This window comes from Chiloscyllium plagiosum, unplaced genomic scaffold, assembly GCF_037043375.1.
Source record: "Chiloscyllium plagiosum isolate Xiang-an unplaced genomic scaffold, Cpla_swu_hap1 HiC_scaffold_35, whole genome shotgun sequence".
NCBI classification, from domain to species: domain Eukaryota; kingdom Metazoa; phylum Chordata; class Chondrichthyes; order Orectolobiformes; family Hemiscylliidae; genus Chiloscyllium; species Chiloscyllium plagiosum.
In genome coordinates, this window is record NW_028270173.1 from 10,816,986 (window position 1) to 10,871,019 (window position 54,034).

Below are 54,034 nucleotides of genomic sequence, written 5' to 3' on the forward strand. Positions count from 1 at the left end.
CACCCTGACTGGATTAGTGACCCACCCCCCTCCATCTGGCCTGTGGGGCGGGCTCTAGCAGAGGCCACAGCTTTGATCGGCTGCTCACTGAACTGGTGTTAGGCTGAAGCCAGTAACAAGCACCAGTGAGAAGGTGGCTGGTGGTGAGAAGGGCACTGCCTGTGAGATCCTTCAGTCTGGGCCACCTTGAAGTGGCTGCAGGCGGGGGGGGGGGCGGGTTCAGACTGTAACACATCTCCTTCTGGAATGTTCCTTTGTAAAGGAAGTCTGGAGGAAGATGCAGTCGGGGTTCATTCTGAGCAGCTCCATGACACGGGACTCTGTGCTTGACTCTGGGCAGAACCCAACTGCTTTTGTGACTGTGTACATTGAAAGATATTTCTATAAATATATATTTTTAAAGTTAAAACAAAATCAACCAATTGCAGCTCAGCTGACCTGACGACCCGCCCACAATCACAATCCAGGATGATCCCAAGATCCTCTGATGATGCAGGGTCTCAGCTCAGTCCCGTCCTGGGAGTCCCACCTTCTGGATCAGGGAATCACCCTGTGCCGGGCGATTTTCTTTCCCCACTGCACCTTGGCAGCAGCTGCCCTGAGCTGTAGTGCGTCCCTCAGCACGTAGTCCGGGACCTTGGAATGTGCCAGTCTGTAACACTCGGTCAGGGTCAACTCCTTGTTCTGGACCAACGGGTTTCAGGCAGATCAAGGATTGTCTTTCACCGAGCAATATTTTGTCTTTAAATAGAAACCCCATTGGGTCATATTTAACCTCATGGCCCTCACTATGTTCTTCCTTTTCACTTCTGCCTCCCTTTCCAGTCGCTGTGTCTGACCCTGAGACTTTAATGTTGCAGATTGCCTCTCCCTCCTGTTCCCTTATACTGACAGGAGCCAGCTCCAGGCTCTGTTCAGCTGATCAGGGACATTGGAGAAAGTTCTCACCTTTTCCCTGGACGATGCCCAACTCCTTGTATTTGTTTGGGATCTTTCAGCGGGAATGATATCCACCCGATCCCACTGGGAATGATCTCTTCCTGAAATTAAAGAGGATCTGGGACTCGGGTCTTAATATCTGGTATTTTGTTGACGATTTTCCACTTTTTCCAACAGATGTGTAAAGAATAAACATGATCACAGCAACTTTTCAGTGAATTTACAAATTGATCGATGATCCTCGGAGCCTTTTCAGACACACGGTACAGGACCGCCCCCGCCTGGCGGGAGACGGTACTGCGGCCCAATAGCCTTCAGTAACAGTTCCATCCAGCAGATGGCGGTGACACACAAACAAATCCTGTGGATGCTGGAAATCAGAAATAAAATCAGAAAATGCTGCAAATCCTCAGCAGATCGGGCAGCATCTGTGCACAGAGAACCGGAGTTAACGGGCAGTTAAACTTTGAGCATATTGCATATCCTGACAGAGATTCTGTGTAATTCCCCTCCCCAATGATCCAAGCATCTCAGGAGAGGATGCTATGCAAATGCAGCTTTGCCACCCTTCAGTGTTTGGATTTCTCCCTCAGGATTTCATGTTCCGTGTGCAGAGTGAGAAATGGAAACACAGAGAAATCCCAGTTCCAGACTGGGAAACATGTGAAGAGATGGAGGATGGGACTGAAGCAGGGAGTAAATGAAGGAAGGAGAGACACATGATATTTAATTTACTTTTTATTTTCACCATCTGACATTTATATTTGTATCTGATTTATTGACAGTTTGGTTGTGATGTTACAAAGTATAATCTCAGAATTCAATAACACATTCAATAACATCCTGTTGTCAATGGGAGGTTTCTGACCCCAATCCCTGACCCAGACCCTAAACCCGGGGGTCATTGTGATGTCAGGGAGGCCCCGCCCCTTTAACAGCTGATTCTCAGAAACTGGTTTAAATCCCAAATCCTGAAGAAAGGATAAAGTTTCCCAGTGAATTTATTCCCAGTGAAGGTGTGGAGATGGGACTTGGTGTCCACGTCGTAAAATGAAACTGTCCCAGATTCATAACTGAGATAAACTCCCACCTTCCTGGTGATCAGACCGACAGGGAGAGGGGATTGAGAAGAGGAGTTTATATAAAACTGATCCTCATCCCGTGCCATGGTCCAGAATCCATTCTCCGGGATCAGACTGACCCATCTCTTCCTCTCCACAGATTCTGAGGCTACTCCCAGACTCCAGCCCTGACTCCCCCCCACCTTCACCTCCCAGTAACATCTCCCCGATGTGAATCCCTCTGATCCCAGGGCACAGACACAGGCCCAGTTTGTAAACCTCTTCTCGGTGTCAGGGAGACTCCTCCGGGTCTCGGTCCATCTCAAACGCTTCAGATCCACAGAGATCTCGAGCCAGGGACTCGCTGTTTCCACATCCAGGGTCACCGACACTGGGAGAGAAACACGGAGAATGAGAGACAGTCCCTGGGTATGAGTCAGTAGGGAGTAGGGGAAGGGGTAAAAACGAGGTAAAAAAGGACTTTTGCCCGAAACGTCGATTTTGCCTGTCCTCGGATTTTGCCTGTCCTCGGATTTTGCCTGTCCTCGGATGCTGCCTGAACTGCTGTGCTCTTCCAGCACCACTAATCCAGAAGTAGGGGAAGGGCATGTGTGTGTGTTGGGGGGAGGGGGATGTGTGTGTGTGGGGGGGAAGGGGGATGTGTGTGTGGGGGGGAGGGGGATGTGTGTGTGGGGGGAGGGGGACGTGTGTGTGGGGGGGGATGGGGATGTGTGTGTTGGGGGGGGAGGGGGATGTATGTGTGTGGGAATGGGGGCTGTGTGTGTGTGGGGGAGGGGGGTGTGTGTGTGGGGGAGGGGGATGTGTGTGTGGGGAGGGGTATGTGTGTGGGGGAGGGGTATGTGTGTGGGGGAGGGGGATGTGTGTGGAGGAGGGGGATGTGTGTGTGTGGGGCGGAGGGGGGTGTGTGGGGTAGGGGATGTGTGGGGAGGGGGATATGTGTGTGTGGGGGGGAGGGGGATGTGTGTGTGTGGGGGAGGGGGATGTGTGTGGGGGAGGGGGATGTGTGTGTGTGGGGGAGGGGGATGTGTGCGGGGGAGGGGATGTGTGTATGGGGGGGGAGGAGGGGGATGTGTGAGAGTTGGGAGGGGATGGGGATGTGTGAGTGTGCGGGGGAGATGGGGATGTGTGTGTGTGCGGGGGAGGATGGGGTTGTGTGAGTGTTGGGGGGAAGGGGATGTGAGAGTGTGCGGGGATATGGCGATGTGTGTGTGCGGGGGGGGGATGGGGATGTGTGAGTGTTGGGGGGGGAAGGGGATGTGTGAGTGTTGGAGGGCATATGGGGATGTGTGTGCGCGCGGGGGGGAATGGGGATGTGTGTGCGCGCGCAGGGGGGAACGGGGATGTGTGTGCGCGCGGGGGGGGAAACGGGGATGTGTGTGTGCGGGGGAGAATGGGGATGTGTGTGTGCGGGGGAGAATGGGGATGTGTGTGTGTGTGGGGGGGGGGGATGGGGATGGGTGTGTGTGTGTGGGGATGTGTGTGTGTATACAGGGGATGTGTGTCCGGGGGAGAATGGGGATGTGTGTGTGTGGGGGAGAATGGGGATATGTGTGGGGGAGAATGGGGATGTGTGTGGGGGAGAATGGGGATGTGTGCGGGGGTGAATGGGGATGTGTGTGAGTGATGGGGATGGGTGTGTGTGTATGGGGATGTGTGTGTGTATACAGGGGATGTGTGTGCGGGGGAGAATGGGGATGTGTGTGTGTGGGGGAGAATGGGGATATGTGTGTGTGTGCGGGGGTGGGATGGGGATGTGTGTGTGTGAGGATGTGTGTGCAGGGATGTGTGTGTGTGCGGGGAGAATGGGGATATGTGTGTGTGTGTGGGGAGAATGGGGATGTGTGTGTGTGCATGGGGGGATGGGGATGTGTGTGTGGGGGGGTGGGGATGGGGATGTGTGTGTGGGGGGGTGGGGATGGGGATGTGTGTGTGGGGGGCTGGGGATGGGGATGTGTGTGTGGGGGTGGGGATGGGGATGTGTGTGTGGGGGGGTGGGGATGGGGATGTGTGTGTGGGGGGCTGGGGATGGGGATGTGTGTGTGGGGGGTTGGGGATGGGGATGTGTGTGTGGGGGGCTGGGGATGGGGATGTGTGTGTGCATGGGGGGATGGGGATGTGTGTGTGGGGGGGTGGGGATGGGGATGTGTGTGTGGGGGGGTGGGGATGCGGATGTGTGTGTGGGGGTGGGGGTGGGGATGGGGATGTGTGTGAGTGTGCGGCGGGGTTGGGGATGTGTGTGAGTGTGCGAGGGTATGGCGATGTGTGTGTGTGCGGGGGGGGGGATGGGGATGTGTGTGTGTGTGTGTGCGGGGGAGAATGGGGATGTGTGTGTGTACGGGGGGGATGGGGATGTGTGTGCGGGGATGTGTGTGTGCGGGGGAGAATGGGTATGTGTGTGCGGGGAGAATGGGGATGTGTGTGTGCGGGGGAGAATGGGGATGTGTGTGTGCGGGGAAGAATGGGGATATATGAGTGTGTGGGGGGGGGTGGGGATGTGTGTGTGCGGGGGAGAATGGGGATGTGTGTGTGTGCGGGGGAGAATGGGGCTGTGTGTGTGCGGGGGAGATGGGGATGTGTGTGTGTGTGCAGGGGGAGATGGGGATGTGTGTGTGTGTGCAGGGGGAGATGAGGATGTGTATGTGTGTGCGGGGGGAGATGGGGCTGTGTGTGAGTGTGCGGGGGGGATGGGGATGTGTGTGAGTGTGCGGGGATATGGCGATGTGTGTGTGTGCGGGGGGGATGGGGATGTGTGAGTGTTGGGGGGGACGGGGATGTTGAGTGTTGGTGGGGATATGGGGATGTGTGTGCGCACGGGGGGGAACAGGGATGTGTGTGTGCGGGGGGGTAGGGATGTGTGTGCGGGGGGGATGGAGGTGTGTGTGTGTGTGCAGGGGGGGAATGGGGATGTGTGTGCGGGGGCGATGGAGATGTGTGTGTGTGTGCGGGGGGAGATGGGGATGTGTGTGTGTGTGCGGGGGGAGATGAGGATATGTGTGTGTGTGGGAGGCTGATGGGTATGTGTGTGAGTGTGCGGGGGGGGTGGGGATGTGTGAGTGTTGGGGGGGAAGGGGATGTTGAGTGTTGGTGTGCGTGTGCGGGGAAGAATGGGGATGTATGAGTGTGTGGGGGGGGATGGGGATGTGTGTGTGCGGGGAGAATGGGGATGTGTGTGTGCGGGGGGGAATGGGGATGTGTGTGCGCACGGGAGGGAACGGGTATGTGTGTGCGCGCGCGGGGAGGGACGCGGATGTGTGTGTGCGCGGGGGAGAATGGGAATGTGTGTATGTGTGGGGGGATGTGTGTGTGCGGGGGAGAATGGGGATGTGTGTGCGGGAGGGAATGGGGATGTGAGTGTGTGTGTGGGGATGTGTGTGTGCGGGGGAGAATGGGGATGTGTGTGTGTGCGGGGGAGAATGGGGATGTGTGTGTGGGTTGATGTGTATGCGGGGAAGAAGCGAGATGTGTGTGTGCGGGGAAGAATGGGGATGTATGTGTGTGCGGGGGGGGATGGGGATGTGTGTGTGCAGGGGAGAATGGGGATGTGTGTGTGCGGGGGGGGGAGATGGGGATGTGTGTGCGGGGGAGAATGAGGATGTGTGTGTGCGGGGGAGGATGGGGATGTATGTGTGCAGGGGGAGATGGGGATGTGTGTGTTTGTGAGGGTGGGGATGGGGATGTGTGTGTGTGTGCGGGGGGGATGGGGATGTGTGTGAGTGTGCGAGGGTGTGGCGATGTGTGTGTGTGCGGGGGGGGATGGGGATGTGTGTGTGCGGGAGGGGATGGGGATGTGTGTGTGTGCGGGGGAGAATGGGGATGTATGTGTGCGGGGGGGATGGGGATGTGTGTGTGCGGGGATGTGTGTGTGTGCGCGGGGGAGAATGGGGATGTGTGTGTCTGCGGGGGAGAATGGGGATGTGTGTGTGTGCATGCTGGGATGGGGATGTGTGTGTGCAGGGAGGGGATTGGGATGTGTGAGTGTTGGGGGGGAAGGGGATGTTGAGTGTTGGAGGGGATACGGGGATGTGTGTGCGCACGGGAGGGAACGGGGATGTGTGTGCATGCGCAGGTGGGAATGCGGATGTGTGTGCGCGCGCGTGGGGGAACGGGTTGTGTGTGCGCGCGCGGGGGGGGAACGGGAATGTGTGTGCGCGCGCTGGGGGGAACGGGGATGTGTGTGTGCGGGGGAGAATGGGGATATGTGTGTGCGGGGGAGAATGGGGATGTGTGTGTGTGTGCGGGGGAGAATGGGGATGTGTGTGTGCGGGGGGGGGGATGGGGATGTGTGTGTGTGTGTGTGTGTGTGTGTGTGTGTGTGTGGGGATGTGTGTTTGCGGGGGAGAATGGGGATGTGTGTGTGTGCGGGGGAGAATGGGAATGTGTGTGTGTGCAGGGGAGAATGGGGATGTGTGCGGGGGAGAATGGGGATGTGTGTGTGTGTGTGTGTGTGCGGGGGAGAATGGGGATGTGTGTGTGTGCGGGGGGGAATGGGGATGTGTGTGTGTGTGTGCGGGGGAGAATGGGGATGTGTGGGTGTGCGGGGGGGAATGGGGATGTGAGTGTGTGTGTGGAGATGTGTGTGTGCGGGGGAGAATGGGGATGTGTGTGTGCCGGGGTGAATGGGAATGTGTGTGTGTGTGTGCGGGGGAGAATGGGGATGTGTGTGTGTGTGCGGGGGAGAATGGGGATGTGTGTGTGAGGGGCGGGGGGAAGGGATGTGGATGTGTGTGTGTGTGTATGTGTGTGTGGGATGTGTGTTTGCGGGGGACAATGGGGATGTGTGTGTGTGCGGGGGAGAATGGGAATGTGTGTGTGTGCAGGGGAGAATGGCGATGTGTGTGTGCGGGGGAGAATGGAGATGTGTGTGTATGCGGGGGAGAATGGGATATGTGTGTGTGCGGGGGGGAATGGGGATGTGTGTGAGTGTGCGGGGGGGATGGGGATGGGTGTGTGTGTGTGGGGATGTGTGTGTGTATACAGGGGATGTGTGTGCGGGGAAGAATGGGGATGTGTGTGTGCGGGGGGGGATGGGGATGTGTGTGTATGTGTATGGGGATGTTTGTGTGCGGGGGAGAATGGAGCTGTGTGTGTGTGCAGGGGGAGATGGGGATGTGTGTGTTTGTGGGGGTGGGTATGGGGATGTGTGTGTGTGGGGGCGGGGATGGGGATGTGTGTGTGTGCGGGGGGTTGGGGATGTGTGTGCGGAGGGGGATGGGGATGTGTGTGTGTGTGCGGGGGGGATAGGGATGTGTGTGTGCGTGCGGGGGGATGTGCATGTGTGTGTGCGGGGGAGATGGGGGTGTGTGTGTGTGCGGGGGAGAATGGGGATGTCTGTGCGGGGTAGAATGGGGATGTGTGTGTGCAGTGGGGAAGGGGATGTGTGTGTGTGGGGGGGGGATGGGGGTGTGTGCTTGTGCGGGGGGGATGGGGATGTGTGTGCGGGGGGGGAATAGGGATGTGTGTGTGGGGGTTGATGTGTGTGTGCGGGGGAGAATGGGGATGTGTGTGTGCGGGGGAGAATGGGGATGTGTGTGTGTGGGGGAGGGGGATGTGTGCGGGGGAGGGGATGTGTGTATGGGGGGGGAGGAGTGGGATGTGTGAGAGTTGGGAGGGGATGGGGATGTGTGAGTGTGCGGGGGAGATGGGGATGTGTGTGTGTGCGGGGGAGGATGGGGATGTGTGAGTGTTGGGGGGAAGGGGATGTGAGAGTGTGCGGGGGGAATAGGGATGTGTGTGTGGGGGGGAGGGGGATGTGTGTGTGTGGGGGAGGGGGATGTGTGTGGGGGAGGGGGATGTGTGTGTGTGGGGGAGGGGGATGTGTGCGGGGGAGGGGATGTGTGTATGGGGGGGGAGGAGTGGGATGTGTGAGAGTTGGGAGGGGATGGGGATGTGTGAGTGTGCGGGGGAGATGGGGATGTGTGTGTGTGCGGGGGAGGATGGGGATGTGTGAGTGTTGGGGGGAAGGGGATGTGAGAGTGTGCGGGGATATGGCGATGTGTGTGTGCGGGGGGGGGATGGGGATGTGTGAGTGTTGGGGGGGGAAGGCGATGTGTGAGTGTTGGAGGGGATATGGGGATGTGTGTGCGCGCGGGGGGGAATGGGGATGTGTGTGCGCGCGCAGGGGGGACGGGGATGTGTGTGCGCGCGGGGGGGGAAACGGGGATGTGTGTGTGCGGGGGAGAATGGGGATGTGTGTGTGCGGGGGAGAATGGGGATGTGTGTGTGTGTGTGGGGGGGGGATGGGGATGGGTGTGTGTGTGTGTGGATGTGTGTGTGTATACAGGGGATGTGTGTCCGGGCGAGAATGGGGATGTGTGTGTGTGGGGGAGAATGGGGATGTGTGTGTGTGTGTGTGGGGGGGGGGGGATGGGGATGGGTGTGTGTGTGTGGGGATGTGTGTGTGTATGCAGGGGATGTGTGTCCGGGGGAGAATGGGGATGTGTGTGTGTGGGGGAGAATGGGGATATGTGTGGGGGAGAATGGGGATGTGTGTGGGGGGGAATGGGGATGTGTGTGCGGGGGAGAATGGGATGTGTGTGTGCGGGGGAGGATGGGGATGTGTGTGTGCAGGGGGAGATGGGGATGTGTGTGTTTGTGAGGGTGGGGATGGGGATGTGTGTGTGTGTGCGGGGGGGATGGGGATGTGTGTGAGTGTGCGAGGGTGTGGCGATGTGTGTGTGTGCGGGGGGGGATGGGGATGTGTGTGTGCGGGAGGGGATGGGGATGTGTGTGTGTGCGGGGGAGAATGGGGATGTATGTGTGTGCGGGGGGGATGGGGATGTGTGTGTGCGGGGATGTGTGTGTGCGGGGATGTGTGTGTTTGTGCGCGGGGGAGAATGGGGATGTATGTGTGTGCGGGGGGGATGGGGATGTGTGTGTGCGGGGATGTGTGTGTGCGGGGATGTGTGTGTTTGTGTGCGGGGGAGAATGGGGATGTATGTGTGTGCGGGGGGGATGGGGATGTGTGTGTGCGTGCGCGGGGGAGAATGGGGATGTATGTGTGTGCGGGGGGGATGGGGATGTGTGTGTGCGGGGATGTGTGTGTGCGGGGATGTGTGTGTTTGTGTGCGGGGGAGAATGGGGATGTGTGTGTCTGCGGGGGAGAATGGGGATGTGTGTGTCTGCGGGGGAGAATGGGGATGTGTGTGTGTGCGTGCTGGGATGGGGATGTGTGTGCGCACGGGAGGGGATTGGGATGTGTGAGTGTTGGGGGGGAAGGGGATGTTGAGTGTTGGAGGGGATACGGGGATGTGTGTGCGCACGGGAGGGAACGGGGATGTGTGTGCATGCGCAGGTGGGAATGCGGATGTGTGTGCGCGCGCGTGGGGGAACGGGTTGTGTGTGCGCGCGCGGGCGGGGAACGGGTTGTGTGTGCGCGCGCGGGGGGGGAACGGGTTGTGTGTGCGCGCGCGTGGGGGAACGGGTTGTGTGTGCGCGCGCGGGGGGGGAACGGGGATGTGTGTGCGCGCGCTGGGGGGAATGGGGATGTGTGTGTGCGGGGGGGGGGGATGGGGATGTGTGTGTGCAGGGGGGAATGGGGATGTGTGTGTGTGTGTGTGGGGATGTGTGTTTGCGGGGGAGAATAGGGATGTGTGTGTGTGCAGGGGAGAATGGGGATGTGTGTGTGTGCAGGGGAGAATGGGGATGTGTGTGTGTGCGGGGGAGAATGGGAATGTGTGTGTGTGCAGGGGAGAATGGGGATGTGTGTGTGTGCGGGGGAGAATGGGGATGTGTGTGTGTGCGGGGGAGAATGGGGATGTGTGTGTGTGCGGGGGGGAATGGGGATGTGTGTGTGTGCAGGGGGGAATGGGGATGTGAGTGTGTGTGTGGAGATGTGTGTGTGCGGGGGAGAATGGGGATGTGTGTGTGCCGGGGTGAATGGGAATGTGTGTGTGTGTGTGCGGGGGAGAATGGGGATGTGTGTGTGCGGGGGGGGGGGGAGGGGATGGGGATGTGTGTGTGTGTGTATGTGTGTGTGGGATGTGTGTTTGCGGGGGAGAATGGGGATGTGTGTGTGTGCGGGGGAGAATGGGAATGTGTGTGTGTGCAGGGGAGAATGGGGATGTGTGTGTGCGGGGGAGAATGGAGATGTGTGTGTATGCGGGGGAGAATGGGATATGTGTGTGTGCGGGGAAGAATGGGGATGTGTGTGTGCAGGGGGGGGGGATGGGGATGTGTGTGTGTGTGTATGTGTGTGTGGGATGTGTGTTTACGGGGGAGAATGGGGATGTGTGTGTGTGCGGGGGAGAGTGGGAATGTGTGTGTGTGCAGGGGAGAATGGGGATGTGTGTGTATGCGGGGGAGAATGGGATATGTGTGTGCGGGGAAGAATGGGGATGTGTGTGCAGGGGGGGGATGGGGATGTGTGTGTATGTGTATGGGGATGTTTGTGTGCGGGGGAGAATGGAGCTGTGTGTGTGTGTGCAGGGGGAGATGGGGATGTGTGTGTTTGTGGGGGTGGGTATGGGGATGTGTGTGTGTGGGCGGGGATGGGGATGTGTGTGTGTGCGGGGGGTTGGGGATGTGTGTGCGGAGGGGAATGGGGATGTGTGTGTGTGTGCGGGGGGGATAGGGATGTGTGTGTGCGTGGGGGGGGATGTGTATGTGTGTGTGCGGGGGGGTTGGGGGTGTGTGTGTGTGTGCTGGGGAGAATGGGGATGTCTGTGCGGGGTAGAATGGGGATGTGTGTGTGCAGTGGGGAAGGAGATGTGTGTGTGTGGGTGGGGGATGGGGGTGTGTGCTTGTGCGGGGGGGATGGGGATGTGTGTGCGGGGGGGGAATAGGGATGTGTGTGTGGGGGTTGATGTGTGTGCGGGGGAGAATGGGGATGTGTGTGTACGGGGGAGAATGGGGATGTGTGTGTGCGGGGGAGAATGGGGATGTGTGTGTGTGCGGGGAAGAATGGGGATTTATGTGTGTGCGGGGATGTATGAGTGTGCGGGTGGGGGGGATGGGGATGTATGTGTGCAGGGGAGAATGGGGATGTGTGTGTGCCGGGGTGAATGGGAATGTGTGTGTGTGCGGGGGAGAATGGGGATGTGTGTGTGCGGGGGGGGCATGGGGATGTGTGTGTGTGTGTGTGTGTGTGTGTGTGTGTGTGTGGGAGAATGGGGATGTGTGTGTGCGGGGAGAATGGGGATGTGTGTGTGCGGGGGAGAATGGGAATGTGTGTGAGCGGGGAAGAATGGGGATGTATGAGTGTGTGGGGGGGGGATGGGGATGTGTGTGCGCGGGGGAGAAAGGGGATGTGTGTGTGTGCGGGGGAGAATGGGGCTGTGTGTGTGTGCGGGGGGGATGGGGATGTGTGTGAGTGTGCGGGGATATGGCGATGTGTGTGTGTGGGTTGATGTGTGTGCGGGGAAGAAGGGAGATGTGTGTGTGCGGGGAAGAATGGGGATGTATGTGTGTGCGGGGGGGATGGGGATGTTTGTGTGCAGAGGAGAATGGGGATGTGTGTGTGCGGGGGGGGATGGGGATGTGTGTGTGCGGGGGAGAATGGGGATGTGTGTGCGGGGGAGGATGGGGATGTGTGTGTGCGGGGGGAGATGGGGATGTGTGTGTTTGTGAGGGTGGGGATGGGGATGTGTGTGTGTGTGTGCGGGGGGGGATGGAGATGTGTGTGAGTGTGCGAGGGTATGGCGATGTGTGTGTGTGCGGGGGGGGATGGGGATGTGTGTGTGCGGGAGGGGATGGGGATATGTGTGTGTGTGCGGGGGAGAATGGGGATGTGTGTGTCTGCGGGGGGGGATGGGGATGTGTGTGTGCGGGGACGTGTGTGTGCGGGGATGTGTGTGTGTGTGTGCGCGGGGGAGAATGGGGATGAGTGTGTCTGCGGGGGAGAATGGGGATGTGTGTGTGTGCGTGCTGGGATGGGGATGTGTGTGTGCAGGGAGGGGATGGGGATGTGTGAGTGTTGGGGGGGAAGGGGATGTTGAGTGTTGGAGGGGATACGGGGATGTGTGAGTGTTGGAGGGGATATGGGGATGTGTGTGCACGCGCAGGTGGGAATGTGGATGTGTGTGCGCGCGCGTGGGGGAACGGGTTGTGTGTGCGGGGTAGAATGGGGATGTGTGTGCGGTGGGGAAGGGGATGTGTGTGTGTGGGGGGGGATGGGGGTATGTGCTTGTGCGGGGGGGAATGGGGATGTGTGTGCGGGGGGGAATGGGGATTTGTGTGTGCGGGGTTGATGTGTGTGTGCGGGGGAGATTGGGGATTTGTGTGTGCGGGGGAGAATGGGGATGTGTGTGTGCGGGGATGTATGAGTGTGCGGGGGGGGATGGGGATGTGTGTGTGCAGGGGAGAATGGGGATGTGTGTGTGCGGGGGAGAATGGGGATGTGTGTGTGCGGGGGAGAATGGGGATGTGTGTGTGCGGGGATGTATGAGTGTGCGGGGGGGGATGGGGATGTGTGTGTGCAGGGGAGAATGGGGATGTGTGTGTGCGGGGGAGAATGGGGATGTGTGTGTGCGGGGGAGAATGGGGATGTGTGTGCGGGGATGTATGAGTGTGCGGGGGGGGGGGATGGGGATGTGTGTGTGCAGGGGAGAATGGGGATGTGTGTGTGCGGGGTGGGGGATGGGGATGTGTGTGCGGGGGGGAGAATGGGGATGTGTGTGTGTGTGCGGGGGGAGATGGGGATGTGTGTGCGGGGGGGGAGAATGGGGATGTGTGTGTGTGTGGGGGAGAATGGGGCAGTGTGTGTGTGTGTGCGGGGGGAGATGGGGATGTGTGTGTTTGTGAGGGTGGGGATGGGGATGTGTATGTGTGTGGGGGCGGGGATGGGGATGTGTGTGAGTGTGCAGGGGGGATGGGGATGTGTGTGAGTGTGCGGGGGTTAGGCGATGTGTGTGTGTGCGGGGGGGATGGGGATGGGGGTGTGTGTGTGTCTGGGGATGTGTGTGTGTGCGGGGGAGAATGGGGAAGTGTGTGAGTGTGCAGGGGGGAATGGGGATGTGTGTGAGTATGCAGGGGGGAATGGGGATGTGTTTGTGTGCGGGTGGGGATGGGGATGTGTGTGTGTGCGGGAGGGGATGGGGATGTGTGTGTGTGCGGGGGGGATGGGGATGTGTGTGTGCGGGGATGTGTGTGTGCAGGGATGTGTGTGTGCTGGGATGTGTGTGTGCGGGGTGGATGGGGATGTGTGTGTGTGCGGGGGGGGATGGGGATGTGTGTGTGCGGGGATGTGTGTGTGCGGGGATGTTTGTGTGCTGGGATGTGTGTGTGCGGGGATGTGTGTGTGCGGGGGGGTGATGGGGATGTGTGTGAGTGTGCGGGGGGGGATGGGGATGTGTGTGTGCGGGGATGTGTGTGTGCGGGGGGGTGATGGGGATGTGTGTGAGTGTGCGGGGGGGGATGGGGATGTGTGTGTGCGGGGATGTGTGTGTGCAGGGATGTGTGTGTGCAGGGATGTGTGTGTGCGGGGATATGTGTGTGCGGGAATGTGTGTGTGTGTGTGCGGGGGAGAATTGGGATGTGTGTGTCTGCGGGGGAGAATGGGGATGTGTGTGTGCGTGCTGGGTTGGGGATATGTGTGTGTGTGCGGGGGGGAATGGGGATGTGTGTGTGTGCGGGGATGTGTGTGCGGGGGAGAATGGGGATGTCTGTGCGGGGTAGAATGGGGATGTGTGCGCGCGGCGGGGGGATGGGGATATGTGTGGGCGGGGGGGGCGGGATGGGGATGTGTTTGTGTGCGGGGGAGAATGGGGATGTGTGTGTGTGCAGGGGGGAATGGAGATGTGTGTGGGGGAGAATGGGGATGTGTGTGTGGGGGAGAATGGGGATGTGTGTGTATGCGGTGGAGAATGGGGATGTGTGCGCTGGGGAGAATGGGGATGTGTGTGTCTGCGGGGGAGAATGGGGATGTGTGTGTGTGCGTGCTGGGATGGGGATGTGTGTGTGCAGGGAGGGGATGGGGATGTGTGAGTGTTGGGGGGGAAGGGGATGTTGAGTGTTGGAGGGGATACGGGGATGTGTGAGTGTTGGAGGGGATATGGGGATGTGTGTGCGCACGGGAGGGAACGGGGATGTGTGTGCACGCGCAGGTGGGAATGCGGATGTGTGTGCGCGCGCGTGGGGGAACGGGTAGTGTGTGCGCGCGGGGGAGGAACGGGGATGTGTGTGCGCGCGCTGGGGGGAACGGGGATGTGTGTGTGCGGGGGAGAATGGGGATGCGTGTGTGTGTGTGCGGGGGGGGGATGGGGATGTGTGTGTGCGGGGGAGAATGGGGATGCGTGTGTGTGTGCGGGGGAGAATGGGGATGTGTGTGTGCGGGGGGGGGAATGGGGATGTGTGTGTGTGTGGGGATGTGTGTTTGCGGGGGAGAATGGGGATGTGTGTGTGTAGGGGAGAATGGGGATGTGTGTGTGTGCGGGGGAGAATGGGATGTGTGTGTGTGTGCGGGGGAGAATGGGGATGTGTGTGTGTGTGCGGGGGGGAATGGGGATGTGTGTGTGTGGGGTTGTGTGTGCGGGGGAGAATGGGGATGTGTGTGTGCGGGGGTGAATGGGAATGTGTGTGTATGCAGGGGAGAGTGGGGATGTGTGTGTGTGCGGGGGAGAATGGAGCTGTGTGTGTGCGGGGGGAGATGGGGATGTGTGTATTTGTGGGTGTGGGTATGGGGATGTGTGTGTGTGTGGGGGGAGATGGGGAAGTGTGTGTTTGTGGGTGTGGGTATGGGGATGTGTGTGTGTGGGGGCGGGGATGGGGATGTGTGCGCGGAGGGGGATGGGGATGTGTGTGTGTGCGGGGGGGATAGGCATGTGTGTGTGCGTGGAGGGGGATGTGTATGTGTGTGTGCGGGGGGGATGGGGGTGTGTGTGTGTGTGTGCGGGGGAGAATGGGGATGTCTGTGCGGGGTAGAATGGGGATGTGTGTGTGCGGTGGGGAAGGGGATGTGTTTGCGGGGGGGATGGGGGTGTGTGTGTGTGTGCAGGGGAGAATGGGGATGTCTGTGCGGGGTAGAATGGGGATGTGTGTGTGCAGTGGGGAAGGGGATGTGTGTGTGTGGGGGGAGATGGGGGTGTGTGCTTGTGCGGGGGGGATGGGGATGTGTGTGCGCGGGGGGAATGGGGATGTGTGTGTGGGGGTTGATGTGTGTGTGCGGGGGAGAATGGGGATGTGTGTGTGCGGGGGAGAATGGGGATGTGTGTGTGCGGGGGAGAATGGGGGTGTGTGTGTGCGGGGAAGAATGGGGATTTATGTGTGTGCGGGGATGTATGAGTGTGCGGGGGGGGGATGGGGATGTATGTGTGCAGGGGAGAATGGGGATGTGTGTGTGTGCGGGGGCGAATGGGGATGTATGTGTGCGGGGGGGGGGATGGGGATGTGTGTGTGTGTGTGTGTGTGTGGAGATGTGTGTTTGCGGGGGAGAATGGGGATGTGTGTGTGCGGGGGAGAATGGGAATGTGTGTGTGTGCAGGGGAGAATGGGGATGTGTGTGCGGGGGAGAATGGGGATATGTGTGTGTGTGTGCGGGGGAGAATGGGGATGTGTGTGTGTGCGGGGGGGAATGGGGATGTGAGTGTGTGTGTGGGGATGTGTGTGTGCGGGGGAGAATGGGGATTTGTGCGGGGGGGAACGCGGATGTGTGTGTGTGTGCGGGGGAGAATGAGGATGTGTGTGTGCCAGGGTGAATGGGAATGTGTGTGTGTGTGCGGGGGAGAATGGGGATGTGTGTGTGTGCGGGGAAGAATGAGGATGTGTGTGTGCGGGGGGGGGATTGGGATGTGTGTGTATGTGTATGGGGATGTGTGTGTGCGGGGGAGAATGGAGCTGTGTGTGTGCGGGGGGAGATGGGGATGTGTGTGTTTGTGGGTGTGTGTATGGGGATGTGTGTGCGCGGGGGGTTGGAGATGTGTGTGTGTGGAGGGGGATGGGGATGTGTGTGTGTGCGGGGGGGATAGGGATGTGTGTGTGCGCGGGGGGGTTGTGTATGTGTGTGAGGGGGGGTGGGGGTGTGTGTGCGGGGGAGAATGGGGATGTCTGTGCGGGGTAGAATGGGGATGTGTGTGCGGGGGGGAATGGGGATGTGTGTGTGGGGGGGGATGGGGATGTGTGTGCGGGGGGGAATGGGGATGTGTGTGTGGGGGGTGATGTGTGTGTGCGGGGGGGAATGGGGATTTGTGTGTGCGGGGGAAAATGGGGATGTGTGTGTGCAGGGGAGAATGGGGATGTGTGTGTGCGGGGATGTATGAGTGTGCGGGGGGGGGGATGGGGATGTGTGTGTGCAGGGGAGAATGGGGATGTGTGTGTGCGGGGTGGGGGATGGGGATGGGGATGTGTGTGCGGGGCGGGAGAATGGGGATGTGTGTGTGTGCGGGGGAGAATGGGGCAGTGTGTGTGTGTGCGGGGGGAGATGGGGATGTGTGTGTTTGTGAGGGTGGGGATGGGGATGTGTATGTGTGTGGGGGCGGGGATGGGGATGTGTGTGAGTGTGCGGGGGGGATGGGGATGTGTGTGAGTGTGCGGGGGTTAGGCGATGTGTGTGTGTGCGGGGGGGATGGGGATGGGGATGTGTGTGTGTCTGGGGATGTGTGTGTGTGCGGGGGAGAATGGGGAAGTGTGTGAGTGTGCAGGGGGGAATGGGGATGTGTGTGAGTATGCAGGGGGGAATGGGGATGTGTTTGTGTGCGGGTGGGGATGGGGATGTGTGTGTGTGCGGGAGGGGATGGGGATGTGTGTGTGTGTGCGGGGGGGATGGGGATGTGTGTGTGCGGGGATGTGTGTGTGCAGGGATGTGTGTGTGCTGGGATGTGTGTGTGCGGGGATGTGTGTGTGCGGGGGGAGATGGGGATGTGTGTATTTGTGGGTGTTGGTATGGGGATGTGTGTGTGTGTGGGGGGAGATGGGGATGTGTGTGTTTGTGGGGTGGGTATGGGGATGTGTGTGTGTGGGGGCGGGGATGGGGATGTGTGTGAGTGTGCGGGGGGTTGGGGATGTGTGCGCGGAGGGGGATGGGGATGTGTGTGTGTGCGGGGGGGATAGGCATGTGTGTGTGCGTGGGGGGGGATGTGTATGTGTGTGTGCGGGGGGGATGGGGGTGTGTGTGTGTGTGCGGGGGAGAATGGGGATGTCTGTGCGGGGTAGAATGGGGATGTGTGTGTGCGGTGGGGAAGGGGATGCGTTTGCGGGGGGGATGGGGGTGTGTGTGTGTGCGGGGGAGAATGGGGATGTCTGTGCGGGGTAGAATGGGGATGTGTGTGTGCAGTGGGGAAGGGGATGTGTGTGTGCGGGGGGTGATGGTGATGTGTGTGTTTGTGAGGGTGGGGATGGGGATGTGTATGTGTGTGGGGGCGGGGATGGGGATGTGTGTGAGTGTGCGGGGGGGATGGGGATGTGTGTGAGTGTGCGGGGGTTAGGCGATGTGTGTGTGTGCGGGGGGGATGGGGATGGGGATGTGTGTGTGTCTGGGGATGTGTGTGTGCGGGGGAGAATGGGGAAGTGTGTGAGTGTGCAGGGGGGAATGGGGATGTGTGTGAGTATGCAGGGGGGAATGGGGATGTGTTTGTGTGCGGGTGGGGATGGGGATGTGTGTGTGCGGGAGGGGATGGGGATGTGTGTGTGTGTGTGCGGGGGGGATGGGGATGTGTGTGTGCGGGGATGTGTGTGTGCTGGGATGTGTGTGTGCGGGGATGTGTGTGTGCGGGGGGGGATGGGGATGTGTGTGCGCGCGCGTGGGGGAACGGGTAGTGTGTGCGCGCGGGGGGGGAACGGGGATGTGTGTGCGCGCGCTGGGGGGAATGGAGATGTGTGTGTGCGGGGGAGAATGGGGATGTGTGTGTGTGTGCGGGGGAGAATGGGGATGTGTGTGTGCGGGGGAGAATGGGGATGTGTGTGTGTGTGCGGGGGAGAATGGGGATGTGTGTGTGTGTGTGCGGGGGAGAATGGGGATGTGTGTGTGCGGGGGGGGGAATGGGGATGTGTGTGTGTGTGGGGATGTGTGTTTGCGGGGGAGAATGGGGATGTGTGTGCGTGCGGGGGAGAATGGGAATGTGTGTGTGTGCAGGGGAGAATGGGGCAGTGTGTGTGTGTGCGGGGGGAGATGGGGATGTGTGTGTTTGTGAGGGTGGGGATGGGGATGTGTATGTGTGTGGGGGCGGGGATGGGGATGTGTGTGAGTGTGCGGGGGGGATGGGGATGTGTGTGAGTGTGCGGGGGGTTGGGGATGTGTGCGCGGAGGGGGATGGGGATGTGTGTGTGTGCGGGGGGGATAGGCATGTGTGTGTGCGTGGGGGGGGATGTGTATGTGTGTGTGCGGGGGGGATGGGGGTGTGTGTGTGTGCGGGGGAGAATGGGGGTGTGTGTGTGTGTGCGGGGGAGAATGGGGATGTCTGTGCGCGGTGGGGAAGGGGATGCGTTTGCGGGGGGGATGGGGGTGTGTGTGTGTGCGGGGGAGAATGGGGATGTCTGTGCGGGGTAGAATGGGGATGTGTGTGTGCAGTGGGGAAGGGGATGTGTGTGTGCGGGGGGAGATGGGGATGTGTGTGTTTGTGAGGGTGGGGATGGGGATGTGTATGTGTGTGGGGGCGGGGATGGGGATGTGTGTGAGTGTGCGGGGGGGATGGGGATGTGTGTGAGTGTGCGGGGGTTAGGCGATGTGTGTGTGTGCGGGGGGGATGGGGATGGGGATGTGTGTGTGTCTGGGGATGTGTGTGTGCGGGGGAGAATGGGGAAGTGTGTGAGTGTGCAGGGGGGAATGGGGATGTGTGTGAGTATGCAGGGGGGAATGGGGATGTGTTTGTGTGCGAGTGGGGATGGGGATGTGTGTGTGCGGGAGGGGATGGGGATGTGTGTGTGTGTGTGCGGGGGGGATGGGGATGTGTGTGTGCGGGGATGTGTGTGTGCTGGGATGTGTGTGTGCTGGGATGTGTGTGTGCGGGGATGTGTGTGTGCGGGGGGGGATGGGGATGTGTGTGCGCGCGCGTGGGGGAACGGGTAGTGTGTGCGCGCGGGGGGGGAACGGGGATGTGTGTGCGCGCGCTGGGGGGAATGGAGATGTGTGTGTGCGGGGGAGAATGGGGATGTGTGTGTGTGTGCGGGGGAGAATGGGGATGTGTGTGTGCGGGGGAGAATGGGGATGTGTGTGTGTGTGCGGGGGAGAATGGGGATGTGTGTGTGTTTGTGCGGGGGAGAATGGGGATGTGTGTGTGCGGGGGGGGGAATGGGGATGTGTGTGTGTGTGGGGATGTGTGTTTGCGGGGGAGAATGGGGATGTGTGTGCGTGCGGGGGAGAATGGGAATGTGTGTGTGTGCAGGGGAGAATGGGGATGTGTGTGTGTGCGGGGGAGAATGGGATGTGTGTGTGTGTGTGCGGGGGAGAATGGGGATGTGTGTGTGTGCGGGGGGGAATGGAGATGTGTGTGTGTGGTGGAGAATGGGTTTGTGTGTGTGCGGGGGTGAATGGGAATGTGTGTGTATGCAGGGGAGAATGGGGATGTATGTGTGTGTGTGCGGGGGAGAATGGAGCTGTGTGTGTGCGGGGGGAGATGGGGATGTGTGTATTTGGGGATGTGTGTGAGTGTGCGGGGGGTTAGGGATGTGTGTGTGTGGAGGGGGATGGGGATGTGTGTGTGTGCGCGGGGGATAGGGATGTGTGTGTGCGCGGGGGGGGTTGTGTATGTGTGTGCGGGGGGTATGGGGGTGTGTGTGTGCGGGGGAGAATGGGGATGTCTGTGCGGGGTAGAATGGGGATGTGTGTGTGGTGGGGAAGGGGATGTGTGTGTGTGGCAGGGGATGGGGGTATGTGCTTGTGCGGGGGGGGTGGGGATGTGTGTGTGGGGGTTGATGTGTGTGTGCGGGGGAGAATGGGGATGTGTGTGTGCGGGGGAGAATGGGGATGTGTGTGCGGGGGAGAATGGGGATGTGTGTGTGCGGGGTGGGGGATGGGGATGTGTGTGCGGGGGGGAGAATGGGGATGTGTGTGTGTGGGGAGGAGAATGGGGCAGTGTGTGTGTGTGCGGGGGGAGATGGGGATGTGTGTGTTTGTGAGGGTGGTGATGGGGATGTGTGTGTGTGTGTGTGTGTGGGGGCGGGGATGGGGATGTGTGTGAGTGTGCGGGGGGGATGGGGATGTGTGTGAGTGTGCGGGGGTTAGGCGATGTTTGTGTGTGCGGGGGGGATGGGATGGAGATGTGTGTGTGTCTGGGGATGTGTGTGTGTGCGGGGGAGAATGGGGAAGTGTGTGAGTGTGCAGGGGAGAATGGGGATGTGTGTGAGTGTGCAGGGGGGAATGGGCATGTGTGTGCGGGTGGGGATGGGGATGTGTGTGTGTGCGGGAGGGGATGGGGATGTGTGTGTGTGCGGGGGGGATGGGAATGTGTGTGTGCGGGGATGTGTGTGTGCTGGGATGTGTGTGTGCGGGGATGTGTGTGTGCGGGGGGGGATGGGGATGTGTGTGTGTGCGGGGGGGGATGGGGATGTGTGTGTGCAGGGATGTGTGTGTGCAGGGATGTGTGTGTGCAGGGATGTGTGTGTGCGGGGGTGTGTGTGTGCAGGAATGTGTGTGTGTGTGTGCGGGGGAGAATGGGGATGTGTGTGTCTGCGGGGGAGAATGGGGATGTGTGTGTGTGCGTGCTGGGATGGGGATATGTGTGTGTGTGTGCGGGGGGGAATGGGGATGTGTGTGTCTGCGGGGATGTGTGTGCAGGGGAGAATGGGGGTGTCTGTGCGGGGTAGAATGGGGATGTGTGTATGCGGCGGGGGGATGGGGATATGTGTGTGTGCGGGGGGATGGGGATGGGGATGTGTTTGTGTGCGGGGGAGAATGGGGATGTGTGTGTGTGCGGGGGGGAATGGAGATGTGTGTGGGGGAGAATGGGGATGGGGATATGTGTGTGTGCGGGGGGGATGGGGATGGGGATGTGTGTGTGGGGGAGAATGGGGATGTGTGTGTATGCGGTGGAGAATGGGGATGTGTGTGTGGGGGAGAATGGGGATGTGTGTGTGTGCGGGGGAGAATGGGGATGTGTGTGTGTGCGGGGGAAAATGGGGATGTGTGTGTGGGGGAGAATGGGGATGTGTGTGTGCGGGGGAGAATGGGGATGTGTGTGTGTGCGAAGGAGAATGGGGATGTGTGTGTGCGGGGGGGATGGGGATGTGTGTGAGTGTGCGGGGGGGGATGGGGATGTGTGTGAGTGTGCAGGGGGGAATGGGGATGTGTGTGTGTGCGGGTGGGGATGGGGATGTGTGTGTGCGGGAGGGGATGGGGATGTGTGTGTGTGTGTGTGCGGGGGGGATGGGGATGTGTGTGTGTGCGGGGATGTGTGTGTGCAGGGATGTGTGTGTGCAGGGATGTGTGTGTGCGGGGATGTGTGTGTGCGGGGATGTGTGTGTGTGCGGGGGGGGATGGTGATCTGTGTGTGCGGGGATGTGTGTGTGCAGGGATGTGAGTGTGCGGGGATGTGTGTGTGCGGGAATGTGTGTGTGTGTGTGCGGGGGAGAATGGGGATGTGTGTGTCTGCGGGGGAGAATGGGGATGTGTGTGTCTGCGGGGGAGAATGCGGATGTGTGTGTGTGTGTGCGGGGGTAATGGGGATGTGTGTGTGTGCGGGGATGTGTGTGCGGGGGAGAATGTGGATGTCTGTGCGGGGTAGAATGGGGATGTGTGTGTGCGGCGGGGGGATGGGGATATGTGTGTGTGCAGGGGGATGGGGATGGGGATGTGTTTGTGTGCGGGGGAGAATGGGGATGTGTGTGTGCGGGGGGGAATGGAGATGTGTGTGGGGGAGAATGGGGATGGGGATATGTGTGTGTGCGGGGGGGATGGGGATGGGGATGGGGATGTGTGTGTGGGGGAGAATGGGGATGTGTGTGTATGCGGTGGAGAATGGGGATGTGTGTGTGGGGGAGAATGGGGATGTGTGTGTGTGCGGGGGAGAATGGGGATGTGTGTGTGGGGGAGAATGGGGATGTGTGTGTGTGCGGGGGAGAATGGGGATGTGTGTGTGCGCGGGGGAGAATGGGGATGTGTGTATGTGCGGGGGGGCGGATGGGGATGTGTGTGTGCGGGGGGGATGGGGATGTGTGTGAGTGTGCGGGGGGTGATTGGGATGGGGATATGTGTGTGAGTGTGCGGGGGGGATGGGGATGTGGGTGTGTGCGGGGGGGGAAGGGGATGTGTGTGTGTGCGGGGGGGATGGGGATGTGTGTGTGCGGGGGGGATGGGGATGTGTGTGAGTGTGCGGGGGGGATGGGGATGTGTGTGTGCGGGGGGATGGGGATGTGTATGTGTGTGTGGGGGGGATGGGGACGTGTGCGTGTGTGGGGCAGAATGGGGATGTGTGTGTGTGGAGGGGGATGGGGATGTGTGTGCGGGGGGGGGGGGGTTGGGATGTGTGTGTGCCGGGGGGGAGGGGGGATTGGGATGTGTGTGTGCCGGGGGGATGTGGATATACGTGTGCGGGGGGGGAGGGGATGTGTGAGTGTGCGCGGCGGGATGGGGATGTGTGTGTGCGGGGGGGGATGGGGATGTGTGTGTGTGCGGGGGGGAATGGGGATGTGCGTGTGAGTGTGTGGGGGGGAATGGGGATGTGTGAGTGTGTGGGGTGGGGAATGGGGATGTGTGAGTGTGTGGGGGGGAGTGGGCATGTATGTGTGTGCGGGGAAGAATGGGGATGTGTGTGTGCGGGGGAGAATGGGAATGTGTGTGTGTGCAAGGGAGAATGGGGATATGTGTGTGTGTGCGGGGGGGAATGGGGATGTGTGTGTGCGGGGGAGAATGGGATGTGTGTGTGTGCGGGGAAGAATGGGGATGTGTGTGTGCGGGGGGGGGGGGATGGGGATGTGTGTGTATGTGTATGGGGATGTGTGTGTGCGGGGGAGAATGGAGCTGTGTGTGTGCGGGGGAAGATGGGGATGTGTGTGTTTGTGGGTGTGGGTATGGGGATGTGTGTGTGTGTGTGGGGGCGGGGATGGGGATGTGTGTGAGTGTGCGGGGGGTTGGGGATGTGTGTGTGTGGAGGGGGATGGGGATGTGTGTGTGCGTGGGTGATAGGGATGTGTGTGTGCGCGGGGGGGGTTGTGTATGTGTGTGCGGGGGGGATGGGGGTGTGTGTGTGCGGGGGGGAATGGGGATGTCTGTGCGGGGTAGAATGCGGATGTGTGTGTGCGGTGGGGAAGGGGATGTGTGTGTGTGGCAGGGGATGGGGGTATGTGCTTGTGCGGGGGGGATGGGGATGTGTGTGTGGGGGGGATGGGGATGTGTGTGTGGGGGGAATGGGGATGTGTGTGTGCGGTGGGGAAGGGGATGTGTGTGTGTGGCAGGGGATGGGGGTATGTGCTTGTGCGGGGGGGATGGGGATGTGTGTGCGGGGGGGATGGGGATGTGTGTGTGGGGGGAATGGGGATGTGTGTGTGGGGGTTGATGTGTGTGTGCGGGGGAGAATGGCGATGTGTGTGTGCGGGGGAGAATGGGGATGTGTGCGGGGGAGAATGAAGATGTGTGTGTGCGGGGATGTATGAGTGTGCGGGGGGGGATGGGGATGTGTGTGTGCAGGGGAGAATGGGGATGTGTGTGTGCGGGGTGGGGGTTGGGGATGTGTGTGCGGGGGGGAGAATGGGGATGTGTGTGTGTGTGCGGGGGAGAATGGGGCAGTGTGTGTGTGTGCGGGGGGAGATGGGGATGTGTGTGTTTGTGAGGGTGGGAATGGGGATGTGTGTGTGTGTGGGGGCGGGGATGGGGATGTGTGTGAGTGTGCGGGGGGGAATGGGGATGTGTGTGAGTGTGCGGGGGTTAGGCGATGTGTGTGTGTGCGGGGGGTATGGGGATGGGGATGTGTGTGTGTCTGGGGATGTGTGTGTGTGCGGGGGAGAATGGGGAAGTGTGTGAGTGTGCAGGGGGGAATAGGGATGTGTGTGAGTGTTCAGGGGGGAATGGGGATGTGTGTGTTTGTGGGTGGGGATGGGGATGTGTGTGTGTGCGGGAGGGGATGGGGATGTGTGTGTGTGTGTGCGGGGGGGATGGGGGTGTGTGTGTGCGGGGATGTGTGTGTGCTGGGATGTGTGTGTGCGGGGATGTGTGTGTGCGGGGGGGGGATGGGGATGTGTGTGTGTGCGGGGGGGGATGGGGATGTGTGTGTGCAGGGATGTGTGTGTGCAGGGATGTGTGTGTGCAGGGATGTGTGTGTGCGGGGATGTGTGTTTGCGGGAATGTGTGTGTGTGTGTGCGGGGGAGAATGGGGATGTGTGTGTCTGCGGGGGAGAATGGGGATGTGTGTGTGTGCGTGCTGGGATGGCGATATGTGTGTGTGTGTGCGGGGCTGAATGGGGATGTTTGTGTGCGGGGATGTGTGTGCGGGGGAGAATGGGGATGTCTGTGCGGGGTAGAATGGGGATGTGTGTGTGCGGCGGGGGGATGGAGATATGTGTGTGTGCGGGGGGATGGGGATGGGGATGTGTTTGTGTGCGGGGGAGAATGGGGATGTGTGTGTGTGCGGGGGGGAATGGAGATGTGTGTAGGGGAGAATGGGGATGGGGATATGTGTGTGTGCGGGGGGGATGGGGATGGGGATGTGTGTGTGGGGGAGAATGGGGATGTGTGTGTATGCGGTGGAGAATGGGGATGTGTGTGTGTGGAAGAATGGGGATGTGTGTGTGTGCGGGGGAGAATGGGGATGTGTGTGTGGGGGAGAATGGGGATGTTTGTGTGCGGGGGAGAATGGGGATGTGTGTGTGCGGGGGAGAATGGGGATGTGTGTATGTGCGGGGGGGCGGATGGGGATGTGTGTGTGCGGGGGGGATGGGGATGTGTGTGAGTGTGCGGGGGTGGATGGGGATGTGTGTGAGTGTGCAGGGGGGAATGGGGATGTGTGTGTGTGCGGGTGGGGATGGGGATGTGTGTGTGTGCGGGAGGGGATGGGGATGTGTGTGTGTGTGTGTGTGTGTGCGGGGGGGATGGGGATGTGTGTGCGGGGATGTGTGTGTGCAGGGATGTGTGAGTGCGGGGATGTGTGTGCGGGGGGGGATGGGGATGTGTGTGTGTGCGGGGGGTGGATGGGGATGTGTGTGTGCGGGGATGTGTGTGTGCAGGGATGTGTGTGTGCGGGGATGTGTGTGTGCGTGAATGTGTGTGTGTGTGTGCGGGGGAGAATGGGGATGTGTGTGTCTGCGGGGGAGAATGGGGATGTGTGTGTCTGCGGGGGAGAATGGGGATGTGTGTGAGTGTGCGGGTGGGAATGGGGATGTGTGTGTGTGCGGGGGAGAATGGGGATGTCTGTGCGGGGTAGAATATGGATGTGTGTGCGGCGGGGAGATAGGGATATGTGTGTGCGGGGGGATGGGGATGGGGATGTGTTTGTGTGCGGGGGAGAATGGGGATGTGTGTGTGTGCGGGGGGGAATGGAAATGTGTGTGGGGGAGAATGGGGATGGGGATATGTGTGTGCGGGGGGGATGGGGATGGGGATGTGTGTGTGGGTGAGAATGGGGATGTGTGTGTATGCGGTGGAGAATGGGGATGTGTGTGTGGGGGATAATGGGGATGTGTGTGTGTGCGGGGGAGAATGGGGATGTGTGTGGGGGGAGAATGGGGATGTGTGTGTGTGCGGGGGAGAATGGGGATGTGTATGTGCGGGGAGAATGGGGATGTGTGTGTGTGCGGGGGAGAATGGGGATGTGTGTATGTGCGGGGGGCGGATGGGGATGTGTGTGTGCGGGGGGGATGGGGATGTGTGTGAGTGCGCGGGGGGGGATGGGGATGGGGATGTGTGTGAGTGTGCGGGGGGGGATGGGGATGTGTGTGTGCGGGGATGTGTGTGTGCAGGGATGTGTGTGTGCGGGGATGTGTGTGTGCGGGAATGTGTGTGTGTGTGTGCGGGGGAGAATGGGGATGTGTGTGTCTGCGGGGGAGAATGGGGATGTGTGCGTGCTGGGATGGGGATATGTGTGTGTGTGTGCGGGGCTGAATGGGGATGTGTGTGTGTGCGGGGATGTGTGTGCGGGGGAGAATGGGGATGTCTGTGCGGGGTAGAATGGGGATGTGTGTGTGCGGCGGGGGGATGGGGATATGTGTGTGTGCGGGGGGATGGGGATGGGGATGTGTTTGTGTGCGGGGGAGAATGGGGATGTGTGTGTGTGCGGGGGGGAATGGAGATGTGTGTGGGGGAGAATGGGGATGGGGATATGTGTGTGTGCGGGGGGGATGGGGATGGGGATGTGTGTGTGGGGGAGAATGGGGATGTGTGTGTATGCGGTGGAGAATGGGGATGTGTGTGTGTGGAAGAATGGGGATGTGTGTGTGTGCGGGGGAGAATGGGGATGTGTGTGTGGGGGAGAATGGGGATGTTTGTGTGCGGGGGAGAATGGGGATGTGTGTGTGTGCGGGGGAGAATGGGGATGTGTGTATGTGCGGGGGGACGGATGGGGATGTGTGTGTGCGGGGGGGATGGGGATGTGTGTGTGCGGGGGGGATGGGGATGTGTGTGAGTGTGCGGGGGTGGATGGGGATGTGTGTGAGTGTGCAGGGGGGAATGGGGATGTGTGTGTGTGCGGGTGGGGATGGGGATGTGTGTGTGTGGAAGAATGGGGATGTGTGTGTGTGCGGGGGAGAATGGGGATGTGTGTGGGGGGGAGAATGGGGATGTGTGTGCGCGGGGGAGAATGGGGATGTGTGTATGTGCGTGGGGACGGATGGGGATGTGTGTGTGCGGGGGGGATGGGGATGTGTGTGAGTGTGCGGGGGTGGATGGGGATGTGTGTGAGTGTGCAGGGGGGAATGGGGATGTGTGTGTGTGCGGGTGGGGATGGGGATGTGTGTGAGTGTGCAGGGGGGGATGGGGATGTATGTGTGTGCGGGGGGGAATGGGGATGTGCGTGTGAGTGTGTGGGGGGGAATGGGGATGTGTGAGTGTGTGGGGTGGGGAATGGGGATGTGTGAGTGTGTGGGGGGGAGTGGGCATGTGTGTGTGTGTGCGGGGGGGAATGGCTATGTGTGTGTGGGGGGGAATGTATGTGTGTGGGGCGGGGATGGGGGTGTGTGTGTCACTGGGGGGTGATGGGGATGTGTGTGTGTGTGTGGGGCGGGGATGTGTGCGCGGGGGGGATGGAGGTGTGTGTGCGGGGGGATGGGTGGATGTGTGCGGGGGGGAATGGGGTTTGTGTGCGTGGGGGATGGGGTTGTCTGTGTGGGGGGGATGGGGATATGTGTGCGGGGGCTGTCGGGATGTGTGTGTGCGGGGGGCGGGGGGATGTGTGTGTTTGGGCCGGGATGTGTGTGTGTGTGGGGAGTGGTGTGTGTGGGGAGGGGTGTGTGTGGGGTGTGTGTGTGTATCGGGGGGGGGGGAACGGGGATGTATGAGTGTGTTGAGGGGGAATAGGGATGTGTGAGTGTGATGGGGGGGAATGGGGATGTGTGTGTGCGGGGGAGAATGGGGATGTGTGTGTGTGTGCGGGGGAGAATGGGGATGTGTGTGTGTGTGTGCGGGGGAGAATGGGGATGTGTGTGTGCGGGGGGGGGAATGGGGATGTGTGTGTGTGTGGGGATGTGTGTTTGCGGGGGAGAATGGGGATGTGTGTGCGTGCGGGGGAGAATGGGAATGTGTGTGTGTGCAGGGGAGAATGGGGCAGTGTGTGTGTGTGCGGGGGGAGATGGGGATGTGTGTGTTTGTGAGGGTGGGGATGGGGATGTGTATGTGTGTGGGGGCGGGGATGGGGATGTGTGTGAGTGTGCGGGGGGGATGGGGATGTGTGTGAGTGTGCGGGGGTTAGGCGATGTGTGTGTGTGCGGGGGGGATGGGGATGGGGATGTGTGTGTGTCTGGGGATGTGTGTGTGTGCGGGGGAGAATGGGGAAGTGTGTGAGTGTGCAGGGGGGAATGGGGATGTGTGTGAGTATGCAGGGGGGAATGGGGATGTGTTTGTGTGCGGGTGGGGATGGGGATGTGTGTGTGTGCGGGAGGGGATGGGGATGTGTGTGTGTGTGCGGGGGGGATGGGGATGTGTGTGTGCGGGGATGTGTGTGTGCAGGGATGTGTGTGTGCTGGGATGTGTGTGTGCGGGGATGTGTGTGTGCGGGGGGAGATGGGGATGTGTGTATTTGTGGGTGTGGGTATGGGGATGTGTGTGTGTGTGGGGGGAGATGGGGATGTGTGTGTTTGTGGGGTGGGTATGGGGATGTGTGTGTGTGGGGGCGGGGATGGGGATGTGTGTGAGTGTGCGGGGGGTTGGGGATGTGTGCGCGGAGGGGGATGGGGATGTGTGTGTGTGCGGGGGGGATAGGCATGTGTGTGTGCGTGGGGGGGGATGTGTATGTGTGTGTGCGGGGGGGATGGGGGTGTGTGTGTGTGTGCGGGGGAGAATGGGGATGTCTGTGCGGGGTAGAATGGGGATGTGTGTGTGCGGTGGGGAAGGGGATGCGTTTGCGGGGGGGATGGGGGTGTGTGTGTGTGCGGGGGAGAATGGGGATGTCTGTGCGGGGTAGAATGGGGATGTGTGTGTGCAGTGGGGAAGGGGATGTGTGTGTGCGGGGGGAGATGGGGATGTGTGTGTTTGTGAGGGTGGGGATGGGGATGTGTATGTGTGTGGGGGCGGGGATGGGGATGCGTGTGAGTGTGCGGGGGGGATGGGGATGTGTGTGAGTGTGCAGGGGGGAATGGGGATGTGTGTGAGTATGCAGGGGGGAATGGGGATGTGTTTGTGTGCGGGTGGGGATGGGGATGTGTGTGTGCGGGAGGGGATGGGGATGTGTGTGTGTGTGTGCGGGGGGGATGGGGATGTGTGCGTGCGGGGATGTGTGTGTGCTGGGATGTGTGTGTGCTGGGATGTGTGTGTGCGGGGATGTGTGCGCGCGGGGGGGGAACGGGGATGTGTGTGCGCGCGCTGGGGGGAATGGAGATGTGTGTGTGCGGGGGAGAATGGGGATGTGTGTGCGTGCGGGGGAGAATGGGAATGTGTGTGTGTGCAGGGGAGAATGGGGATGTGTGTGTGTGCGGGGGAGAATGGGATGTGTGTGTGTGTGTGCGGGGGAGAATGGGGATGTGTGTGTGTGCGGGGGGGAATGGAGATGTGTGTGTGTGGTGGAGAATGGGTTTGTGTGTGTGCGGGGGTGAATGGGAATGTGTGTGTATGCAGGGGAGAATGGGGATGTATGTGTGTGTGTGCGGGGGAGAATGGAGCTGTGTGTGTGCGGGGGGAGATGGGGATGTGTGTATTTGGGGATGTGTGTGAGTGTGCGGGGGGTTAGGGATGTGTGTGTGTGGAGGGGGATGGGGATGTGTGTGTGTGCGCGGGGGATAGGGATGTGTGTGTGCGCGGGGGGGGGTTGTGTATGTGTGTGCGGGGGGTATGGGGGTGTGTGTGTGCGGGGGAGAATGGGGATGTCTGTGCGGGGTAGAATGGGGATGTGTGTGTGGTGGGGAAGGGGATGTGTGTGTGTGGCAGGGGATGGGGGTATGTGCTTGTGCGGGGGGGGTGGGGATGTGTGTGTGGGGGTTGATGTGTGTGTGCGGGGGAGAATGGGGATGTGTGTGTGCGGGGGAGAATGGGGATGTGTGTGCGGGGGAGAATGGGGATGTGTGTGTGCGGGGTGGGGGATGGGGATGTGTGTGCGGGGGGGAGAATGGGGATGTGTGTGTGTGGGGAGGAGAATGGGGCAGTGTGTGTGTGTGCGGGGGGAGATGGGGATGTGTGTGTTTGTGAGGGTGGGGATGGGGATGTGTGTGTGTGTGTGTGTGGGGGCGGGGATGGGTATGTGTGTGAGTGTGCGGGGGGGATGGGGATGTGTGTGAGTATGCGGGGGTTAGGCGATGTTTGTGTGTGCGGGGGGGATGGGATGGAGATGTGTGTGTGTCTGGGGATGTGTGTGTGTGCGGGGGAGAATGGGGAAGTGTGTGAGTGTGCAGGGGAGAATGGGGATGTGTGTGAGTGTGCAGGGGGGAATGGGCATGTGTGTGCGGGTGGGGATGGGGATGTGTGTGTGTGCGGGAGGGGATGGGGATGTGTGTGTGTGCGGGGGGGATGGGAATGTGTGTGTGCGGGGATGTGTGTGTGCTGGGATGTGTGTGTGCGGGGATGTGTGTGTGCGGGGGGGGATGGGGATGTGTGTGTGTGCGGGGGGGGATGGGGATGTGTGTGTGCAGGGATGTGTGTGTGCAGGGATGTGTGTGTGCAGGGATATGTGTGTGCGGGGGTGTGTGTGTGCAGGAATGTGTGTGTGTGTGTGCGGGGGAGAATGGGGATGTGTGTGTCTGCGGGGGAGAATGGGGATGTGTGTGTGTGCGTGCTGGGATGGGGATATGTGTGTGTGTGTGCGGGGGGGAATGGGGATGTGTGTGTCTGCGGGGATGTGTGTGCAGGGGAGAATGGGGGTGTCTGTGCGGGGTAGAATGGGGATGTGTGTATGCGGCGGGGGGATGGGGATATGTGTGTGTGCGGGGGGATGGGGATGGGGATGTGTTTGTGTGCGGGGGAGAATGGGGATGTGTGTGTGTGCGGGGGGGAATGGAGATGTGTGTGGGGGAGAATGGGGATGGGGATATGTGTGTGTGCGGGGGGGATGGGGATGGGGATGTGTGTGTGGGGGAGAATGGGGATGTGTGTGTATGCGGTGGAGAATGGGGATGTGTGTGTGGGGGAGAATGGGGATGTGTGTGTGTGCGGGGGAGAATGGGGATGTGTGTGTGTGCGGGGGAAAATGGGGATGTGTGTGTGGGGGAGAATGGGGATGTGTGTGTGCGGGGGAGAATGGGGATGTGTGTGTGTGCGAAAGAGAATGGGGATGTGTGTGTGCGGGGGGGATGGGGATGTGTGTGAGTGTGCGGGGGGGGATGGGGATGTGTGTGAGTGTGCAGGGGGGAATGGGGATGTGTGTGTGTGCGGGTGGGGATGGGGATGTGTGTGTGCGGGAGGGGATGGGGATGTGTGTGTGTGTGTGTGCGGGGGGGATGGGGATGTGTGTGTGTGCGGGGATGTGTGTGTGCAGGGATGTGTGTGTGCAGGGATGTGTGTGTGCGGGGATGTGTGTGTGCGGGGATGTGTGTGTGTGCGGGGGGGGATGGTGATCTGTGTGTGCGGGGATGTGTGTGTGCAGGGATGTGAGTGTGCGGGGATGTGTGTGTGCGGGAATGTGTGTGTGTGTGTGCGGGGGAGAATGGGGATGTGTGTGTCTGCGGGGGAGAATGGGGATGTGTGTGTCTGCGGGGGAGAATGCGGATGTGTGTGTGTGTGTGCGGGGGTAATGGGGATGTGTGTGTGTGCGGGGATGTCTGTGCGGGGGAGAATGGGGATGTCTGTGCGGGGTAGAATGGGGATGTGTGTGTGCGGCGGGGGGATGGGGATATGTGTGTGTGCAGGGGGATGGGTATGGGGATGTGTTTGTGTGCGGGGGAGAATGGGGATGTGTGTGTGCGGGGGGGAATGGAGATGTGTGTGGGGGAGAATGGGGATGGGGATATGTGTGTGTGCGGGGGGGATGGGGATGGGGATGGGGATGTGTGTGTGGGGGAGAATGGGGATGTGTGTGTATGCGGTGGAGAATGGGGATGTGTGTGTGGGGGAGAATGGGGATGTGTGTGTGTGCGGGGGAGAATGGGGATGTGTGTGTGGGGGAGAATGGGGATGTGTGTGTGTGCGGGGGAGAATGGGGATGTGTGTGTGTGCGGGGGAGAATGGGGATGTGTGTGTGCGCGGGGGAGAATGGGGATGTGTGTATGTGCGGGGGGGCGGATGGGGATGTGTGTGTGCGGGGGGGATGGGGATGTGTGTGAGTGTGCGGGGGGTGATTGGGATGGGGATATGTGTGTGAGTGTGCGGGGGGGGATGGGGATGTGGGTGTGTGCGGGGGGGGAAGGGGATGTGTGTGTGTGCGGGGAGAATGGGGATGTGTGTATGTGCGGGGGGGCGGATGGGGATGTGTGTGTGCGGGGGGGATGGGGATGTGTGTGAGTGTGCAGGGGGTGATTGGGATGGGGATATGTGTGTGAGTGTGCGGGGGGGGATGGGGATGTGGGTGTGTGCGGGGGGGGAAGGGGATGTGTGTGTGTGCGGGGGGGATGGGGATGTGTGTGTGTGCGGGGGGGATGGGGATGTGTGTGAGTGTGCGGGGGGGATGGGGATGTGTGTGTGCGGGGGGATGGGGATGTGTATGTGTGTGTGGGGGGGATGGGGACGTGTGCGTGTGTGGGGCAGAATGGGGATGTGTGTGTGTGGAGGGGGATGGGGATGTGTGTGCGGGGGGGGGGGGGTTGGGATGTGTGTGTGCCGGGGGGGAGGGGGGATTGGGATGTGTGTGTGCCGGGGGGATGTGGATATACGTGTGCGGGGGGGGGAGGGGATGTGTGAGTGTGCGCGGCGGGATGGGGATGTGTGTGTGCCGGGGGGGATGGGGATGTGTGTGTGTGCGGGGGGGAATGGGGATGTGCGTGTGAGTGTGTGGGGGGGAATGGGGATGTGTGAGTGTGTGGGGTGGGGAATGGGGATGTGTGAGTGTGTGGGGGGGAGTGGGCATGTATGTGTGTGCGGGGAAGAATGGGGATGTGTGTGTGCGGGGGAGAATGGGAATGTGTGTGTGTGCAAGGGAGAATGGGGATATGTGTGTGTGTGCGGGGGGGAATGGGGATGTGTGTGTGCGGGGGAGAATGGGATGTGTGTGTGTGCGGGGAAGAATGGGGATGTGTGTGTGCGGGGGGGGGGATGGGGATGTGTGTGTATGTGTATGGGGATGTGTGTGTGCGGGGGAGAATGGAGCTGTGTGTGTGCGGGGGAAGATGGGGATGTGTGTGTTTGTGGGTGTGGGTATGGGGATGTGTGTGTGTGTGTGGGGGCGGGGATGGGGATGTGTGTGAGTGTGCGGGGGGTTGGGGATGTGTGTGTGTGGAGGGGGATGGGGATGTGTGTGTGCGTGGGTGATAGGGATGTGTGTGTGCGCGGGGGGGGTTGTGTATGTGTGTGCGGGGGGGATGGGGGTGTGTGTGTGCGGGGGGGAATGGGGATGTCTGTGCGGGGTAGAATGCGGATGTGTGTGTGCGGTGGGGAAGGGGATGTGTGTGTGTGGCAGGGGATGGGGGTATGTGCTTGTGCGGGGGGGATGGGGATGTGTGTGTGGGGGGGATGGGGATGTGTGTGTGGGGGGAATGGGGATGTGTGTGTGCGGTGGGGAAGGGGATGTGTGTGTGTGGCAGGGGATGGGGGTATGTGCTTGTGCGGGGGGGATGGGGATGTGTGTGCGGGGGGGATGGGGATGTGTGTGTGGGGGGAATGGGGATGTGTGTGTGGGGGTTGATGTGTGTGTGCGGGGGAGAATGGCGATGTGTGTGTGCGGGGGAGAATGGGGATGTGTGCGGGGGAGAATGAAGATGTGTGTGTGCGGGGATGTATGAGTGTGCGGGGGGGGATGGGGATGTGTGTGTGCAGGGGAGAATGGGGATGTGTGTGTGCGGGGTGGGGGTTGGGGATGTGTGTGCGGGGGGGAGAATGGGGATGTGTGTGTGTGTGCGGGGGAGAATGGGGCAGTGTGTGTGTGTGCGGGGGGAGATGGGGATGTGTGTGTTTGTGAGGGTGGGAATGGGGATGTGTGTGTGTGTGGGGGCGGGGATGGGGATGTGTGTGAGTGTGCGGGGGGGAATGGGGATGTGTGTGAGTGTGCGGGGGTTAGGCGATGTGTGTGTGTGCGGGGGGTATGGGGATGGGGATGTGTGTGTGTCTGGGGATGTGTGTGTGTGCGGGGGAGAATGGGGAAGTGTGTGAGTGTGCAGGGGGGAATAGGGATGTGTGTGAGTGTGCAGGGGGGAATGGGGATGTGTGTGTTTGTGGGTGGGGATGGGGATGTGTGTGTGTGCGGGAGGGGATGGGGATGTGTGTGTGTGTGTGCGGGGGGGATGGGGGTGTGTGTGTGCGGGGATGTGTGTGTGCTGGGATGTGTGTGTGCGGGATGTGTGTGTGCGGGGGGGGGATGGGGATGTGTGTGTGTGCGGGGGGGGATGGGGATGTGTGTGTGCAGGGATGTGTGTGTGCAGGGATGTGTGTGTGCAGGGATGTGTGTGTGCGGGGATGTGTGTTTGCGGGAATGTGTGTGTGTGTGTGCGGGGGAGAATGGGGATGTGTGTGTCTGCGGGGGAGAATGGGGATGTGTGTGTGTGCGTGCTGGGATGGCGATATGTGTGTGTGTGTGTGTGCGGGGCTGAATGGGGATGTGTGTGTGCGGGGATGTGTGTGCGGGGGAGAATGGGGATGTCTGTGCGGGGTAGAATGGGGATGTGTGTGTGCGGCGGGGGGATGGAGATATGTGTGTGTGCGGGGGGATGGGGATGGGGATGTGTTTGTGTGCGGGGGAGAATGGGGATGTGTGTGTGTGCGGGGGGGAATGGAGATGTGTGTAGGGGAGAATGGGGATGGGGATATGTGTGTGTGCGGGGGGGATGGGGATGGGGATGGGGATGTGTGTGTGGGGGAGAATGGGGATGTGTGTGTATGCGGTGGAGAATGGGGATGTGTGTGTGTGGAAGAATGGGGATGTGTGTGTGTGCGGGGGAGAATGGGGATGTGTGTGTGGGGGAGAATGGGGATGTTTGTGTGCGGGGGAGAATGGGGATGTGTGTGTGTGCGGGGGAGAATGGAGATGTGTGTATGTGCGGGGGGGCGGATGGGGATGTGTGTGTGCGGGGGGGATGGGGATGTGTGTGAGTGTGCGGGGGTGGATGGGGATGTGTGTGAGTGTGCAGGGGGGAATGGGGATGTGTGTGTGTGCGGGTGGGGATGGGGATGTGTGTGTGTGCGGGAGGGGATGGGGATGTGTGTGTGTGTGTGCGGGGGGGATGGGGATGTGTGTGCGGGGATGTGTGTGTGCAGGGATGTGTGAGTGCGGGGATGTGTGTGCGGGGGGGGATGGGGATGTGTGTGTGTGCGGGGGGTGGATGGGGATGTGTGTGTGCGGGGATGTGTGTGTGCAGGGATGTGTGTGTGCGGGGATGTGTGTGTGCGTGAATGTGTGTGTGTGTGTGCGGGGGAGAATGGGGATGTGTGTGTCTGCGGGGGAGAATGGGGATGTGTGTGTCTGCGGGGGAGAATGGGGATGTGTGTGAGTGTGCGGGTGGGAATGGGGATGTGTGTGTGTGCGGGGGAGAATGGGGATGTCTGTGCGGGGTAGAATATGGATGTGTGTGCGGCGGGGAGATAGGGATATGTGTGTGCGGGGGGATGGGGATGGGGATGTGTTTGTGTGCGGGGGAGAATGGGGATGTGTGTGTGTGCGGGGGGGAATGGAAATGTGTGTGGGGGAGAATGGGGATGGGGATATGTGTGTGCGGGGGGGATGGGGATGGGGATGTGTGTGTGGGGGAGAATGGGGATGTGTGTGTATGCGGTGGAGAATGGGGATGTGTGTGTGGGGGATAATGGGGATGTGTGTGTGTGCGGGGGAGAATGGGGATGTGTGTGGGGGGAGAATGGGGATGTGTATGTGCGGGGAGAATGGGGATGTGTGTGTGTGCGGGGGAGAATGGGGATGTGTGTATGTGCGGGGGGCGGATGGGGATGTGTGTGTGCGGGGGGGATGGGGATGTGTGTGAGTGCGCGGGGGGGATGGGGATGGGGATGTGTGTGAGTGTGCGGGGGGGGATGGGGATGTGTGTGTGCGGGGATGTGTGTGTGCAGGGATGTGTGTGTGCGGGGATGTGTGTGTGCGGGAATGTGTGTGTGTGTGTGCGGGGGAGAATGGGGATGTGTGTGTCTGCGGGGGAGAATGGGGATGTGTGCGTGCTGGGATGGGGATATGTGTGTGTGTGTGCGGGGCTGAATGGGGATGTGTGTGTGTGCGGGGATGTGTGTGCGGGGGAGAATGGGGATGTCTGTGCGGGGTAGAATGGGGATGTGTGTGTGCGGCGGGGGGATGGGGATATGTGTGTGTGCGGGGGGATGGGGATGGGGATGTGTTTGTGTGCGGGGGAGAATGGGGATGTGTGTGTGTGCGGGGGGGAATGGAGATGTGTGTGGGGGAGAATGGGGATGGGGATATGTGTGTGTGCGGGGGGGATTGGGATGGGGATGTGTGTGTGGGGGAGAATGGGGATGTGTGTGTATGCGGTGGAGAATGGGGATGTGTGTGTGTGGAAGAATGGGGATGTGTGTGTGTGCGGGGGAGAATGGGGATGTGTGTGTGGGGGAGAATGGGGATGTTTGTGTGCGGGGGAGAATGGGGATGTGTGTGTGTGCGGGGGAGAATGGGGATGTGTGTATGTGCGGGGGGACGGATGGGGATGTGTGTGTGCGGGGGGGGATGGGGATGTGTGTGTGCGGGGGGGATGGGGATGTGTGTGAGTGTGCGGGGGTGGATGGGGATGTGTGTGAGTGTGCAGGGGGGAATGGGGATGTGTGTGTGTGCGGGTGGGGATGGGGATGTGTGTGTGTGGAAGAATGGGGATGTGTGTGTGTGCGGGGGAGAATGGGGATGTGTGTGGGGGGGAGAATGGGGATGTGTGTGCGCGGGGGAGAATGGGGATGTGTGTGTGTGCGGTGGAGAATGGGGATGTGTGTATGTGCGGGGGGACGGATGGGGATGTGTGTGTGCGAGGGGATGGGGATGTGTGTGAGTGTGCGGGGGTGGATGGGGATGTGTGTGAGTGTGCAGGGGGGAATGGGGATGTGTGTGTGTGCGGGGGGGAATGGGGATGTGCGTGTGAGTGTGTGGGGGGGAATGGGGATGTGTGAGTGTGTGGGGTGGGGAATGGGGATGTGTGAGTGTGTGGGGGGGAGTGGGCATGTGTGTGTGTGTGCGGGGGGGAATGGCTATGTGTGTGTGGGGGGGAATGTATGTGTGTGGGGCGGGGATGGGGGTGTGTGTGTCACTGGGGGGTGATGGGGATGTGTGTGTGTGTGTGGGGCGGGGATGTGTGCGCGGGGGGGATGGAGGTGTGTGTGCGGGGGGATGGGTGGATGTGTGCGGGGGGGAATGGGGTTTGTGTGCGTGGGGGATGGGGTTGTCTGTGTGGGGGGGATGGGGATATGTGTGCGGGGGCTGTCGGGATGTGTGTGTGCGGGGGGCGGGGGGATGTGTGTGTTTGGGCCGGGATGTGTGTGTGTGTGGGGAGTGGTGTGTGTGGGGAGGGGTGTGTGTGGGGTGTGTGTGTGTATCGGGGGGGGGGGGGGAACGGGGATGTATGAGTGTGTTGAGGGGGAATAGGGATGTGTGAGTGTGATGGGGGGGAATGGGGATGTGTGAGTGTTTTGGGGGAAATGGGGATGTGTGAGTGTGTTGGAGGGGAATGGTGATGTGTGAGTGTGTTGGGGGGGTGGGGATGTGTGAGAGTGTCGGGGGGGAATTGCGATGTGTGAGTGTGTGGGAGGAATGGGGATGTGTGAGTATATGGGGGGAATGGGGATGTGTGGGGGGGCGGAATTGTGATTGTGAGTGTGTGTGGGGGGAATGGGGATGTGTGAGTATGTGGGGGGGGGAATGGGGATGTGTGAGTATGTGGGGGGAATGGGGATGTGTGAGTGTGTTGGGGCGGAATGGGGATATGTGAGTGTGTTGGGGTGGAATGGGGATGTGTGAGTGTGTTGGGGGGGAATGGGGATGTGTGAGTGTGTTGGGGGGGGAATGGGGATGTGTGAGTATGTGGGGGGGGAATGGGGATGTGTGAGTATGTGGGGGGGGAATGGGGATGTGTGAGTATGTGGGGGGAATGGGGATGTGTGAGTGTGTTGGGGGGAATGGGGATGTGTGAGTGTGTTGGGGGGGAATGGGGATGTGTGAGTGTGTTGGGGCGGAATGGGGATGTGTGAGTGTGTTGGGGGGGAATGGGGATGTGTGAGTGTGTTGGGGCGAATGGGGATGTGTGAGTGTGGGGGGGGGAATGGGAATGTGTGAGTGTGGGGGGGGAATGGGGATGTGTGAGTGTGTGGGGGGGGAATGGGGATGTGTGAATGTGTGGGGGGGGATGGGGATGTGTGTGTGCCGGGGGGATGGGGATGTATATGGGTGTGAGGGGGATGTGTGTATGGGGGATGATGTGTTAGGGAGGTATGTGGAGAGGGAAATGTGTGGGGGAGGGAAATGTGTGGGGGAGGGGGATGTGTGGGGAGGGGGAGTATGAGTGAATTGGGGGGATGTGGCTGTGCTGCATTGTGTGTGGAGGGGGAGGTGTGTACAGGGAGGTGTACTGCTGTGTGTGTGTATCTGTTGTTGGTGATGTGTGAGTGAATGGGAGGGATGTGGGTGTCTGTGGCGATTGTGTGGGTGAGTATGATGTGTGAAGAATGAGGGATATATGTGGGAGTGGGGAATGTGTGTGGGCGGAGAGAGATGTGCATGTGGGGTGGTGAGTATGTTGGGCAGGGAGGAACACACTGCAGTGTGTATGGGGGGGAATGGTGGGGTGGGGGGGGCATGTGTCTGTGTGTATTCTGCAAATGTTTAAAACCTGGAAAATAAATTATTCAAATTTAAGTCCTTCACATCTCCAAACATTTCAAATTTCTCTGCTTTTATGTTATTCCAACCTAATTCGGATTATTCTCTCCGTTTACACCCAATGGGATATAGCTCCAGCTGCCTCAGTGAGAACAAGCTCCTGTTTGTGGGAGTCCCACTGTCATTCATTATTTTCCAATATCATGGGGGAGTGAAATGGGTTTTCACAAAATTGGAAGCGGAATTGCAATACCAATTAAACTTCCTGAATTCCAATGTCATTGAAAGGAATTCAGCTGGCACTGGTTAGACTGAAGTCAGGACCATTGGCAAAGAGCTTTATTGAAACAGTGGAGACAGGTCAGAGAATGTTCACTCGGTGGGTTCCTGGAATGAAGCAGTTCCCTTGTGATGGAAGGTTTCAGGCTGGGGCTGTACTCATTGGAGTTTAGAGGAACGAGAGGTTCTTATTGAAGTGTATAAGATGGTGAAGGTGTTGACAGAGTAGACATTGAGAGGCTGTTTCCCATCGTGGGGGAACCTGGAACCAGGGACAGAGTTTCAAAGTAAGGGCCCTGCCAATTAACATGGTGATGGGGAGGGATTTTGTGTCTCGGGATCATTAATCTTTGGAATTCTCTCCCCGCCTCGGGAGCAATGGAGCCCAGTTCATTGAATATATTGGAAGCTGAGTTAAACAGGTTTTTGATCAATGAGGGAGTTGAAGGTTGTGGGAGTCAGGCAGGAAAATGGAGTTAAGGTCACAATCAGATCAGCCGCCATCTTTATGAATGACAGGGCAAGCTCTCGGGGTCACTCCTGCTCCTGTTTCTGATGTACAATGTTCACATGGGATTTTCACATGGACATGTTTTAAGTTGTCAGCTTTTGAGTTTCTTTCCTTCCTGTGTGTTAAATAATCAGTGAAGAACTCACTTTCACCCTCACAAATTCCCTTCCATCTGGAAACCCATTTCAATGCCTTTTAAATGTTGTAATTGTACCAGCATTCACCACTTCATCTGGCAGCTCATTCTATGCACAGGTGGCAGGGTACGTGAAAACGTTGACCCTCAAATCCCTTTTAAACATTTACACCCTCACCTTAAACTAATGCCCTCTAGTTTTGGACTCCCCTACCCGAGAGAAAGCCTTGTTTGTTTACCCTATCCATTTTCCTTGTCATTTTATAAAACTAAAAAAGGTCACCCCTCATCCTCCGACGCTCCAGGGAAAATAGCCCCAGCTGATTCAGTCTCTCCTTATAGTTCAAATGCCCCAAAGCAGGCAACGTTCTGTCAACCTTGTATAAACCCTTCCAAGTCCCACAATGCCTTTCCTATAGCAGGGAGTCCATTGAATGCAGTATTCCAAAAGTGACCGAATCAATGTACTGTACAGCCACAACATGACATCCTAACTCCTTCACTCAAGGCACTGAGCAGTAAAGGCAAGCATACCAGATGCCTTCTTCACTACCCTGTCTACCAGCGATTCCACTTTCAAGGAACTATGAACCTGTACTCCAAGGTCTTTATTCAGCAACACTGCCCAGGACCTTACCATTAAGTGGATAAGTCTTGCCCTGGTTTGCTTTTCCAAAGTGTAGCATCTCATGTTTATCTGGATTAAACTCCATCTGCCACCCCTCAGCCCACTAGCCCATTTGATCAAGATCGCAGTGTACACTGAGGTAACCTCCATCACTGTTCACTGCACCTCCAATTGTAGTGTCATGTGTAACATTACTAACCATCCCTCCTAGTCACACCCAGTTTGTCTGGGAGCCCACCACACGCCTTAGCCCCCTCGAGTGTACGTGAGGTCCCAGGGCCGAGTGCCTCGTCCATCAGACTCCGGACAGCTCGGATCGGGAACCGGGCGTGGACCCACTCCCTCACTGTGCCGGTGTTATCCAGCCCACTCCCTGCCATCCAGCATGTCCCCGACTCTGGTCAGCCCTGTATCCCAAGCTCTCTCCTCCCTCAGCCAGCACAATCCGTGCTCGAGGAGGAACCTGTTCCTGAGCAGGCTCTCCCTGACGAGACCCCCCACTCCCCGGAGGGGGAGAGCTCCTGGGTGGGGGGAGCTGACCGTGTCCCAGACTGTGATTGGGTCCAGGTAGGAGATAGGCAATTCCTGGAAGAAGACCCGAAGCTGGGACCACTCCATGAACAGGAACTGTGTCATAATGGAGGCCGTGCACCTGACGGAAGCAATATGTCATCAGGTGTCCCACCCTGGAGGAGGCTCGATGGAAAGGTATCACTACAGGGTCTGAGGTGGAAAGTCACTCCCTGGGTGTGAAGGTACACCAGCCCCTGACCACCCTCCTCAGGAGACTCCAAACCGCAGCAGCGACCCAGTGTTGCCCCTTGTCCCAGAAAAACCCGAGGAGCTGTTTCTGAATGGCGGTGACAAAGCCAGGGGGGAGGGCCCAAAGTGACCAGCCGGTCCCACAACAGGGCGGCCACCTGCTGGTTTCTGAGCAGCACTCGCGCCCTGTAGGACATCACTCGGAGCACTCCTGTCCAGTGAGCTGGGGGAGTGGTCACCTTGACCTCCAACTCGTGCCAATTCCCGGCCAGGATTCCTCAGCACGGTGAAGGTGGATTCCCAGGTAGAGGAGGGGAGGGGGACTCCATGTGAAGCACCGGAGCTCCTCCGGCAGGGGGTTCCATCCTCACGGACCGACCAGAATTCCCAAACACTTGCTCCAGTTGATCCTTGTGGAGGGCGCTGCAGAGTAGACCTCCTGGCACTCGCACATCCTCCGCAGGTCAGCTGGGTCTGTGACCACGAGGAACACGGTGTCGGTGTAAGCCGGAAAAATCTCCTCCAGCCCCGGCCCACGCAGAGCGAAACCCGAAAGGCGCTTATACAAGAGGCACAGGAATGGCTCCACACAGAGAGAATAAAGCTGGGTGGACAGGGGCCAGCCCTGACACACTCCTTTCCTACAGCGTAGGGGCACCGTCAGGGACCCATTAACCTCCGCTGGGCACTCCGCAGCGGCGTACAGAACTCAGATCCCAGCGACAAAACATGTCTGGAACCTGAAAGCTGACAGAGTCCCGAGGTACCATGGGGAGGCGAAAGTGCCCGGGTAAAGATTTTGTAGTTTGTGCTGAGGAGGGAGACTGGGCACCAATTCTTTAACAAACGGAGATCCCCTTCTTAGGCAACAGAGTGATGATGGCCCTGCACCAAGAAAGGGACATCTCTCCGGTGGCAATACATTCCTCCAGGATATCCCAGATTGCCCCGAGGAACCCCACAGTCAGCCAGTCAGCCCCTGGAAAGACAGTTGAGGGCACGGGTCAGCTCCAAGCTCAGAGGGGCATCGAGCACCCCAGGCCTCACAAAGGGGAAGGCAATGGAATCGGGACAGAGATTTCACCAAATGTCTACCAAGTCAAAGGTCTCACCTAAGTCCTTCAACTTCCCCACCAATGCTGAACTCTTCTGGTACCACCACAGTCACACACAAGCCCCCCACCCCACCCCACCCACCCACCCCAATTTTATACCGAAATGGCTAGTTCTTCCTGTATTCCACATGATGTAACCTTGTTAACCAGTCTACTGTGCACCACCTTGTCAGACACCTCATTGACGTCCACATGGGTAACATTCACTGCTCTGCCTTCATCAATCATTTCAGTCAGTTCTTCAAAACATTCAATCCGAGCAATCTGGTGAGGGGGGTGGGACCCAGACAGAGAATGTGAAGAAGGATCTGTCTGAGGCTGCGAAAAGGAGCAAGTCAAATAATCAAGGCAGGCAGGGGCAAAGCAAAGGTGGATATGGTCATAATCAATACAGGACTGGCACCACTTCCAAACAATCTGTGAGGCCTGGAACCTGTCACTGCAGCCTCTGTCTGTCCCGGGACCTCGTGACTGAATTGCCCCACTGATGGATCAGGCCTTGAGAGCTGAGGAAGTGGGGGCCCATCCTCTTGTGGTTCCTGAGAAGGGGACAGTGGTGTAGAAACTCATTGTGTTTGGCTTCTTCCAGGGAGCCACTGGAGATCTGTGTGGGATCTCTCAGTCACCCACCCACAAATGGATCAGTGCCATCTGTACAAGATTTCAGCACTTCCTCTTGTTTCCCCACGTCAAGGTCAGTCCTTTAGCCCAGGCAGTAGGATTCAGGAACTTTGCTGTCTTCCCCCAGGAACAGGACACCATCAGCTGTAGTCATGTCCCAATGAGAGGGCAATATGACAATGCAGTGGAGTTCATCAATAGGAAGTGCTTCCAATCCATTAATATGCAGATTGTCTGGAATCACCAGTTCCACTTCCTGAAGGTGTGTCCCCAGTACCGTGGGAGCTGCCATGGTTTCTACACCCTGGAGCACTCTCATGTCCCTGCTGTGTCTGAGGGCCCAGGTGCCCTACAAGCTGGTTCCTGGAGACAAGGGCTATCCACTGTGGTCCTGGCTGGTGAAACCATTCCACAACCCCCTGACTGAGTAAGAACAACCTATTGCTTTAGTTTTATCTCTGGGTTGTGTTTTAGCTCTGAGAAGACCTTGGGACAGGATGGCTGTGCACAGCAGTGTTCCTGAGAAGTGGATAATGGACTTAGTGAGTCACATTATATTGGAGTGAAAAGTTAGTTTCAGTCCCAGACCCACAGTGTTGGGATGAAACCCGAGGAGAGGTTATTTAAGCCAAGTATTTTGAGGGTGTGTGATAGCTCCAGGACAAAGCTATCACAGTTCCATCCATGACCTGAATGACACTAAGTTTCCTGTGAGGGGAGGAAGTGGTCCAGATTGTTCATCCAGATGCCTAGGCAATGTTCTGGGGACACATAAGAACTAGGAGCAGGAGTAGGCCATCTGGCCCTTTGACCCTGCCCCACCATCCAATAAGATCATGGATGATCTTTCTGTGGTCTCAGCCCCACTTACCTGCCCTGTCACCATAACCTTTAATTCCTGTTCTGTTCAAAAATGTATCTATCTTACCTTTAAAAATATTTTCTGAGGAAGCCTCAGCTACTTCATTGGGCAGGGAATTCCAGAGATTCACAACCCTCTGGGTGAAGACGTTGCTTCTCAAATCAGTCCTAAATCTGCTCTCCCTAATGTTGAGGCGATGTCCTCTTGTCCCAGATTCCCCTGCCAGTGGAAACATCCTCTCTACTTCTATCTTATCTATTCCCTTCATAATTTTATATGTTTCTATAAGATCTCTCCTCACTTTTCTAAATTGCAATGAATATAATGCCCAGTCTACTCAGTCTCTCCCAATAAGGCCAACTCCCTCAAATCCGCAAACAACTGGAAAACCTCCTCTGCAACCTCGCTCGTGTCAGTACATCCTTTCTCAAGTAAGGAGACCAAAACTACACACAGTACTCGAGATGTGGCCTCACCTACACCCTACACAGCTACGACTTAAGCTTCCTGCTTTTAAACACAATTGCTTCAGCAATGAAGGAGAAAATTCCATTTGCCTTCTTAATTACCTTTTACATCTGCAGACCAACCTTCTGTAGTTCATGCACAAGGACACCCAGATCCCTCTGCACAGCAACGTGCTGCAATTTTTCACCATTCAAGTAATAGTCCTTTTTATTGTCATTCCTTCCAAAATGAATGACTTCACATTTATTAACACTGTACTCCATCTGCCAGACCCTTGCCTGCTCACTTAAACTATGTCCCCCTGCAAAGTTTCACAGTCCTCTGCGCACTTTGTTCTACTGCTCACCTTGGGGCCATCCACAAACTTTGACACACTACGCATGATCCCTAACTCCAAATCATCTCTGTAAATTGTGAATAATTGCAGTCTCAACACGGACCCCTGAGGCACACCGCTAGTCACAGATCGCCAGCCAGAAAAGCACTCATTTATCGTCACTCTTTGCTTCCTGTTAGTTAACCAATCCTCTATACATACCAGTACATTGCCAGTGCCTTGCAACTTTATCTTATGCAACAGCCTTTTGTGCTGCCCCTTGTCAAATGCCTTTTGCAAATCTACATACGACACATCCACTGGGTTACCGTTGCCCGTCATGCTCGTAAAGTCTTCATAGAATTCCAATAGATTGGTTAAGCGTGACCTGCCCTTCATGAATCCATATTGCCTCTGCCCAAGGGGACAATTTTCATCTAAGTGCCTTGCCAGCTCTTCCACAATAACAGACTCAAGCATTTTTCCCATTACAGAAGTTAAGCTAACCAGTCTACAATTCCCCACCTTTTATCTACCTCCCTTTTTAAACAGTGACATCACATTTGCTGTTTTCCCATCTGCTGGACCTGCCCCAGTGAAATTTGGAAAATTACCACAAATGCAGATACTATTTCTCCCACCATCTCTTTTAGTGCTCTGGAAGACATTCCGTCAGGGCCAGGAGACTTGTCTACCATTAGCTCCATGAGCTTGCCCAACACTACCTCTTCTGTGATAATGATTGTTTCCAGGTCCTCACGTACCTTTGTTTCTTCGTCAATTACTGCCATGTTATTCGTGTCCCCCACTGTGAATCTCTCCTTTTCACACAAATCCAATCCAATCAATAAAAGGAGCAATTTCAAAAGTTGCTAACAATGTTAATCCCATGTCAAAAATAATCCATTGATTATGAAGTGCTCAGGAATCCCCAGGAAATAACATGGAGCTATGTAACAGCAAGGTCTTTCTCAGTCTCTTATCAACACATTTTATTTCCCTGTTTCACTCCCCTCTTTCTGCTCTCACACTGAAGCTACAGCCTTTGCTGCTGCTGCTGATGGACACACAATATTTTGTTCTGCTCAGCGTTATTTCCATATCAGCCCAGCCCAGGGGCAGCAACCATTTTTGCTGAAGAGATTTTCAAGAAAACAAATGCCTAAAATAGAAAATAATCTGAATGACCAGGTGAAAATTTAGCATTTCTCAGCCAATTGCCCTGTAAATTGTCACATGAGTCTACTGAATGTATAATTTTCATATAACAGTAAATAAAGCACACATACTGAATGTGATTCACACAGTCATACAGCACAGGAGAGACCCTTCAACCCACTGGTCTTGCACTACAGGAATCACACTTGCCAATTCTTGGCCCAGAGCTTTGAATGCTATGACGTTTCACATGCTCATTTGTAAACTTTTATAAAAGTTGTGTGATTCCCCCTCTCGTGCCCCCCCAGGCAGTGAGTTCCAGATTCCCATTACCCTCTGGGGGAGAAAGGGTTTCCTGAAAAACTCCTGAAACCTCTTGCCCTTCATCTTAAAACTAAATCCCCTCATTATTGACTCTGCTTTAAGGAGAACAGCTGCTTCCTCTCCCTCCTCAGTCTTCCCTGCTCTAAAGAAAACAACTCAAGCCTATCCAACCTCTCTTCATAACCAAAATGTTCCAACCTCGCAACATCCTGGTGAATCTCCTCTACACCCCCTCCAGTGAAATCACATGCTTTCTATTATGAGGAGACCAAAACTGCACACAGTACTCCAGCTGTGGCCAAACCAAAGTCCTGCACAGCTTCAACATAACCTCCCTGCTTTTATCATCTGTGCCTCAACTGATAACAGGGAGCACCTTGTTAACAGGGAGCCCTATTAACAATTTTAATCCCATGTCAAAAAATAGTCCATTCATTATGAAGTGTTCAGGAATTCCCAGGAAATAACATGGAGCTATGTAACAGCAAGGTCTTTCTCAGTCTCTTATCAACACATTTTATTTCCCTGTTTCACTCCCCTCTTTCAGCTCTCACACTGAAGCTACAGCCATTTTCACTGATCTATGGATAAGCACCGTTAGATCCCTCTGAGCTTGACAGTGTCCTGTCATTCATTCACTACCCCCTTGTCTTGTTACTTCTTCCAAAGTGCATCACCTCACACTTTTCAATATTAAGTTCCATCTGCTATTGATCTGCCCATTTGACCAACGCATCATGATCAAACAGCCCCATCTCTGACATGATGCTGGGGGGAGCATTCCTGCTGAAGTAGGTTGTTGGGCCGAGGACACAGACGTGAGGAGCTGCTGTTGTGAAGGCCAGCGGTGGAGATGATCGATTTCCAAATAATCACAACTATCTTCCAATGTGTTCAGTACAATTCCCACCAGTGGAGAATTCCACCTGATTCCCATGGACTCCTGTTTCACTGGGGCTTCTTGGTGTCACACTTGGTCACATGCTGCCTTGATGTCAATGACATTCAAGGCCAGATTAATCCAGGTTTCTGGATAATTGAGTGCTTAAATATACTCTCTTTGATATTTATATACATAACAATTTAAATTATAAATTATAATCAGCACAAAGTGATTATCTGACCTTTATTCGGTTTTATGGCCTCCACTATTTCTGTCCACACTGGAAATGGTAAAAGGATGTTGGATTTTTCAGTTGACAGGTCATTACCAATCTCATCGCTAACCCTTTAAATATTAAACAGTTTATCATAAATTCACCAGAAAGACTTTCCTGAATAATTTCATCAATTTTCAATCAGTTGCAGGAAACTGCTTGTCCTACCTCCTCTTCCGAGATACTTCCTCCTGAAATAAACCAAACACAATCTGAGTTGTCAGAGACTGACTGTCTATACCAGAAAGCAACAATTACACCTTATTAAGAGCTGTCATTTTAAAAAAAAACTAATACATGGGGTATGATTCGATTAGATTTTTAGATTCGATTAGATTACTTACAGTGTGGAAGCAGGCCCTTCGGCCCAACAAGTCCACACCCAGACCCATTCCCCTACATTTACCCCTTCACCTAACACTACGGGCAATTTAGCATGGCCAATTCACCAAACCTGCACATTTTTGGATTGTGGGAGAAAACCGGAGCACCCTGAGGAAACCCACGCAGACACGGGAAGAATGTGCAAACTCCATACAGAGAGCCGCCTGAGGCAGGAATTGAACCCAGGTCTCTGGCGCTCTGAGGCAGCAGTGTCACCAACTCAACCAATGTTCCTTACCCATCTCCAAGAGTGATCTAAATTGCTGGGTCTAGAGGCATATGGAGACCAGACCAGGGAAGGACAGTAGATTGTCTTCCCTGATGGATGTTAGTGAATCAAATGGTTTTACAACTATCGACAATGTTTACATGGTCGCCATTAGGTGATCCTTTCTATAAAATGTCAGGTATTTTTTGTTGAAGTTAACTTTCACCATCTGTGAAAACTCGTCCAGCAGCATTACCAATAAACCCATCATCTCCCCTGTTCTCATTGTTGCAAACATGGAATACACTAAGGATACTGAAGACTGGGAGAAAATATTTTAGAAAGCAACAAATGCAAAAGTTAATTAGTGATATTAAACGACTCGATAAAACAGAAGATCTGATTCAGATGTTGAAAAGATGACAGAGTGGATTTGCTGAATTCAATGAAGATGCTGCCACTTGGAGGGAATCTGAAAATATAGATCTGTAAAAGTAATCATGGAACAAATAAATCCAAAGGGAAGTTCAGAACCAAATTCTTTGTCAAGAAAGTGATGAGAATGTGGAATCCACTGTCACACAGTGTGATTGAGACAAGTGTATTAAACAGGAAAGTGGAGAAACCCATGAGGGAGAAAGGAGCGGTGGGAGATAGTGACAGGGGAATGAAGGAGGATGGGTGTCTGCATCATGTTGGGACTGTTCACAGTCACACTTTCACTGAAATATAATCCCTCACCTTCAGAAATATCACTCCGCCTGTTTGTTCCCACTGTTTTTCCAACTTTGAGAGTTTCTGCTGAATAGACTTTAAATTCTTTTGAATTTCTTGAAGATGTTGCTCCATTGGTTTGAGAATGTTTTCCTCTTGTTCCCTGAGATCTCGGAGTAAACTCTGCTCTTTCTCAGTCAGCATCTGGTGCATTTGAGAAAATTCGGATGTGATGTGTGTCTGAAGATTTCTGGATTCCTCCTGTGAAATGAAACACCAACACAATATTTTTCCATGAAAAAACACAAACAGCCGAACCTAATGTTGAAGTCGAACCCAGGGAGATTTTACCTGAATTTGGGAAATCTTCTGTTTCTGCTGCTGCTCCATTTCTAGAGCCGCTGATTTCTTCCCTGTGAGAGAATCCATGGAAGATTTGACCTGATCCTGGGATTGGGAGAGAAAATAAGAAAATTAAACAGTTAGACCTTGAAAATGTGATGGAATAATCAGGGGATGAAATCTGTTTCCTTTTACCTTGTAGATTCCAACAGCTTCTTTAATCGGGATGAAGTTGTGAGATTTGTGTTCCCGGGAATCTCGACAAATCACACAGACCAATTTCTTGTCAGTTTCACAAAACAGCTTCAGTTCTTCCTGATGTTCCTCACAGAGATGTTTACTTTCCTTCTCTTGCGGATTCAAACTTAATTTCCGAGCTTTCTCGGTCAGATTCGCTAAGGCCCGGTTGCCTCTGAGGTTTCTTTCCGGAAACCCCTGTCTACATTCTGGGCAGGAGTTTATCTCCTGCTTTTCCCAACTCTGGGTGATACAGGAGCGGCAGAAGTTGTGTCCACAATCGAGTATAACCGGATCGGTGAAGAAATCCAGACAAATGGGACAGATTATCTCCTCGGTCCAACTCTCTCCCTGCTGTCTGGAATCCATGTTCACCCTCAGCACTTCCTGGTTCCAACCACTTTTACTTTGCTGTTATTGCTTTTGTGAACACGTTCAATTCAGTGAATCCTGAGGAAATTTGACAGAAGACTCAAGAAATTATTATTGAGCACCAATCTATTTCCCACTCACTGTTCTTTGTCAACGTGAAATGTAGGGTAGAGATCAGGAAAAACACAGTGAGAACTCTGAAGGAGAACGTACGGAAGGTGAAAATCCATAGAGATGAAAGTCCAAGGAATGTTGGCAGAGGGAGGGGCTGGAAGGAGGGGAGGAGTTTATATTTTAACCCTGTAAGTGACAGGATTGCCACAATTGTCTTTCACATACTAACGCCTCTCAGTGATTTCTTTTATTAATTCACGTGTGGGTTGTGGGCATTGCTGGCTGGGCCCTTAAGAAGGTGGTGGTGAACTGCCTTTTTGAACCGCTGCAGTCCATGTGCTGTGGGTTTACCCACAACATCATCAAGAAGCAAATTTTGCGATTTGGACCAGGCAACAGTGAAGGAACAGCGATACAGGATGGTGAGAGGCTCAGAGGGAACCTGCAGGTGGTGGTGTTCCCATGTACCTGCTGCTCTTGTTCTTCTGGATTGAAGTGGTTCTGGGTTTGGAAGGTGCTGCCTGAGGACGTTTGGTGAATTTTTGTGGTGCATCTTGTAGATAGTACACACTGCTGCTACTGAGTGTTGTGGTGGAGGGAGCGGATGCTTGTCGATGTGATGCTCTTCAAATGGGCAGCTTTGTCCTGGATGGTGTCAAGCTTGTTGAGTGTTGTTACCATCCAGGCAAGTGGGGAGTGTGCCATCACACTCCTGATTTGTGCCTTGTAGATGGTGGACAGGCTTTGAGAAGTTTGTTTCGAGCTTCTGGCATGTTCTCGTAACCAAGGTGTTTACACTGGCTGGGAGGATGAGTCCTGGAGATGAGTCTAGGACAAGACACCAATGTGTGGAGGCAGCAAGGCATTGTGGTCTGAATCCTGATGGGCATAGACTCAGAGAGAAAGGACTATAACTTGAGTACTTTAAAGATACTTTTTATTCACATTCTGGACTTTTTAAACCCTGTATTCCCATGTTCACTCTTTTTCACTATTTCAATTCTGCAACAATATTTAAAGTATCTGTACTAATGTACCCTGTACCTAAGATGGTGCTAAGAGATGACATTACAACGTTTCACTGCACCCACTCCGGTGCACGTGACAATAAAGGCTTGTCTTATCGATTCTATTCTTTTCTATTCTATTCTTTCTCTCAGGTGTGTCCTGTCCATAAAACAGCAACATGACAAATCCCATCCGGATAATCACCGGCACATCAGGTTCCTCTCGATCCTCAGTAAAGTGATGGCAGGAACCATTCACAGAGAGAGCAAGCTGCCACTCAGTGATATCCCACTCACTGACACTATGTTTAGATTCCACCAAACCAACTTTACCTCTGACCTCATTAGATCATTGGTCAAAAGAACAGATTTCCAGAAGGTGGGAATAACTGCCCCCAGTGTCATGGCAGCTTCTGACTGAGGCTGGTACAAGGAGATCCAGTCCATGGCAACCAGGAGAGAGATTCTCTTCTGCCTCACAGCTCGCACAAAGAAAATAGATGTTGAAGGTCACTCCATTTAACTTGCGGACCTCCTCAGAGTAGATAGTATTACACAACCTGTTCAGAGACATCATTACACACCCTTGCAGTTGGAGGGTTTGAACACATTCCTCCTGGATCAGAGGTGGGACACAACCATTCCACCAGAAGAACCCATCAGTTCCTCAGAGCAGTGTCCGACAAACAGCTATTTTCACCCCCTTCATCAATGAACATCCCTCGGTCACAGGATGGGAATGGAAATGTTCACAGATGATTGTACAGAGTTCAGTCCCATTTAAACCTCCTCAGATACTGAAGTAACCTGTGTCAGTATGTGGCAGGAACTGGGCAATGTTCATGCTTGGACTGACAACATAGTAATTCACACTTTCACCACCGAATGGCAGAGACTGACATAAGAGGAGAATATCTGGCTTTCCCCCACATCATCATTTCAAAATACCCCCCACTGTCCTCGATCCTACCATCACATTGAAAGTTAACCTGAACATCCACAGAAATGCTGCAGCTACAAAAACAGGCTGGAGGTTCAGAATTTTACAGTGAGAAACTCCCCAAAATCTGTCCACCATTTACATGGAACAAGTCAGGAGTGTGATGGGAAACTCTCCAATTAATGGGATGAGTGTAGCTCCAACATCTTTCCTTCAAACGTCAGAATATTTAAAGCAGGAACAAGCAGGCTGCCTTACCAGCATCCAGACACCGTGATAAACATTCAGTCCTTCCAATACTGCTGTACATGGCCACAGTGTGTGTCATTTACAAGATGCACTGCAATACTTGCCAAGGCTTCTTTAACTCTACCTTCCAAATCTGGAGCCGAGGAGCTTGATTAAATAAAGATTTGGGTGGCAACAGGTAGGTCATTGGTCTGCAGATTGGTCTCCAGCTGTTGATGACAAAGGCATTTTGCCTGACAACAACTCTGTGATTGGTTCTCAAGTCACTGAACATCCTGGGAATGCAGGTCAAAACGTGTGGTGCTAGAAAAGCACAGTCGGTCAGGCAGCATTCGCGGAGCAGAAGAATCAGCGTTTTGATTATAAGCTCTTCATCAGGAAGAGCTGGGGCTGTGAACAGGATAATGAGTCACCATCAGACATCCACCTGCTCAGGAGCTGTCTCTTTTCTCTGCTGTAAAAGCCACTTAAATCTGAAATAAAACCAGTTTAGTTTCTTTCAGGAGCTGCTGCAAGCTGTGCCTTTTAACTGAAAAGTCAGGGAGTTTTTAATAAATATCAACCAGCCACCCAGTGCCTCCTGCAAACCATTGTGAGCTTGCAGAGAAGGAAAACTGAGACACAGCATTCTGATCAGAACAAGAGTCATCTCAGCAAATCCTGTGAACAGAATACACTGACTGGTTTCCCAATCTTCCTCTGTCCAGAACACCCATTTTTATCTATTTGAGAATAAGAGAGTTTGTGTATGTATGTGTGTGTGTGTGTGTGTGTGTTGTGTGTGTGTCTGTGTGTGTTGTGTGTGTGTCTGTCTGTGTGTGCATGTATAGGTGTGGGTGTCTCACAGGTCACACAAAGAAAGATGGCTGTGGTTGACAACAAATCAGTTTAACTCTAGGAGTTCCTAAGGGTTAAAATCCTGGATATTTCCTTCAGAATCTCAGAATCTCCACAGTATGGAAGCAGGCTACTCAGTGCATCAAGTCAACACTGACCCTTCAAAGAGTATCTTACCTAAACCCACCCCATATCTGTAACCCAGTATCTCCCATGGCTAATCCACCTACTTGCAATCCCCAGACACTTGGGCAATTTAGCATGGCCAGTCCACGTAACCTGCACATCTTTGGGCTGTGGGAGGAAACTGGAGCAGCCAGAAGAAACCCACACAGACACAGGGGTGCACGCAAACTTCACACAGACAGCCACCCAAGGGTAGAACTAAACCCAGATCCCTGGCGCTGTGAAGCAGTCGGACTAACCACTGAGCCAAGGTTTGTTTCTGGGATTTGGACATTAATGCCTTTTTCAGCACTTATTGCCTATCCTTAATATCTCAGAGTCAGTTTACAGCCAACCTCATTATTGTGGGTATGGAGTCACATGCAGGCCACAGGGTTATAGAGTCATAGAGTTATAGAGATGTACAGCATGGAAACAGACCCTTCGGTCCAACCCGTCCATGGCGAAAAATGTCCCAACCCAATCTAGTCCCACCTGCCAGCACCCGGCCCATATCCCTCCAAACCCTTCCTATTCATATACCCATCCAAATGCCTCTTAAATGTTGCAATTTTACCAGCCTCCACCACTTTTTCTGGCAGCTCATTCCATACCCATACCACCCTCTGCGTGAAAACGTTGCCCCTTAGGTCTCTTTTATATCTTTCCCCTCTCGCCCTAAACCTATGCCCTCTAGTTCTGCACTCCCTCATCCCAGGGAAAAGACTTTATCCATTTATCCTATCCTTGCCCCTCATAATTTTATAAACAATTATAAGGTCACCCCTCAGTCTCCGATGGTCCAGGGAAAACAGCCCCAGCCTATTCAGCCTCTCCCTGTAGCTCAAATCCTCCAACCCTTGCAACATCCTCGTAAATCTTTTCTGAACCCTTTCAAGTTTCACAACATCTTTCAGATAGGGAGGAGACCAGAATTGCACGCAATATTCCAACTGATGCTCTGTACAGCTGCAACATGACCTCTCAACTCCTGTACTCAATATTCTGACCAATAAAGGAAAGCATACCAAACGCCTTCTTCACTATCCTATCCACCTGCGACTCCACTTTCAAGGAGCTATGAACCTGCACTCCAAGGTCTCTTTGTTCAGCAACACTCCCTGGGACCTTACCATTAAGTGTATAAGTCCTGTTAAGATTTGCTTTCCCAAAATGCAACACCTCGCATTTATCTGAATTAAACACCACCTGCCATTTCTCGGCCCATTGGCCGATCTGATCAAGATCCCATTTTAATCTGAGGTAACCTTCTTTGGTGTCCACTGCACCTCCAATGTTGGTGTCATCTGCAAACTTACTAACTATACCTCTTATGCTCACATCCAAATCATTTTTATAAATGACATAAAGTAGTCAACCCAGCACCAATCCTTCTGGTACTCCACTGGTCACAGACCTCCATTCTGAAAGGCAACCCTCCACCACCACCCTCTGTCTTCTATCTTTGTGCCAGTTCTGTATCCAAATGGCTAGTTCTCCCTGTATTCTGTGAGATCTAACCTTGCTAACCAATCTCCCATGGGGAGCCTTGTCGAACACCTTACTGAAGTACATATAGATCACATCTACTGCTCTGCCCTCATCAGTCCTCTTTGTTACTCCTTCAAAAAACTCAATCAAGTTTGTGAGACATGATTTCCCACGCACAAAGCCATGTTGACTATCCCTAATCAGTCCTTGCCTTTCCAAATACATGTGCATCCTGTCCCTCAGGATTCCTTCCAACAACTTGCCCACCACCAACATTAGGCCCACTGGTC

The 54,034-nt window shown here is 56.5% G+C and overlaps 1 protein-coding gene across 1 annotated transcript; it reads right to left on the reverse strand.

The window, feature by feature from the left end:
• Window positions 1-1,657: 1,657 nt before the first annotated feature.
• Window positions 1,658-49,187, reverse strand: LOC122541454 (zinc-binding protein A33-like). The gene is made up of 6 exons (XM_087979224.1): window positions 48,528-49,187; window positions 48,342-48,437; window positions 48,018-48,251; window positions 46,853-46,875; window positions 46,652-46,755; window positions 1,658-2,391 (listed from the first exon to the last, which is right to left on the reverse strand). Exons 1-6 carry the CDS (start codon window positions 48,936-48,938, stop codon window positions 1,871-1,873), a joined length of 1,389 nt encoding a protein of 462 aa, XP_087835350.1. The 5' UTR covers window positions 48,939-49,187; the 3' UTR covers window positions 1,658-1,870.
• Window positions 49,188-54,034: the final 4,847 nt, after the last annotated feature.

What these genes read in the sequence shown, in the direction of transcription:
- LOC122541454 (XM_087979224.1), bottom strand. Translation starts at nt 48,938, where the DNA reads ATGGATTCCAGACAGCAGGGAGAGAGTTGGACCGAGGAGATAATCTGT. An exon ending in AAGCTGTTGGAATCTACAAG is followed by an intron (nt 48,438 to 48,527) that starts GTAAAAGGAAAC and finishes TCCCAATCCCAG; the next exon opens with GATCAGGTCAAATCTTCCAT. An exon ending in GAAGTATCTCGGAAGAGGAG is followed by an intron (nt 46,756 to 46,852) that starts GTAGGACAAGCA and finishes TAATATTTAAAG; the next exon opens with GGTTAGCGATGAGATTGGTA.